The following is a 72,089-nucleotide window of genomic DNA, read 5'->3' as shown; positions in this document are numbered from 1 at the left end:
CTGCAAGTCTCCTGACTCTGTTCTGTCTTTTTCCCACTCATTTTAATGTGTGTCCTAGAAGAGCCTAAGTTGTTAAGAATTTACTTCAGTCTAGCAGCTACTTTCTAAACAAGGCAGCTCCATTTCTAGAAAACAGGAATTTAGGATGGGCTGGAAATGTAGAACCACCCCCACCTCCACTACACAGTATCAGGCACAATGTGGAAACACAAGGCCACAAGCCTTTAGCATTTTCAATGGTGAGGGAAAGGCAGAATGTGCCTTTGAAGTCGGTGGCAGGAGTAGATAGAACCAGTGGGGGCAGATGACCTCAGTGCAAGTAGACAGAGTCTACTGTCCCCTGCCTGACTCGCCCCAGTGAAGTGCAGGGGCCCTACAGACCCTGGGTGGCAAATGGTGAGCACATGTGGACACATGTTCATGACCTGACTCTAGGCTGAAGAAAAGTGGAGGCAGTTGGTGTGAAGCTTTAAGGGAGCAGAGACCATAATCATTTTGAATTATGTCTCATTTCCATACTAGGTTGAAGTTGACCTTGAATTTGATGTTTATAATATTTTCATGTACCCATAGCATGATGGACAGATTTCCTGTTTGTGGCCATATTTAGCAGGTCAACAAAAAAGTGGTGGGTTTCATGAAATCAGCCAATACTTTACATCCCATTTTGGAGAGGCAGCATTGTGCAGCGCTTAAGAGCTCAGACTCTGTGGCCAGACTGCTTGGGGACAAATCCTGGCTCTGCTCTCCACTGACCATGTGATTGGAGGCAAGTTGTCTAACCTCTTTAAGCCCCAGTTTCCTCTTTGAGAAGTGGGGATACCAACCTTATAGGGTGTTGGGTAATATACGTAAAGCACTTGGACATTGCCTGGCACAGAGTGAGGTCCATGGTTTTAAACAGAGATGTCATCCAGCTTCAAAAAATTGAACATTCCACTCCAGTGGTTCTATCCTTGGGAGTTCAAATGTGTCTCACCCATTTCTGACTTTCACTGAGTGTCATATTATAGAAAAAATATGCTACTGCCAAAGAAGTTTGGGTGAGAAGTTGTGTAGAGAGCTGTGTGACCTGCAACCACCAGTTTGAAGCTGATGACAAATTTTCATTAGTCATAGTCGATTCTTGAGTACCTAAAATAAAGAGAACTTGAAAATGCTTTGACTGAAATTTTGTTTAAAGGATTAAATCATTCTAGGTTTCTTGGGAAAATATAGGCACATACTATCTTTTGACGTTCAAGATAAGACAAAAATTTACAGGTTTACAATACAAGAGATTATATTCAATATGTAGGAGTAGCATTTTCCATTTTGCTTTGGCACCACTGGTTAATTATAATTAAATAACATGGTGTAGTGGGAAGGACACTGGTCTTGGTGTTAGAAAATACATGTAAGAATTCTGGTTCTGTTACTCCCTGTGTGTTCTTGGGCAACCAAATCACTTAACCTCTCTCATCCTTGGGTTTCTCATCTGTAAACAGGGGCTAATAATATCTATCTTCACATGGTTATTTTAAGGATTAAAATAGACAATGCATGTGAAAACACTTGACACATGGTATGTGCTCAGTAAACCTGAATGAAACAAAAATAATTAACAAACTTGTCCAAGCCCACTGTCTGCCACATGAGAAAGGCGGGATTATCCCACTAAATTTAATGCTTTTTGTGAAAGGAAATGCCAGTTAGGCTAATGGAAGGGGGGCAGTCCTGCTAATATCAAATTTGCTAAACCAATAAGTGTGTAAACAAGGAGGATAAAGATTAGGGTTATGGAATCCTGTTATCCTTGTCGACAGCCACTTCATTTACCTTGAAAAACTGATGCAGCTTTAATTGTAGAAGATAAGGTGCCAAGATCAACAGGTAAGCATAAAGTAGATTTTCTTTTTCTTTTTGTAAGATCAATTAACTGTAAGAAATAAAAGGCTTCTCTTTTTCCAATAGCAAGAGTCTTGTAGATTATCCAAGGATAATTAATTATCCTATTCTGCAAAAATTCTTTAAAAAAATTTAAACATCAAATGGGTTGTCAGAGAGCTATTTTAAGATTTAACATACTAACTAGAGTGCTTTGCTTAGAAGGTAAAAGTACTCTCTTGAGAAACCAGTTATCATAATTTTGATCACTGTATTTTGATACCAACATCATTACAAGTATTCCTTTGTTAATGTAATTTTCTTCCCTTTCTTTTGGAGATTTCCACTTCCACTCAATGCTCTCCCTAAAAGAAACTGGGTTCCGTTGGATTAGGAGGTGTAAACTACGCAAATAATCGTCAGGGAGATTGGCTGGATTGTTGCTGATGTCACAATCCCACCACCTAAGTACAGGCTTTTTATTGGCTATTGTAAGAGGCAGGCAGGACTGGGAAGGCTCTGCATCACTCGTGAGTTGGAGAAAGCTCTTGAGTCTAAACTAAATTTTACCCTGTTTTTTACTTAAAATGTATTCAGAAGCATTTCCCAACATGTTATTATATTTTTCCATGTTATTCCATATGCTGTTACTTAGACATATTTCCATATGTCTTGGTAAACATTGTAAATGATTGTTTACCATCCTATCAAGTGAATGTATCATGGTTTATTTAACCACTATCCACTTTATTCTTAGCTATTTGTTTCAATTTTTTGCCTTCAGGTATAAAACTGTAGTTACTATTTTTATCGAGAAATAATATATATTATTTCCTCCATAGCGTAGACTCTCTGACACCTAACTAGCAACGCTATAAAGGAGTAAACAAACCCAGATTGCCACTTTTGTCAACATCTTTCTAGCAGCTTTCCTAAGACTTGCATGGGAGATCCAAAGTTTGACTCTTTCCTTGGAGCGGTGAATCTCCTATCTGTAATACAAAAAAGGGGAAGTTCCTGCTTCTCATTTCAGGTAGGATGCTTATTCTTCATTCTGGGTGCTGGTTGCTTCTTAGTAACGGGAGAAAAGTCACAAGCATCATGGCCATGAACAGAGGAGGTTTGTGAAGCATAAACTTAAACCCTGATTGTACTGCTCTCTGTGAGAGCCTGGGACTGGTAAAATGGCTGCTTTGTGTCCTTTTCCATCTCCATAGGGAACCCATACAAACCTCTGGGCAGTCTGTGACTTAAAGCTGAAAATGCTAGACCTTAAAAAATCAGAAAAAGAGAAGAGAAGATATCTGCTTTGCTCAGAGAGAATTGGTTCTTTATTATTTTACATCTGAAGATAAATATCTATGGCAGTTCCATCTATTATTCTATGCGGTACTTTTAAGTATAATAATAAGAGCAAGGACAGAGAACTATAGGTGTTTAAAGAGAACCATCCGTGCTAGGCATTTTGCTAGGAACCCTGTGAACTCTCTCTTAATCCCCATGTCAAATCTGCAAGGTAAGGGTTATTCACTCTACAACTGAGCAAACAGGCTCAGAGAGATTATAGCACTTTCATAGGCCTGAGAGCTACACACTGCTCTGTCTGACTCTAAAGCTAAAAGCCTAATAGTCCTTTCACAACTGTAATTTTGAGCCGCTCTTGTGGTAAAGAATTTATCAATGAGTATTAGGCTACAGTTAGATGTATCTCCATTCATTCAAATATATTTATGAAATAAATATCATTTACAAAGGCTTTACAACATGCTTGTGGAAGATAGAGAACAAAAAAAGACATTGGTCCCTGCCTTTGGACTTAAAGTCCAGCTGGGGAAATGAGACACAAATGAAATGTAAAACAACAACATAAGATTGAAGTGGTAATATCTGTCAATACTCCAAGGGGGAGATAAGTACCACAGTCCAGACAGAGAGCGATCTCTGTGAGGGATTAAGACGACTCCAAGGAAGAGTGTTATGCACATTCATCCATATCACGAGTGTTAAAAGGATAAAATGTCACTTTAGAATGATTCTGAAGCCTTTAAGTAGGTAAGAACTATATAAATCATCTTGAATATAGAATCACTCAATATTTGAAACTCTTTAATTTTACATCTGCATGTTGTAGAATTTTTATGGCACATTAGTGGTGGGAAAAACTTCTTTTTTCTTTTCTTTTTTTTTTTGCGGCACGCGGGCCTCTCACTGTTGTGGCCTCTCCCGTTGCGGAGCACAGGCTCTGGACGCGCAGGCTCAGCGGCCGCGGCTCACGGGCCCAGCCGCTCCGCGGCATGTGGGATCTTCCCGGACCGGGGCACGAACCCGTGTCCCCTGCATCGGCAGGCGGACTCTCAACCACTGCGCCACCAGGGAAGCCCCTTTTTTCTTTTTATTCCCTGAGACCATAGAGCAGTGTTTCTCGAAGTATGGTTCATGGACTATCAGCAACATAAATCACCGTGGAATTTAGTTACAAATGCCGATTCCTGGGCCCCACCCCAAACTAATGGAAACAGAATTTCCAGGGGCGGAGCTTGAAAATCTGCACTTGAAACAAGTATCCTAGGTGGTTCTTATGCTCACTAAGTTTGAGAACCACAGATGTAGGGGAAGACTTGGTTGATCACATTTATTGATAGATTTGTGAATTAGTAATAGCTCCTTTTTTATCAAGCACTTACTATATGTTTGGAACACACTCCTACTTAGTCTGTAAAACAAACTTTGTAGTTAAGTATCAATCTCCATTTTACAGTAAAGGAAACTGAGGCTCAAAGAGGATTAAAAATTTGCCCCATGTCACCTGGCTAGAAAGAGCTAGCCAAACCAGTTTTTTTTGACTTCAGTGTGTGTACTTTTCCCACAATGCCTACTGCACTGTTACTTTGGGATTGAGTGCCTATTATATGTCATATAATTTCAGTCTAAACCTTTCAATACCCTCCAATGGTACTCTTGCATTGTAAGATAACTAAGATTCAGAGATATTAATATATATCTCAAAATTACCTTCCACCAGTTGGAACAGAGCTTCTTATTCTAGTATGACTTTTCCTCAATTTTACTTCGTCCTGACAGTTCCTAAAACCTTTTTCAGCTCTGACTATTGGGGCTTCCTTTCCTTGTTGTTATTTATCCTGACCCTTTGCACCTAGTTCGGAATAGCAAACTATAAGTTGAAGTCTATGCTTCATTTTTTTTTTTTTGCGGTACGCGGGCCTCTCACTGCTGTGGTCTCTCCCGTTGCGGAGAACAGGCTCTGGACGCGCAGGCTCAGCGGCCGCGGCTCACGGGCCCAGCCGCTCCGCGGCATGTGGGATCTTCCCGGACCGGGGCACGAACCCGTGTCCCCTGCATCGGCAGGCGGACTCTCAACCACTGCACCACCAGGGAAGCCCATATGCTTCATTTTTAATAGCTACCACACCTCTTCCCGACACAGGAATGGAGAGCTTCAGTCTCTCTGAATCAAGAGGGAAATGTCAGTTGCTTGAAAAACTTTCTGCTGATCTTGTGACTGCAAAGAGAAAAAGACAACTTAATCCAGGAAACCTTTCCTGGGAAGCAGGAATCACACTATCCTATATGAGATCTTATTCTGGAGCATGCATGCTTGTGTTAAAAATCATTTTCAGGGAGTCTCATATGGCCTTGGGGCATATCCAAGCAGATAGAGGGACAAAGGGCTGTTTTCATCGGTGAATCTTCCAGGCGTGCCTTAAACCTCTCACAGGGTGCTGGTGAAAGAAGACAGTACTCTCTTTCAAGATACAATGACATAGCACAATTCAGTAATATATAGCTAGAGCCATATAACTGTCTGTACCCTTTCACCCAGTAAAACCCTCCTGGGAATTATCCTGGGAAATAATTCAAAAGAAGAAAACAGGCAACAACACACCAAAAACTGTTTATAACAGTGAAAAACCTGAAGCAGCCTAAATGCCCGAGGATAGGGAGTGAACGACTAACAGTGGCATAGCACTGTAATGGAATATCAAGCTGCTGTTAACAGAGAGAAATATGGAGAGTATTTAGAGACACGAAAAGCCTTCTTTAACTAATATAAAAGGAAAGCATTAGAAGGCAAAATTGTGTTGAGCTAGAATAAGGGCTTTGGGGTTGGATGAACCTGTGTTACTAGCTGGATGAACTTAGGCAAGTCACTTAACCTGAGTCTCAATTTCCTCATCTATAAAATGGGGATAGAAATATATATCTTTCCAGTGTTGTTGTAAGAATTAAAGATGATATAAACGAAATGATAAAATTTTGGATAAAGCCTTGATAAAGATGGGAGGGGAGTGCTAAGGAATAATCATACATTTTAAGCCAAGATATGGAACTACTGAAAATTTTATTTGAAATGAATTATTTTTATGATATTTTAAATTTAATACTATTTTTTTTCCTTTATTCCTCCTCACCCTTAAAAAACGGTCATACTCCCTACACAGGATATGTGTGTCCATGTCATCTGGAAACCTGCTAATGGATCACTAAGCTCTATTTTGAGAAAGTTCTAGATCAGTGCTTCTGAAATCAGCTCCAGGAAAATGACAGGAACCCTAAACACTGACACACAGAAAGGTCACTCAGTTAGGTTCAAGGCCTGCTTTCCAGGCACTTAGAGATTTTTTTTTTTTTAACATCTCTCTTGGAGTATAATTGCTTTACAATGGTGGGTTAGTTTCTGCTTTATAACAAAGTGAATCAGTTATACATATACATATGTCCCCATATCTCTTCCCTCTTGCATCTCCCTCCCACCCTCCCTATCCCACCCCTCTAGGTGGTCACAAAGCACCGAGCTGATCTCCCTGTGCGATACGGCTGCTTCCCACTAGCTATCTATTTTACATTTGGTAGTGTATGTATGTCCATGCCACTCTCTCACTTCGTCCCAGCTTACCCTTCCCCCTCCCCATATCCTGAAGTGTCCCTTCTCTAGTAGGTCTGCATCTTTATTCCCATCTTGTCTCTAGGTTGTTCAGAACCTTTTTTTTTTTTTTTAGATTCCATATATATGTTTTAGCATATGGTATTTGTTTTTCTCTTTCTGACTTACTTCACTCTGAATGACAGTCTCTAGGTCCATCCACCTCACTACAAATAACTCAGTTTCATTCCTTTTTATGGCTGAGTAATATTCCATTGTATATATGTGCCACATCTTCTTTACCCATTCATCTGTTGATGGTTGCTTCCATGTCCTAGCTATTGTAAATAGAGCTGCAATGAACATTGTGGTACACGACTCTTTTTGAATTATGGTTTTCTCAGGGTATATGCCCAGTAGTGGGATTGCTGGGTCGTATGGTAGTTCTATTTTTAGTTTTTTAAGGAACCTCCATACTGTTCTCCATAGTGGCTGTATCAATTTACATTCCCACCAACAGTGCAAGAGGGTTCCCTTTTAGCACGTAGAGATTTATGTGAAGCTTGTTGGGTAGTGCTCCCTCTCTCCTCTACAGTTTGGGGATGGGGAATGTTCTCATGACCAGAATGCCTTCCATCCACCTTTGCTTCAGAATCCTAACCCTCATCTGCCTTAAACCTCCACCTTGCAGAGCTTGATTCCTGAGAAAGGGGATAGGCAGGAGGATGATATGAAATATTTTCTTTTGGCTAAAATATATTGAGCATTCTCTTTGTGTCAGGCATTGTGTTTGGCACATGTGGATAGATACATACTAAGCCAGCTGGAAAATGTTTTGGAACTCAGGTTTCAGAATTTTCCAGAAAACCTCTACCAAAATAATATAGACAGGGACTTCCCTGGTGACGCAGTGGTTTAAGAATCTGTCTGCCAATTCAGGGGCCACGGGTTCCATCCCTGGTCCGGGAAGATCCCACATGCAGCGGAGGAACTAAGCCCGTGCGCCACAACTACTGAGCCTGCACTCTAGAGCCCGCAAGCCACAACTACTGAGCCCGTGTACCACAGCTACTGAAGGCCACGCACTTAGAACCTGCGCTCTGCAACAAGAGAAGCCACTGCATTGAGAAGCCCGTGCACCACAGTGAAGAGTAGCCCCGCTCGCTGCAACTAGAGAAAGCCTGCGCACAGTGACAAAGACCCAAAGCAGCCAAAAATAAATAAATAAAATTTAAAAAATGCTTTAAAAAATAAATTAGGGCTTCCCTGGTGGCGTAGTGGTTGACAGTCCACCTGCCGATGCAGGGGACATGGGTTTGTGCCCCGGTCCGAGAAGATCCCACGTGCCGCGGAGCGGCTGGGCCCGTGAGCCATGGCCGCTGAGCCTGCACGTCCGGAGCCTGTGCTCCGCAATGGGAGAGGCCACAACAGTAAGAGGCCCACGTACTGCAAAAAATAAATAAATAAAAATTTAAAAACAAATTAAAAAAATAAAAAGATAATATAGACAAAGAAAAGGGTGTTGATAGGTTTTCAGCTATCCATCTTTCTCCTTCCAGGATCAGCCCAGAAAGATAAAAACATGTGTTACAAGGTCTTATGCTTGGCAGGTAAAGAAATTAACCAAAAACGAGTTCCACCAAAATGCCAGGCAACATAGTGGAAAAAGGATCAAAAACATTTAGACTTGGAAAAGCATAACCAGTCTTCCAACCTTACTGATGAGAAATGAATTGTGGCAAAGCAATGTTCAGCGCTTCTTCTGGAAAGCTTTGGGTCAGTTACTCTAAAAAATTTCTGGAAACTTTGTTCTTCTACTTTCTTCTTCTACTTTGTTCTTCTACTTGTTCTTTTTCTTGGCAGTAAAACAAAGATTACCTCTGTTTGGGGTTATACTAAATTTCTTTTGATTGTTTTTCCTTCCCATGCTCTGCATCCTAACAGCCAGGGATGCCACTGATGAAATATTCAGCATTGGAATGATACTTGATGTATAATTAAATAGAATACATTTAGCAATTCTGTTTTATAGACCTTTAATCTTCAAGTTAATAAACTTACATGTAGAGAATCTCATAAACAAAACCAAAATGTTCTTGGAAATACATAATTTCCTTGGAAAAATACATAATCCTGAATGTATTTACTACAGGGAGGAAAGAAAACATTTATTAAACACTCTTATGTGCCAGGAGAGTTACTAACTACTTTACACATTATGTCATTTAGTCTTCCCAACCCTGTGAGGTAAGCATTAGCTTCACTATACAGATGAAGTAACTGAGGTTCCAAAAAGTTAAGTGATTTGCCCAGGATCACAAAGTAAGTAGCATCACAGCTCAGACCAGAACTCAGGTCAGATTCTGACTCCCGTGCTTTTTCCTAAATTTTTACAGGATTTCATTTCCAAAGCACTTTCTCTTCCTATGGCTCATTCCATCCTCCCCAAAACACAGTGAGATTAAACACAATCATAGAATTCTCCCTTTTAGCAAGTCACAGAGCCAGGATGAGAACGTAAGCTTGTAGCCACCATCAGCATCTCAGTTATCTCTTATTGAATGCTTTCTATGTTCAAGCCTCTGTGCTAAGCATTTTTATACTTTTTTCCCTGTTTCAATTCTCCTAATAACCTTATGAGGTGGTCATAATTATTATCCCATTTGATGGATGAGAAAACCAAGACTCCGAGGGGCGAATGACTTGCCCAAGACTATACAGTAGCAAGTCAGGACTAGAAATCGGGTTTGTAAAAATGATACCACCATTGATAAAAGCAGTTGTCATTTATTAAACACATCATGTGTCAGATACTGCTTCTTAAAAAGACTTTTTATTTCTAAATACTTTGAGATTTATAATTGGCATTGATTTTTAAAATTATTCATTTATTTAGGCTGCACCGGGTCTGGACTCTTAGTTGCGGCATGCATGCAGGATCTAGTTCCCTGACCAGGGATCGAACCCAGGCCCCCTGCATTGGGAGTGTGGAATCTTACCCACTGGCCCACCAGGCAAGTCCCGGCATTGTTGTTTTAAATGCTCACAATAACCCTATGAAGAAGGCACTATTATTCCCATCTTACAGATGAGGAACTAAGACTTATAGATAATAAGTAATGTCTCCAAGGGCATACCAAAGGGAAGGGGTAGAACTAGGATTTGAACACAGGTCTCTTTGACTTCAATCCTACTTCCTTAATCCTCAGGCTTTGCTGATTCCTGTTCTGTCTCTGTACACTTTTTCTACCCAAAGTGTGGTCCACAGACAAGCAGCATTGGCATCACCTGAGAGCTTGTCATAAATGTGGAATCCCAAGCCCTACCCCAGACCTACTGAATCAGATGTGTATTTTAACAAGATGCCCACGTGAGTCTTGTGCACATTAAAGTTTGAGAGGCACTGCTCTGCAACACACCAGCAATATACAGAATAAGCCGAGAAGGGAGCAAGATTGTCTAGAATAGGGCTTCTCAAACAAGTTCCCTTGGAAATCAGTTTTGAGCTGGAAAGAGGTATGTTCTGCTGCTCAACTTGGTAATGGTGATCTTTTCCAATTCATAAATAAAATTAAGTTAATGAATTATATTTTCTCATCTTCCATAATTTTTCCTCTCTTCTTTGGAGTTGAATATCACCTGCCTGTTAGTAAGTTTAGACAATGACAATTGAACAGTAGTAAAGAAATACCTATGGAAAGCTCAGAAATGTTGTTTAATTGTTTGTTGTATTTTTTTCTTTAATTTGTGGGTTTTTTAATTCTTGGACTTGTGATTGTGATTTTATGGTGCATAACAGAGAATAGTCATGTTTTCTCATAATAAACTTGTTCCTAACTCACATTACAGAATTCAATGTTAATGTCTTTTGGTGTTCCACAAAAAGCACCTGATTCCCACCTATATGAACATGACTATCAAGTCTTCAGAATCTCTCTAGAAATCATCTAACCTAGAGGAACTTGCCATAGGAAAGTAAAGTTAGAAAGGATAACGTATGTCTCACCTATTCCTCTTCCTTCTAAATACTTTGAGATTTATAATTGGCATTGAGGATCAACATTAATAGATACAGATATAACCTACTGGTTCTTTCCGAATAGAAATATGAGTGGTTTTTAAGCCATGTTCTCCTTTGTGTTTTTCTCAATATTCAAAAATATCTAGAGTGAACATCCAACAAATATCTAATGAACACCTACTAAATGACAGGCACTCTTTTAGGTGCTGGAGACACAGCAATGAACAAGCCAGACAAAAATTTCTCTTCTGGATTGGTGGTTGCCAGAGGCTGAGGTGAGGGTGAGGATGAGGGTCAGGGGCAAAACGGATGAAGGGAGTCAAAATGTACCAACTTACAGTTATAAAATAAATAAGTCCTGGGATGTAACGTACAGCATGGCTACTAGAGTTAATAATACTGTACTGCACATTTGAAGGTTGCCAAGAGAGTAAATCTTAAAAGTTCTCATCACAAGAAAAAAATTTGTTTAACTATGGATGGTGACATATGTTAACTAGGCCCACTGTCGTGATCATTTAGCAATATGTACAAATATCAAATCATTATGTTGTATACCTGAAACTAATGTAATGTATGTTAATTATACCTTAATAAAACCCCAAATCTTGGTTCTGATGTCAATATCTTTGGGCCTTTCCTCTTGGGCTGGTCAGCTTCCTTAAAGAAGACACTGCAAGTTTCCTCCCTGGAGAGTAAACATTTTGTAGCTAGAGATCTAGGAATTCAATGGAGGAGGAGGGTTGGGAATCTTCACATCCGGTATTCATTAGTTCATTTAACCTCCCATTTTATACAGAGACCTCTGATTCAGCCCTCTCTGGAGAATAAATACTTCAGTCTTCTTTTGGAGGAGTGGGGTCAGGGGGACAGTTGAAGAAGGGGAAGGTGACTTGGAGATCTAACCGCTCTTAAGCAGCTTTCAAAATCCTTGTTTTAATCCCTGCCCATGGTACAAGATGTACATGGCAGCACTGTTGTCCTCTACACAGTAGCTAGGAGGGGAACTACTGTTACCAATTCCTGAGACTTGAGGGATTCTGCAGTTTACATCAGGTTGGGTCTCAGCTTTTCCCACTTGGGGTTTCGGATTCAGGTTTTTCCAGGCTAGTAACTTCACTTGTCCATTTGCTTCCCAGCTTCTACTTTGTTTTTTTGTTTTTGCTACTGGCTCCTCTCATTATTGGGTGCTTATGCTTTTTAAAAAATTCCATTACTGTCATTTTAGTGGTGTCCTAGGAGGGAACAAAAGTAGTTCTGTGTGTTTAAGTGTTTAACATCATCGCTTGCAGGAAACACTTTCCTACACTAACTTAAATCCTCTCTTGTAATTCAAACCCTTATTCTCCCACATTTGTCCTTAGAATTAGATATTGGAATAAAACATGTATTTTTACTTGTAGGTGATTGTAATTTAGGAAGAGTTCACCGTCATTCACACCCTTTAAAGTTTTAAACAGCAGGAAAAAATTGATCACTTTCCCCAGCATATCAAAAATGGAGATGAGACATACACATATTAAAAATTATGTATGTAAAAGGTTAGTTACTGCAGCATTGTTCATAATACCAGAAGACTGCACAAAACCTAACGGTCCATCAACAGAGGACCTATTAATTAAAACATCCCAATCCATATGGTAGTATAATATACAGTCAAAAAGGATGAGGCAGATCTTTATGTTCTGCTGTGGAAGAGTCTGTAAGGGCAGAATAGGGTAAGTATAGTATGCTATATTTGTGTTTTAAAAAATATATTTATATAGTGTCTACATCTGCAACAGTAGTTACCTCCTGGGAGGGGAACTAAGTGGCTGGGAGACAGGGAGTAATAGGAAGACTTAGTTTTCCCTTGCATACCTTTTGCACCATTTGAATTTTATACCATAGTCCTATATTACAGTAATTCCCCTACATACGAACCTTCAAGTTGCGAACTTTCAAAGATGCGAATGTGACATTCCATCAATGTCAGGCGTGAGTGAAATTGCAGCTTGCCCTCCGTCTCCTATGGCTGATGATCTTTCAGCTCTACCATCTCCCACCTCCCACCTCCTCTCCCTCCTCCAGTCAATAATTCTTGCCTGTTCACTCGATGCCAGCCCCTGTATGCCAGCTATTGAACTGTACTGCTGTACTTTTCAAGGTACTGTGCTGTAAGATTAAACATGTTTTATTTTTTGTTTGTTTGTTTTTTATGTATTATTTGTGTGAAAAGTATTATAAACCTACTACGGTACAGTACTATATAGCCGATTGTGTTAGTTGGGTACCTAGGCTAACTTTGTTGGACTTGCAAACAAATTGGACTTACGAACGTGCTCTCAGAACGGAACTCGTTGGTATGTAGGGGACTTACTGTACTTACTTTAGAAATAAAGAACTAATGAATAGTTTTTAAAAGGATGAGCCCCATGAACTTTACCTTATAGAATGCTCTCCCTGATTACTTCCACCTAGCCATGTTTCACCCCTTCTTCAAGATGTTAATTCCCAATTCCTTTTATGGACAACTCCAGCTCAACTACTCTCTCATCTGATCTCCTTTGCTAGAAATTACTGTGTGTGGCAAATCATCACACATTGCTTTGTTACACCACTTCTTCTAAAAAGTAGTATTAAACCATCTTGCATTAAACTTTTCATTTTGTATTTTCATTTGTTTCACTGAGCCTTTTAGGGGTTGCCATGGTCTTTGAAGGGGTCTTCAAAGATAAAGAATGACAAATGGAGAATACGTGAGCAAGTAAAAGGGAAGGAGAACACGAGAAGGAATTTGAAGTTCCTCCTTAGGGGCAGACTTCACATGCATTTACCAAGTAGAGATTCATGTGAGCCAGTGACCCCTTTTTATACAATACTAAAAGCCCCTGGATAGGTAAAACCTTCCCATTTTACATGGAATTAACCCAATTATCACAACATCAATTAGCTAAGAGCACTTGCACTCAAGGAATGAGAGGTTGGAAGACTAAAGCAAACATTTTGAAGCAAAACTCACAAAATTTTAGAGGGCATAAAGATCAACTAGCCCAAACCCTTACTTCACAGGTCTCAAGGCAAGGCATTGGAGAAGTTCAGACTCAAACTCAAGTCTCCTCTTAAATTCTGTTGGGGGACTGCACTATCCAGCCTGTGGGAAAAGACATCTGGCCTGGGTAGAAGATGGGGTCTTTCCACAGCAAGAAAGACAGGAGGGCTCTGTGCCTGGAGAAGAGGAGAAAGAAAGCAGGAAGTGAGAAAGAAGTGGTTGTCAAGTTTTGTTTTATTCCTAATTGTGTCCCAGGCTCCGTCACAGTCCATGTCACTAGAAGTCTTCCATATTAGCAGAAGCCAAATTAAGATAATCAGAACTGGTTTGGAAGGCTACTAACCTCAACTTCCCCTTACCCAGCTCGGTCTCTCTACTTCAAGAAACCAACTAAACTTCAGCTTACAGCTCTTTAACGACCCTTCTACAACCCCCCTTCCACACCTGGAGAAGGAAAGTCTGAAAAGGAGAATGCAATGCAGACATGAGGGGTTTCCCTATTTCCGTGGTATTTTCAGCCGCTTCCCCAGTATCTACTGTATTGGAAAGTGAGAGTCATTTAGGGTAGCCATGGAGACAGTACTAGCCTCAGTCTTGTTTCCTTACTTTTCTTTGCTATTAAAATCTTTCGCTCTGATTTCAGTAAGGCACCCCTACTTATGCAGGAGTCCGGGTTCTGCAGGTGCTCTCTCTCCTCAGGGACACTTCTGTAGGGAGCAGGAACATGTTTTTAAGTCGGGAAGAGCGTGTGAGCTCTGTGCGAGAACGGGGGAGATGTATACCAAAGGGCGGTCGGTCGCATCCACAGTCTCCAGGTTTTGGAGCTCGGCCCCGGCCCAGACTACAAGTCCCAGGAGACCCCGCAGTGACGGGGTGCTCCGGTGATCGTTCCCTCATTCCTCTGGATAGTGGAGATAAAGGTTCCGTTCGCAGCGCACTGCGGTTTGGTTTGTTTTTAACGGCGGTGACGGAGGTTGGGAACCCGGCCGACTGCAGGCGGGGGCGTCAGGAGGCGGATTCCTCCTGCCCTAAGCACTGGGGGGCGGGAGGAGGGGAGCCGGACCAGAGGGCCGGGCACCAAGCCGCGAAGGCAGAGCAGGCTGAGGCGATGGAGGGCGACGGGGTGCCGTGGGGGAGCGAGCCGGTCTCGGGTCCCGGCCCGGGAGGCGGCGGAATGATCCGCGAGCTGTGCCGGGGCTTTGGCCGCTACCGCCGCTACCTGGGACGGCTGAGGCAGAACCTGCGCGAAACGCAGAAGTTCTTCCGCGACATCAAGGGCTCCCACAACCACAGCTGTCCCTCCTCCCCCACGGAAGGCGGCGGGGCTGAGCGCGGCCCTGCCGGCGATGTCGCCGAGATCGGGCTGCAGGCGGGTAAGGAGGGTAGCCGTGAGGAAGACAGGGCTGGAGAGGCAAACTGAGGGTGGGCCACACCCCTGCCCCTGCAAACAACCCCGGGAAGAGGCGGAAAGTGGAAGAAGGGCCGCGTGGCGGGGCCCCCGGGCCTGAGCTGGCCGGATCCGAGATGCCGTGGGAGGGCATCTCTCGGGGTGGGGGAGGGGAGGGGCTCCAGGGACTCGGCCGCGGGGACCAGAGGGCAAGGGGCGCCCGAAGGCAGGAGTGCCAGGAGCAGGATCCAGGGGACCGGGCTGTGCACGGGCGGGAGCGCGGAGGGCCCCAGTTTGAGAGGGCGGAGGTTAAGCCTCGGAGTGAGGAAGGTTGCTCTGAGTTCGGGGATGAGCAGTTGTGGTCAGAGTCCCAGTTAGGGATGGTGGAATGGAGGGATGGAGGACGGGCGGTAGGCAGGGAGCCCTAGGAGGCCAGGGAACTGTAGTGGATTTTGTGTGTCCGTTGTGTGTGTGTGTGTGTGTGTGTGTGCGCGCGCGCGCGCGTCTGTGTGTTTGACTATGTATGTGAAATACGCTTGCATCAATCATTTGGCAACTCTGTGAAAGGAATGTACTGGGGAATGGGGCTGGGGTCGCTAAAGGAAAGGATGTCTGATGGGTGCCAGGGAATTGCCAGAGATGCGGATTGTGTTTAGGGTGAAGAAGTTAGACAGGGAAAGGGTCGTTTTTTGGTCCTGGAACTTGACTTGATTCTCTCTGGGATGTGTTAGAGGCCCTAAAGCATTTAAAATCGTGCAGCGTTTTTGACCTTTCCTAATTTCTTGCTTCCTCTTAAACTGCTGTTGGTGGGGAACTGGAGGGTTTGATAACTACTTGGTCTAATTAGGAAATAACAGGTTGGATGGAAGAAGGGACTGGCATCCCATGCAGACAGATACCTTGGGACAGTATAGCAGTCAGTGGGTTTCATTGAGTGATTCTCTAACTAAAGTGTGTATTAAGATTAATGTTGAAAATATCTCAGGCTCTATCCCACAGATTGATTATGTCTAGTGGGTGGGTCCTAAGAATCTAAACGCAAGCCATGGGTAGGGATTCTGACGCAAGTGGGCCAGCAAGCACGCTTTCAGAAACACTAATTTAGATGCTGACAGCAAATTTGAACATGAGGCGTAGAATACAGTGAATTCTTAAACTCTTCAGAGTTTGTGTGTGGGGCCCTGTATTTCCAAAGTTGCATGTTTAATATCCTAAATTTGTCTGAGACTACAGAAATGGTGATAAAAATAAGATTCTGATTGATGATATTCCACTTAGTTGGCCTGGATGTAAATAAAAAAGCTTTTATTTTACCTCATGGGATAAGTGGGACGAGGGGGGATGACCAGCTTTTCTGAAGTTGTGGTTTTGCCATCTTCTGCCCAGAGATTTGTTATTCTTTTTTTTTTTTTTTTTTTTTTTTAGATTTGTTATTCTTAAAATGGACCCATAGAGGGGACTAATTTCTGTGAGGCTATCAAAAACAATTGGTGAGAAGGGCAGATGTTTTCAGGGATGAGCCCCAGAACGTGTACTTTCACCCTCTCCCTCAGCAATGCTTTCCAGCGGCTTTCCCTGCTGCTCACAAGTTTTTCTTATAGCTTATCTTAAAAAGCCCTCTGTTGCTGTAATTTTTTAACAACTATTTTAGAATTACTACTGATAAAAAATCAGTGAGTAGATTCACCTCAGAGAGATGGAGGTTTTCAAGGCACCTTGGCTGGCTCTTGTTTTTATTCTTTAAAAGCCAACTTAAGAAATACAAATGCACCTTTGTATTTTGCCTCATTGGCTTTTCTAGTTGACTGCATCATGAACTAATCTTTTCGTATTTAACTCTCTTCACCCTCTGGAGTCTGTCCATCTGAAATAAAAACCAGGAGAGGGTACAGATGACAGGACTGGGAGCCATTTGATTTTGTTCCATGAAATGCTTCCATTCCTTTAGTGTGGACAGTTTAATTTTTGGAGGTGAAAAGGAACATCAGGAGAAATTAGTGAGGTGGCACTTACTATGTATATTATAGGGATGCCATTTTCCCAGCTGTTTAGGTGATTGTGTTAGAAAGTAGAAACCATTCCTTAAAAGACAACTAGCTCAAAAAAAAAAAAAAAAAAAAAGACAACTAGCTCTTGTTCTCTCCCTTTACAGGCTATCTTTAGAAGGTCAAGTTCATTCAGAGACTGTCTCAACTTTCTTCTGTGAATGTTGGTTTCTGATTAATAGGAACTTGAAATGTTAAGCGAAGGAACACTCAATTCTTAACCTCAATTCTTAAAACCTCTTTTGAAGGTTTTAATTATCGTTTCAGAATGGAAGTGTCTTCTAGGTTGGATGTAGTATGGCATTTGAGCAATTGAAGATAATGGATTAACTGTAAATTTTTATTATTTCACTTTTAACCACAAAAGAGATGGGAACGACCCCCCAAATAATGCTTCCTTCTTAATTTTCACAGTTTTGAATTCACTGAGGGCAGTGTAGTGAGTATATAATGTACATGATGTTTTAGAAGTTAAAAAGTAGGTGGAATCTAAAATGAGAGTAGCTCGGCCTGTACAGGGAAAACTGAATTATAAGTGAAACCGCCTTGATTCAGTTCCTCCTTTTCTTCCCAAAGCATTGGCCTTCTTTTCACTTAACTATAGGGAATGAGAGCCCGTCTATCTGTTGATTTTCCTCTGTCAGAGGGTTCAGAAGTAATGAGATAAAGGCTTTGACCACTTCTGAAGACAGGCAGAGTGGAGTACTACAGAGTAGCAGAGGGAGAAGTATTTTTCTTGTTTTATGATCTAGTAGAGTTCCAAGCTATTGCAGTGTATCATAAACCTCTCAATTTTAAGAAATTGGAATGACTTAAATGTATTTAGTTGGAATGCTTTAATCTGTGCCACATTCCTTTCTTCCTGGTTCCGCTCCTTACTAACTGAGTGACCTTGGGCAGATCACAACGGTGCTGTGCCATGGTTTTCTCATCTGGAAATGAGGATTATAATCATAGTAGTTGCCTCTAGGGTTGTTGGGAGTTAGTATATGTGTTTAGAACAGTGCCTGGTAAGGTGCTGTGTAAGTATTAGCTATTACTAGTCAATAAACATTTGAGCCCCTAGTAATGGGGTTAAAAAGTAAATACAAACATTGGTCTTGGCCTTGGGTTAGTGGAGATCAGTCTTCCCCTTCTATAGTTTTCTACTAAGAAAGAAAAAAAAATATAATTATCATTACAGTGCACCTGTTTGTTTATGTTAGATGAGGGAGGAAAAGGACTATCGAAGATCTGAACCTGGCCCTCTAGAAAGGGGTAATCTAATCTCAGCCATATGCATACGCAACATATAAAGTAGAAAAATTGGAAAAAGCTAAAGGTAGATTATAGGCATTTTATGTGAGTTACAGTTCTTAGGTTTTTATAGCTCTTTGCCATTGGTTTGCTAACAACTTCGTTTCTCCAACATTCTTCACCCTCTTTTGGTTGCCAGAATTAAAAGGGAGAAGAAAAGCACTAGCATACTTATTTATTTAAGAAAAGCCCTAGTGCACATTTTTCTTGGACTTGTTAGACAGAAATTTGTATGGATAATACAGTTTAAGTGGCAGAGTGGCATCTGGGCAAGGGATGGAAAGTTGGGAGAGAGGATTTTCTTTACAGCCTGGTTTCTTATAGTTGCCATCTTCATGGGGCTGAGGGGTGGAGGGAAGTTGGTTGTGGGGTAAAACAGCCAGAGACTGGGATGGGTGTGCTTTCTAGTAATTTGCCATGATCTGTTTAGAAGAGCTGCCTCAGCATTTCAACAGAAGCTTAGCAGAGATGGTGCTATAACTGTGATTCTTATTTGTTACTTGTATTACCTTAGATGAACAAAACCCCATTTCCCCAATTATATCTAAAACTTTCACTTTCTCTCAATTTTCTTCCTCTATGGAAGCACCATATAGTAGTCAAAAGTTTTAACCACCATGTTTTCTCGTGTAACAAGTGGGAAAAAAGAAGTAGTCAAAAGCAAGCACAAGCACTTGAATCAGACCTGAGTTCCTCTTCTAGTTCAGCCTTTTATTAACCGTGGGACTTGGGGCAAGTTACTTAACCTATTGGAGTCTTGCTTTCTTCATATGTAAAATGGGAGTGATACAGAATGCCACATATTATATGAGTGCATCTATTTGAAATGTCCAGAACAGGCAAATTCATAAAGACAGAAAGTAGATTAGTGATTGCCAGGGGATGGGAGGAGAGGAAAATGAGGACTAACTGCTAATGGGTATGGGATTTCTTCCTGGGGAATAAAAATGTTCTAGAACTAGACAGTGGTCATGGTTGTACAACTTTGTGAATATGCTAGAAACCACTACATTGTGTGGTTTAGAAGTGTGAGTTTTATGATATGTGAATTATATCTAAATAAATAAATAGAATGGGAGTGATAATGTCACCTCACAAAGTTGTGATATTTAGAGATAATATACATTAAAGCACTTAGCACAGGCATATAGTTCTAAACATACGTGACATTTGAATGTGTGTGTGTATGTACTTGGTGAACATTAGATTAGGAGGCTGGAACAGGGGGGTCGGGGGAAGAATAAGAGGAGTGATGAGTGGAATGAGGAACAGAACAGTTTTGAGCTGAAGCCAGATTGAGGCCCAGGTCTCTAAGCTCCCAGTCCCGTTCTGCTTCTGTGACTCCTCCCTTGTTCTTTCCTGATCTGGCCATGGGAATAGAAAATGCACCCTGGCAATGGAGAGGTTACGTTACAAGTGAGTCATAACCCAGGCTCCATAGCTTGACATGGAACCATAATCTACTTCAGTGGGAGATTTTTTCTGATTGAGTGAGTATAATGTGACACTACCTACTCAAGCCTTTTATACCAATTTCCAGTCCCTTTCCTTTCCCCTTCCTAATCTTCCTTTGCTAGGATAATCTGTTTCCCATGGCACGGGGCAGCGCACTACTAAAAAGGCTTGGATAATTCTGCCTGCTCTTGAAAGAAAAGACATTATTACCTTTAAGATTATTATCATTTACAATATGTTTAGTTTAGTCTTAAAAGGCATTACTGATTTCAATATGGTTAGTTCTTCAGCCTTGCAAGTAGCATTTAAAGAAAGCATGGATTTAAATAAAAATCCATCTGGTCTTTAGATTTTGTTATGCTCTGTCCACTTTCCAAGCATTAGCATTTATTTCTCCATGCTTCTCTGTCTCACTATGTTAAGTCAACAAAGAATCTTCCTGCAATAAATGCACTTCTCAAAAGCAATCTTTTGAAACTAAAACCTCAAAAAATATGTTATTGAAGTAAAGGGAAATATGAATTTCACCTTAAACCTATTGCTCAATTCCTATAGGCTCTGGACATACAGGTCATGTTTTTATTTATTTATTCACGTGATAGCTATGGATAGATTCGTCTTATCTCGCTTACTAGATCGTGAACTCCTAAGGGTAAAGAGTGTTTTACTCATCTTTGTATCCCCTGCAGTGCCTACCATAGTGCTTTGTACATAACAGGCAAGTATCTGTTAGATCGTTTACATATCTGGTAGATATTGGAATGATGTTTTTTTCTACTCCAGAAGGGCAATTTTTCCCCCATGAAAGATATGGGATTTTGTATCTTTGCCAAGGTTTTCCTCTCTGGGCCCCTAAAACAGAACAATGATAAGCATTTGATAGATGACTAATTAGGCTGGAGCTGCCAGTATCCCAAAGAATGGTTTTCATGTCCCAAAGAATGAGTTGCATGCAATACCGGAGCTTCACCATTATATGGGAAGTAAATATTCATTCACTCAACAAATCTTTATTAATGCCTAACTTTGTACTGGGTACAGGACACACAATGGTGAAACATTGTCCAACTAACTGATATTTTAAATTCTAAGCTGATGTTAGAATTGTTAGAATTCTAACACGTTAGAATGTTGTTAGATGTTAGATGTTAGAATGAAAGAAAGAAGGATTAGTGTTTCATCATGTTCCCTCTAGAGGATTTCCTACACTTTGGTTTCCTGCTTAACCATTAGTCTTTGAGGACAGGAGGATAAGGCATATGAGAAATTCTAAGATTAAATGGCATTGATAAAAACAGTAGTTGAGATGCTTTACTAACTTTCTGACAGTACAGGAAAACTAGCCCCAGTCTGTCTCTGGGATGGAATAACTAGAATTGTCTTGTTTGCATGGTTCAAAAGCAGAATGCATTCATGAAGATTGTTGCTAGAGTATCTTTTATCTTCATCAGAGCTTACTCACAGGGATGCCAATATGAAGCGTGTGAGGAGTGTGGGTGGATGCGGTTTTTTCCCTAACTGTTTTAAGACCTAAGGTGAATTTGCTCTTTACCTTTTGTAGGAAAATAGTTCACCTCTAGGGATAGTGGGTTTTGATTCCTGCGTGGTCCAGGGAATCTGAATGGTGTCATTCATAACAAGAGTATAGAGTCCCTGTGAAAGATGCAGCTTTTCTTTCATGACTCTCAGAGGTCTGACTGGCGTCCCCTGTAGGATTTTCAGTCTAAGTATAGGCCACCCCATGCTTGAAAATTGATTCCATTCTTTGCCAAATGGGGAGTCCGGTAATCTTGGGGATCCTGGAGCTTGACACTTTAACAGAGGAGAACAGATGTAGCAGTGGTTATGTGCCCCCTTGCTTAAAGCTGTAAACCAGCCTCTCTGAGAAAGTCTCCTTATAGATAGTATTCCTCCAAAGTCCAAACCAAAACTCTCTGAAGGAAAGTTGGTCAGAGCATGGGGACTCATCAGAATCCCCTGTGGGACCCTGGTTGAATTGCCCATCACATGCGGTGCCTTCTTCTGTCGTATTTAGTAGGCAGTGTGCAGTGTGAGTGGTTTGGACGTGTCCCCAGCCTGTGGGGTGCCATGTGGCTGCGGGAACCTTTTGACCGCAAGTCTTTGGAGTTGGGCTTTATAATGTGCTTCCGTTCCCTGGGGTGGTGTTCTCTGGGCAGGAAGATGGGAAGTAGAACTTGAGGATTGTTTTGCTTTTCACTTGTTTAATAAGACATCAAAACTATCCCAAAGAATAGTAATAGCTTATGTATTCATAAAAGCCCTTGACTATTAAAAAAAAACAAACCCTCATACTTCTTTTTAAAAAAATGCTTTTATCACTTTTATTTTACTCAGATATAAAAAAAGGTCTAATTTTAGCTTCATCAGATTAAGACTTCAGTGTGTTATTTATGCCAGACAGATTTTACCCTTTCTAGTTTATATAATGGGAGAGAATTATATTTCCCAGGATTTTCTTGGTTAAGCCAAGCTTTCCAGACTAAAGATTAAGTAAGGCTGTATCATAAAAGCAACTGGATAACAAGACTAATTTGAATAAAATCTCTGTTTTTATTCAAATTAGAGGGCCAGTGACTGAACCAATATGGAGCTTACTTTTTAGGGATATTCTGTGCAATATACTGTAGCCTTAACTTTTAATATTATGGAGATATGTAGGGGCAAAAAGGAATGGAGAACTTGGGGGAAAACAGCTAGTAGGAGAAGTCATTCTTATTCTTTTGGCATATAAGAAGCCCCCTGGGGAAACCTATCTCAGTTTCTCCTGATTGAACAATTGGCCTGCTCTGCTGGCTCATATTCCATGGAGAGAAGTGGAGAAGTTCTGCTGTTGCAACTTGGAAATGTGGTTGGTTAGTCGAGGATAAAAGTAGTTAGTTGGCATGTGATAAAGAGGCCTGAGCTGCAGAAGAGGTGGAGGTGTGTTCCCTACTGCTGAGTCATCAGGAGGCCGCTGCAAGGTCAAGCTTCTTCTGGTGGCTTCTTGTTCAATGAACTGGATGGTTATAGGTAACTTTCATCAAAGTGACCTGTCCTGGAGTGGGTGTTTGTCTATACTGCTTAGTCTTGAGGACTTGGGTTCTAAATCTGATCCTGAACTACTTGTTTAGATGAGTGCCTTGGACTCCCCAGACTCAGAACTGGCATCAGAAAACGATCACAGGAAGATTGAGGAGAAAGAAGGTAATGTGCAGGGCAGAAGTGGGGACAGTGAAGAAACTTATTGTTTAAATTGTATTATTACTGTATATGATGTATTTTTTACCTGCTGGGTTTTTTTTTTTTTTTTTTTTTTTTACGGTACGCGGGCCTCTCACTGTTGTGGCCTCTCCCGTTGCGGAGCACAGGCTCCGGACGCGCAGGCTCAGCGGCCATGGCTCACGGGCCCAGCCGCTCCGCGGCATGTGGGATCTTCCCGGACCGGGGCACGAACCCGTGTCCCCTGCATCGGCAGGCAGACTCTCAACCACTGTGCCACCAGGGAAGCCCGGTTTTTTTGATGAATAAAATTCTATCTCTTTATCTCTTTTCTCTGAGATCCAGACCTGGATACATTTTGCTGGTTATCTTTTTAGCCAATATTTTAAAAATTATTTTGAAATAATTTCAAATTTATGTAAATGTCACCAGAGCAGTACAAAGAGTTCCCACTCCACGCAGGTTCTCCAGTTGTTAAGATTTTATTGCATTTGCCCCATCACCTAATCTCTCTCTTTCTATTATAATATATGTATATATTTTTCGGAACCTTGTGAAAGTGAGCTCTAGATAGGTTGTCTTATCTCTTCTAAACACTTCCAGTGTGCATTTCTCCCAAACAAGGACATGCTATCAGCATGCAACTTCCCAAATCAGGAAATCAACATTGAGTCAGTATTACCATCCAGTCCATGGACCCCATTTAAGTTTTGCCAACTGTCCCAGTCGTGTCTTTTTCTTTTGATCCAGGATCCTGTCCAGGAGCACATGTTGCATTTAGTTATCATGTGTCTTCGGACTCCCTGAATGTGGACAGTCTCTCGGCCTTTCCCTGGCATTTATATCTTTGGCAGGTTTAAAGAGCAGGCTTTACATTCTATGGGATGACCCTCAGCCTGGATCTAGCTGCTTCCTCATGACTAGACTCAGGTCATGAGCTCTCAGCAGGACTAGGCACAGAAATGACGTGATGTGCAGTCACATCAGGGGTACATGTTGTCGGCCCACCCACCCTTGGAGATGTTAAGCTTGATCTCTGGTCATGTTGGTGTCCTTTAGATTTCTCCACCTTAAAGTCACACTTTTTCCTTTTGCAATTGATTAGTCTTTTGTGGGAAGGTGTTCTAAGGTTTCACGGATGATCTTGTTCCTGAAAATGCCTCCCTCCACGAGACCTAGCATCCATTGACAGCGCCCACCTGCCTCAGTGGTGGTTTTTCTATCCACTATTTCTTCTATATTTCTTAGTTGGTATTTGCAAAGTTAGAGCATTCCTTTTCCATTGTTTGTTTATTATTTATTTATATCAGTGTGGGACTTCTGAATTTTTTCAATGGATTATAATTTCTTATTATCATTTTTAAAAAAATTTATGCTTAAATTGTCCCCAGTCCGGTGAGTAAGCCCCCCTTTGAGGTGGTTCCTGTGTCATTTTTAACACATTCCCACCATTGGATCATTCTTAATGGTAACTAGCTGAAAGAAGCTGCCTTCCAAATGACAGAAACTAAGCCCTGAGTGAAGCATGGGGTTGGCTTCCTCGAAGAACCGCTTCCATCTCTGCATCCCGTAAATTACAGCTTCAGCTGCCAGCTGCCTTTCTATTCCCTCTGCAGCTCGACCAGCCTCAGGAGCAGTTTCTCCCGGAAGGGAACTTGTCAGCAGGCTGCTGAGTATGGTCTCTTCATGTCACATGGCTCCTAGGACATATAAGCCTTGGGGGGGGGGGGGTATGGGCAGGGGAAAGGGTGGGGGGAGGTTATGTCCCCCTTCCCAGGTACCAGTACAGTCTGCTTTTCAAAAGCTGTTCAAGATCTTAACATGACCACCAGGTAGGATAACTTGAGTGACATTTCTGCCAGCTTGACTTTCAGCTTCCAACAAGAGCTTTAGCTGCTTGAGTACATTTCCATCTCTAATCTCCAAAAACCATCCCCTTCAACCAAAATACCTTGTATTATTTGGTCCTGAAGATTCTGAAACCCAGACTCCCTAAGCATATGTTTTCCTTAAATGGGGATGCCCCTTCTAAAATTCAGAATCCTTTAAATTTAGCTGAAGGTCAGAGAGCTTGTTTGGGAATGATAAATAAATGCTTCTTGGCAGAATTATTTCTCTCTCAGCTCCTGGGGTTTTTGTAGCTCAATACTTTGAAGCTTGTAGTAGAATTGATTGTAGTAGAAAGACTGTATAACGTTCATTTCTCAATTTAGGATTTGTTCTGTACTCTTGGCACATGTAGTTAATAACAAATAAAACATCACTACTTATTTGTGGAAATGCATATTTGTGTCACTGATTACTTCAGTGACTTATATAAAATCCTTTGTATTTAACTCACTTTCAGAGAGGACTTCAAGTTCAGTGTTAAAGGTGAGGTAAAAAATTTTACCGAAGGAGGGAAATCCTTGGGTATCAGGAACAAGTATTGCAGTAGTAACTCTGTTGAGACCTGAATTGACTCTGAAGCCCCATCAACCTTATGAGTTTCAAGAACAGGATAAGGCAAAGATAGAGTTCCACTTCACTTATTCCATATAGTGCCTTCCCTCCTTGGCCATGGACTATACCTTACCCGGCTTTCACTCATATTATTGACTAGGATGGAAAACAGGCAAGAAGGAGAGTGTGATGATATAAATCCATTACTCCAAAAACAATTTAAGCAACGTATCTAACCTAATGGGTCATTAGAGACGTCAAAAGGTCATTAACGAGAGATTGGTTCAAGATGGCAGAGTAGAAGGACGTGCTCTCACGCCCTGTTGCGAGAGCACCAGAATCACAACTAATTGCTGAACAATCATTGACAGGAAGACACGGGAACTCACCAAAAAAGATACCTCGCATCCAGAGACAAAGGAGAAGCCACAATGAGATGGTAGGAGGGGCACAATCACAATAAAATCAAATCCCATAACTGCTGGGTGGGTGACTCACAAACTGGAGAACACTTATACCACAGAAGTCCACCCACTGGAGTGAAGGTTCTGAGCCCCACGTCAGGCTTCCAAACCTGGGGGTCTGCCAACGGGAGGAGGAATTCCTAGAGAACCAGACTTTGAAGGCTAGTGGGATTTGACTGCAGGACTTCGACAGGACTGGGGGAAACAGAGACTCCACTCTTGGGGGGCACACACAAAGTAGTGTGCGCATCGGGACTCAGGGGAAGGAGCAGTGACCCCAGGGGAGACTGAACCAGAGCTACCGGCTAGTGTTGGAGGGTCTCCTGCAGAGGCGGGGGGTGGCTCTGTCTCACCGTGAGGACAAGGACACTGGCAGCAGAAGTTCTGGGAAGTACTCCTTGCCGTGAGCCCTCCCAGAGTCTGCCATTAGCCCCACCAAAGAGCCCAGGTAGGCTCCAGTGTTGGGTTGCCTCAGGCCAAAGAACCAACAGGGAGGGAACCCAGCCCCACCCATCAGCAGTCAAGTGGATTAAAGTTTTACTGAGCTCTGCCCACCAGAGCAACAGCCAGCTCTACCCACCACCAGTCCCTCCCATCAGGAAACTTGCACAAGCCTTTTAGATAGCCTCATCCACCAGAGGGCAGACAGCAGAAGCAAGAAGAACTACAGTCTTGCAGCCTGTGGAACTAAAACCACATTCACAGAAAGACAGACAAGATGAAAAGGCAGAGGGCTATGTACCAGATGAAGGAACAAGATAAAACCCCAGAAAAACAACTGAAGTGGAGATAGGCAGCCTTTCAAAAAAAGAATTCAGAATAATGATAGTGAAGATGATTCAGGGCCTCAGAAAAAGAATGGTGGCAAAGATCGAGAAGATGCAAGAAATGTTTAACAAAGACCGAGAGGGCTTCCCTGGTGGCACAGTGGTTGAGAATCCGCCTGCCAATGCAGGGGCCACGGGTTCATGCCCCAGTCTGGGAGGATCCCACATGCCGCGGAGCAGCTGGGCCTGTGAGCCATGGCCGCTGAGCCTGCGCATCCGGAGTCTGTGCTCCGCAACAGGAGAGGCCACAGTGGTGAGAGGCCTGCATACCGCAAAACAAAAACAAAAACAAAGACCGAGAAGAATTAAAGAACAAACAAACAGAGATGAACAATACAATAACTGAAATGAAAACTACACTAGAAGGAATCAATAGCAGAATAACTGAGGCAGAAGAACGGATAAGTGACCTGGAAGACAGAATGGTGGAATTCACTGCTGCGGAACAGAATAAAGAATGAAAAGAAATGAAGACAGCCTAAGAGACCTGTGGGACAACATTAAACACAACAACATTCGCATTATAGGGGTCCCAGAAGGAGAAGAGAGAGAGAAAGGACCAGAGAAAATATTTGAAGAGATTATAGTCGAAAACTTCCCTAACATGGGGAAGGAAATAGCCACCCAAGTGCAGGAAGCACAGAGAGTCCCATACAGGATAAACCCAAGGAGAAACACGCCAAGACACGTAGTAATCAAACTGGCAAAAATTAAAGACAAAGAAAAATTATTGAAAGCAGCAAGGGAAAAACGACAAATAACATACAAGGGAACTCCCATAAGGTTAACAGCTTACTTCTCAGCAGAAACTCTACAAGCCAGAAGGGAGTGGCATGATTTACTTAAAGTGATGAAAGGGAAGAACCTACAACCAAGATTACTCTACCCGGCAAGGATCTCATTCAGATTCGATGGAGAAATCAAAAGCTTTACAGACAAGCTAAAGCTAAGAGAATTCAGCACCACCAAACCAGCTCTACAGCAAATGCTAAGGGAACTTCTCTAAGTGGGAAACACAAGAGAAGAAAAGGACCTACAAAAACAAACCCAAAATAATTCAGAAAATGGTAATAGGAACATACATATCGATAATTACCTTAAACATGAATGGATTAAATGCTCCAACCAAAAGACACAGGCTTGCTGAATGGATACAAAAAAAAGATCCATCTATATGCTGTCTGCAAGAGACCCACTTCAGACCTAGGGACACATACAGACTGAAAGTGAGGGGATGGAAAAAGATATTCCATGCAAATGGAAATCAAAAGAAAGCTGGAGTAGCAATACTCATACCAGATAAAATAGACTTTAAAATAAGAATGTTACAAGAGACAAGGAAGGACACTACCTAATGATCAAAGGATCAATCCAAGAAGAAGATACAACAATTATATATGCACCCAACGCAGGAGCACCTCAATACATAAGGCAACCACTAACAGCTATAAAGGAGGAAATCGACAGTAACACAATAATAGTGTGGGACTTTAACACCTCACACCAATGGACAGATCATCCAAACAAAATTAATAAGGAAACACAAGCTTTAAATGACACAATAGACCAGATAGATTTAATTGATGTTTATAGGACATTCCATCCAAATACAGCAGATTACACTTTCTTCTCAAGTGCGCATGGAACATTCTCCAGGATAGATCACATCTTTGGTCACAAATCAAGACTCAAAATTTAAGAAAATTGAAATCATATCAAGCATGTTTTCTGACCACAACGTTATGAGATTAGAAATGAATTACAGGGAAAAAACCATAAAAAACACAAACACATGGAGGCCAAACAATACATTACTAAATAACCAAGAGATCACTGAAGAAATCAAAGAGGCAATCGAAAAATACCTAGAGACAAATGACAATGAAAACACGATGATCCAAAACCTATGGGATGCAGCAAAAGCAGTTCTAAGAGGGAAGTTTATAGCTATACAAGCCTACCTCAAGAAACATCTCAAATAAACAATCTAACCTTAAACCTAAAGGAACTAGAGAAAGAAGAACAAACAAAACCCAAAGTTAGCAGAAGGAAAGAAATCATAAAGATCAGAGCAGAAATAAATGAAATAGAAACAAAGAAAACAATAGCAAAGATCAGTAAAACTAAAAGCTGGTTCTTTGAGAAGATAAACAAAATTGATAAACCGTTAGCCAGACTCATCAAGAAAAAGAGGGAGAGGACTCAAATCAATAAAATTAGAAATGAAAAAGGAGAAGTTACACAGACACCGCAGAAATACAAAGCATCCTAAGATACTACTACAGGCAACTCTATGCCAGTAAAATGGACAACCTGGAAGAAATGGACAAATTCTTAGAAAGGTATAACCTTCCAAAACTGAACCAGGAGAAATAGAAAATATGAACAGACCAATCACAAGTAATGAAATCGAAACTGTGATTAAGAATCTTCCAGCAAACAAAAGTCCAGGACCAGATGGCTTCACAGGTGAATTCTGTCAAACATTTAGAGAAGAGCTAACACCCATCCTTCTCAAACTCTTCCAAAAAACTGCAGAGGAAGGAACCCTCCCAAACTCATACTATGAGGCCACCGTCAACCTGATACCAAAACCAGACAAAGATACTACAAAAAAAGAAAGTTACAGACCAATATCACTGATGAATATAGATGCAAAAATGCTCAATTAAATACTAGCAAACAGAATCCAAGAACACATTAAAAGGATCATATACCATGATCAAGTGGGATTTATCCCAGGGATGCAAGCATTCTTCAATATACGCAAATCAATCAATGTGATACAGCATATTAACAAATTGAAGAATAAAAACCATATGCTCATCTCAATAGATGCAGAAAAAGCTTTTGACAAAATTCAACACCCATTTATGATAAAAACTCTCCAGAAAGTGGGCACAGAGGGAACCTACCTCAACATAATAAAGGCCATATATGACAAACCCACAGGAAACATCAGTCTCAATGGTGAAAAACTGAAAGCATTTCCTGTAAGATCAGGAACAAGACAAGGATGTCCACTCTCACGACTATTATTCAACATAGTTTTGGAAGTCCTAACCAAGGCAATCAGAGAAGAAAAAGAAATAAAAGGAATACGAATTGGAAAAGAAGAAGTAAAACTGTCACTGTTTGCAGATGACATGATAATATACATAGAGAATCCTTAAGATGCCAACAGAAAACTACTAGAGCTAATCAATGAATTTGGTAAAGTTGCAGGATACAAAATTAATGCATTCCTATACACTAATGATGAAAAATCTGAAAGAGAAATAAAGGAAACACTCCCATTTACCACTGCAACAAAAAGAATAAAATACCTAGGAATAAACCTACCTAGGGAGACAAAAGACCTGTATGCAGAAAACTATAAGACACTGATGAAAGAAATTAAAGATGATACCAACAGATGGAGAGGTATACCATGTTCTTGGATTGGAAGAATTAACATTGTGAAAATGACTATACTATCCAAAGCAATCTACAGATTGAATGCAATCCCTATCAAATTACCAATGGCATTTTTTACAGAACTAGAACAAAAAATCTCAACATTTGTATGGTGACACAAAAGACCCCAAATAGCCAAAGCAGTCTTGAGGGAAAAAAACGGAGCTGGAGGAATCAGACTCCCTGACTTCAGACTATACTACAAAGCTACAGTAATCAAGACAATATGGTACTGGCACAAAAACAGAAACATAGATCAATGGAACAAGATAGAAAGCCCAGAGATAAACCCATGCACCTATGGTCAACTAGTCAATGCAAAGGAGGCAAGGATATACAATGGAGAAAAGACAGTCTCTTCAATAAGTGGTGCTGTGAAAACTGGACAGCTACATGTAAAAGAATGAAATTAGAACACTGCCTAACAACATACACAAAAATAAACTCAAAATGGATTAGAGACCTAAATGTAAGACCGGACACTATAAAACTCTTAGAGGAAAATATAGGAAGAACACTCTTTGACATAAATCACGCAAGATCTTTTTTGATCCACCTCCTAGAGTAATGGAAATAAAAACAAAAATAAGCAAATGGGACCTAATGAAACGTAAAAGCTTTTGCACAGCAAAGGAAACCATAAACAAGGTGAAAAGACAGCCTTCAGAATGGGAGAAAATATTTGCAAATGAATCAATGGACAAAGGATTAATCCCTGAGGTATATAAACAGCTCTTGCAGCTCAATATTAAAAAAACAAACAACCCAATCCAAAAATAGGCAGAAGACCTTAATAGACATTTCTCCAAAGAAGACATACAGATGGCCAAGAAGCAAATGAAAAGCTGTTCAACATCACTAATTATTAGAGAAATGCAAATCAAAACTACAATGAGATGTCACCTCACACCAGTTAGAATGGGCATCACCAGAAAATCTACAAACAACAAACGCTGGAGAGGGCATGGAGAAAAGGGAACCCTCCTGAACTGTTAGTGGGATTGTAAATTGATACAGCCACTATGGAGAACAGTATGGAGGTCCCTTAAAAAACTAAAAACAGAATTACCATATGATCCAGCAATCCTGCTACTGGGCATATACCCAGAGAAAACCATAATTCAGAAAGACACATGCACCCCAATGTTCATTGCAGCACTATTTACAATAGCCATGTCATGGAAGCAATCTAAATGCCCATCGACAGACGAATGGATAAAGAAGTTGTGGTACATATATAAAATGGAATATTACTCAGCCATAAAAAGGAACGAAATTGGGTCATTTGTAGAGACGTGGATGGATCTAGAGACTGTCATACAGAGTGAAGTAAGTCAGAAAGAGAAAAACAAATATCGTATATTAACCCATATATGTGGAACCTAGGAAAATGGTACAGATGAATCGATTTGCAGGGCAGAAATTGAGAGACAGATGTAGAGAACAAAAGAATGGGCACCAAGGGGGGAAAGCGGCGGGGGTGGGGGTGGGGGTGGGATGAATTGGGCGATTGGGATTGACATGTATACACTGATGTGTATAAAATTGATGACTAATAAGAACCTACTGTATAAAAAAATAAAATTCAAGAATTCAATAAATAAATAAAAAGTCATTAACATTACTTCCCGCCAATTCTTCCTCTTTAGAATAATCTTAACCTCAACCCAAAGGGTAATACAGACTAACTGATGAGGGGAACATTAAAAGTTTCTCTGAAAAGTACCTACTGTTTCTTTTAGAAAAGGGACTCTAGAGCTGTTGGGTAGAATAACAATAACATTTTTAAAAAGTGTTCACCCGCTAGTGGTAATGCTGTTTTTTTCTCCCAGGCCTCATCGTCTTGGGCAGTTTTTGTAAGGACTCTGTCAGTCTGCTTTAAATTGGGGTCCTACAACTACTGAGTTGTGTTTGTCCCCACATTGGGAGAAAGTGTGGTAGGGCGGGTGGAGGAGGAAGAATTTCCCTCTATCTTCTTATTATCTCCAGCTGGGCCTAAGAATTAAACTGACATAAGACAGATAAACAGGAGAAAAGCATAAGCACTTTGTTAAATTTTACATGTACATGGGAGTCCTCACAAAAGAATGAAGACCCAAAGAAACAGAGTTGAAGTGGACAAAGAAGTAAATTATGAAAGCGTGACAAGACAGAGGGGCTTGAGCTAGGGAAGTTAACAGTGGGAAAGTAACTAGGAAGGTACTGGCTAGTTTAACAAGGCTTATTTGTACAGATTTTTCTTGATCTCGACTCCCAGTCTCTGGTGATAATGAATTTTGCTTTCCTTCTGTTACAGGGAGGACATCTTCCCAATGGGGGCTTTATCTTGCTTTCCGGAAGATAAAGGGGAGGTCAGAGTGCCCTTCTTATACCTGCTGTTTGTCGAGTGCCTTTAGCTCAAAATAATCCTTATGCCAAAGTGGCATTCTGGGGGATGGCATATTCTGCCACCCTTCAGGGACATTGTTTACCATTAAGTATTCACCTGGCCCCCTGAGACTTAAGAACAGTTCCTGCTCTGCCCTGTGTTCCACTTTTTATCTGCTTAGAGAAATGGAGAAACATGGTTTCTTTTTTGTTCTGTTTTGCCTTTTAAGCTACTGCTTCCTCATCTACAAATGGGGGTAATAATAGTTTATGTCTGGTAGAATTGTGAGCATTAAATGAAATGGGGCAAATAAAGTGATGTACTTAGAAAGGGCTGAGTAAATATTATTGTGGGTGAGGAAAAATAATTTTCCCTTTACCCTTCTAGGTTCTTGGCTGAGACACCCATTATAAAAAGATTAATGGGAGAGAAACAACCAGAAATTTAATAACATGTGTACCTCCTGTACATGTGGGAGATACCCTGGAAAAACTGCGTGACTCCAAAATGGCCCAAGCCACTACCTTAAATACGATTTCCAGCTAAAGATAAAACACTACTGGGGTGGGGTGAGGTGGGGGGAGTCATTTATGGGCGTTTATCAGGAAAAGCACAGTAAAGAAGGGTAAGGTGGTTATGCAGTTTTAAGTGGTTGCTTTCTGCATTGATAAGAGTTTCTAGAGATTTTGAGCCCTCCTCTTCCTGGTACTGGAGGAAGACCCCCTTACAAATGGAGATTTCTCTTTTAAATATGTCTCTTACGAAAGGGTAACTTCTCAGTTTCCAGAGCTTCACCTGTGTCTGCTGTTTCGTAAAAATAACCTGTTCAAAATAATATGTCAAAGAGGCATATTTTGGGATGATATGTTTCGTTCCCCTTCATTATCTAAAACAGATAAACAAAATGCGTTGCTGCTTTAGCTGCTCTCCTCCTTGTAGTTTGAAACGTTTGTTTAGAAGTAACCCAAATCAAGATAATCTGTTTTTAAGAATCATCAAGAAAAAAAGAAGTCTTGGCTTGCATTGAAGACAATCTGAATTTTCCTGCAGCCAGAGTTGGCAGGGTTAAAGCGCTCCAGCCGAGAGGCCGTGCTGTGACCTTCCGGCAGCCCCATATGCAGATGCTGTTATATTAATTACAAAAGAAAACCTGATTAACTTGAAAGTCCTTTAACTGTCAGTGTGGCAGCTGCTCAAATCTGACACAGATTTTCTTCCTCCCTCCTACCTTCAGTCTACAGGTTTTTTTTTTTTGTTTGTTTTTGTTTTGTTGTGTTTTTTTTTTTGCGGTACGCGGGCCTCTCACTGTTGTGGCCTCTCCCGTTGCGGAGCACAGGCTCAACGGCCATGGCTCACGGGCCCAGCCGCTCCGCGGCATGTGGGATCTTCCCAGACCGGGGCACGAACCCGTGTCCCCTGCATCGGCAGGCGGACGCTCAACCACTGCGCTACCAGGGAAGCCCCCAACAGTTTTTAATCTCTTCTTAAGAAAACTGCTAAAACTGCCTGGTAGGTCCTCAGAGCCCCTGGCTAATTCAGTCAGCTTTTGATCTGCCCTTATAGTAGTCCAGGGAGAGCTCGAGTAATTAAATTCACGTACAGTTTAAAATAAAAACAATCAGACCAACTGCCCATCCCCCTCAGTTATTTTTCTTTCAACAGTTAAAACCTGATGGAATCCTGGAATTTCAGAACTGGAAGGGGTGTTAAAGATGATCTAATCCAAGTCCCTTAGTTCACCGATGAGAAATCCAAGGCTGAGAGAAGCAAGTAGATTGCCAGTCAGTGGTGAAGCCCGGGATCAGAGCGTCTGCCCTCGGCTGGTGCTCTGCCCACTCCCTCGCTGCGCTCCTCCCTCACCAACGCATTTGCCGAGAGTAGCAAGGAGTGAAACGGTCTCGTTTCAGCTTCATTTCTCTCCATGCTCTTGTTCAAATCTTGTAGACACGTTGAAGAGCAATGAAAAAGCTAAAGATTGGTGGGAGAAGCAAAAGCCTTGGATAATGACGTTTTGAAAAACAGATGGCGATATCCATTTTGAAGACCTTTTCTCAGTCCAGTGGGTTGCACGCAAGAACGCTAGCAGAGTGCGTGGAAACGAAAATTAGAACTGGTTTCGCTGTCAGCCCCCTCTCCCATTGCACTGGCCTATGGTTGTTAGACTCTAGCGGGTTTATTTATAGTGACTATTTTTGTCACTACAGAGATGGGGGTGTGATAATTTGGACCAGATGAGTAATGGGGTATGTCCGCTGTGGTTTTGGCCAATGCAGCATGGTTTACTGGCTTTCCTATAGTTGACCCTGAGGTCTCAGAGGTGTTAAGATCTCTCCCTCTGGTCCTGAAAAATGGTTAGTTGGTTTTTGTTCTCTGTTACCTGCTCTCCCAGCAGCACCAGTCACAAAACTCATTTAAGCTTATTTTTATTATGGTTTTTATTTAGACTTATTTTTATAACTTTTGTTATAGGAGTTTGGACACCCGTCTGAGATCTGAGGAAGACTGGGAAAAGAGAAAGAACAGGAAGGGTAGATAAGAGTGAATCTAACTGGACTTCTCACTGCTCAGGCTGAGACTGTGGTCTGCAGGTGAATGGGGAGGTACTATTCTGTTGTCCACCTCTACTCTCCATGTTGAGATGAAGGAGGTTTTTAGGAATGACAGTTGCTCCTATGCTATTCATGGTACCGGACTGTTCATCATGCTACTGGACTTTTCTGAGTACTTAGTAGAACCACTTCTGGCTTTCTGTAGACAATTCTCCATGGTAAATGGATTCTTACACAAAGCAAGAAAGCGTATAACAAAGCACTAACTATTTTTTAGTCATTGTGTTGGGTGTTGAGGATACAGAGGGAAATATGATGGTTCTTCCTGCTTTTGGTAATTATAAACATACAACTAGAATAGTCCGTATAGGGGAGCAAAATTTGCCATCTCAAAATGTGTCTCTGTGGTATGAAGATTACTTTAGGCTTGGTTGTTTTAAAGAAACAAAAGGCTCAGGAAGAGCTTTTATCTCCTCTGCCTTAACTGCCTAAAAGAATTTAGATAGAGGGCCTATCCTAGAAAGAGAGCTATCACCAGGGCTAGCTACAGTGTAATATGAACCAGGTGTAGTAGTCAGGGGAGGAACCTAGCAAGGCCTGTTTGGTCAAAGTCCTCTCTATGTCCCATTGTTTCTGGATGACCTAGCAAACATTTTACCAAACATTTACTCTTCATTCTTACTGTGGATTGCCTTGTTTCCCTTTGAAGACTGAGCCCCCTACCCCTCTCCTTAGTCCAGGATGACATATGTATCTCATTTAACCCGTCTTTGGAATCGCATGTTTGGATTCCCCATGTGTACCTAATGAAATTTCATTTTCTCCTGGTAATCTGTCTCATGTCGATTTAATTCTTAGACCTAGCCAGAGGAAACTAAAAGGGTAGAGGAAAATTGTTTTTCCTCCCTGACAACTGTGGTAAGTGTTGTTTAGTTGTCAATAAGATATCAAGGGACTCAGGACTCACTACTTGCTAAGTGGTAGCACAGCAATTGGCTGTGTCCCCTTGCTTTTAGATTGTATCAGTGGGTCAAAAATTAGACCAGTGGTCTGGTGTTTTACTTTCGAGCTTAGTAAATACCTTGCACAGAATTGGGCACTCAGTTAACACTTTGCTTTCTCATCTCTGTCCCAGGAGAACAGATTTCCTGTTTCAGTGTCTCGTATTACTGGTTTACATGTGCTGGCCAGGTGATGTACTTATAGGCCGATGTGAAAGGAAGGGCTTAATGAAATTCATAAAGGGGGCTGGGTGAAAGCCAACTTCCTTAAATCTTTTGGGGGTGCCATTTGTGGGAGAGAAAAAGATTTGAGGATTTGAAATACTGAGTTTGAAGCAGGATAGGTAGAGTCTGAAGTAGGACAACCTCTTAAATGAATCAGGTCTCTCTTGCTTCAATTACATAAACAAAATGAATAGCTCATGGTTAAGTGACTAAAGCAAATACTGTTTCACTTGGTGCCACCCTAAATTTCAATTAAGATGTATGTATTTGGCTCGGAGATTGGACTTCTAACAGCCTAAGAACTGTGTGTCTGTGCCTTTCAGGACAAACACAGAGTTGCCTGAATCTTAGACTTGGGCAGGCACTGGCACTGAACAAGCTGGGGAGTGATCGAGTTCAGAATATGAGAGTTCTAGTCAACTAATTTCTGGTTCTTTTTCCCAAATAGATGTTCTCATACTTTAGGAAGACTTTTGTTTTCTCTCTTTTTAAAAAAAAATTTAATTTATTTTTTATTTTCATTTATTTATTTTTGGCTGCATTGGGTCTTCGTTGCTGCATGTGGGCTTTCTCTAGCTGCAGTTAGCGGGGGCTACTCTTCATTGCGGTGCACGGGCTTCTCATTGTGGTGGCTTCTCTTGTTGCGGAGCATGGGCTCTACGCACATGGGCTTCAGTAGTTGTGGCACGCAGGCTCAGTAGTTGTGGCTCGCAGGCTCTAGAGCACAGGCTCAGTAGTTGTGGCGCACGGGGTTAGTTGCTCTGAGGCATGTGGGATCTTCCCAGACCAGGGCTCGAACCCGTGTCACCTGCATTGGCAGGCAGATTCTTAATCACTGTGCCACCAGGGAAGTCCCTTGTTTTCTCTTGAGTATTATTTGATCTGTTTAGATGAGTATGGTGTCCTGAAAGGATATTTCTGAGATGGATCACATCTCTTCCTACATTTGCCTGGATTTTATCCTAACAGGTAGTTCTTTCCCTTTGTCTTATTCAGGGTCTCATCCTCCATAAACTGAAAGAATGTGATTTGATTAGGAGATATTGATCTTAATTGAGCACCCAATGTTTTAAGAAAACAGATGACTTGGCAGCTGGGATGCTGTCACCAGCCATCAGTGAAATGAACCAGAAAAGATTCTAGAGCTTATACACACCTGAATAACATTTTATTTCAATACATGCGTATTTAAAGACTGGCTGATACATTTAGTTATAAAATATGTTATAAATGAGGAAAATAAGCTAAAACTGCATGTGGTAGAGTCATTTTAAAGGGCCTTTGTATGTTCAAGTATTAGGTCTTGTGTCACAAGGAAGGTTTTCATTTTGACATATTCGGTTCTTGGATTCACATCCCAGTTAGTGTAGTCTTTTCTGGCTTTGTCAATTTAATGATCTTGTACTTGAGTCCTTGTAAACTCCTTAGGCTGTCCCTCCACTGGTTAAAAAACGAGAGGGGAGGGTAGATCAGGTCACTGCCACCTTTCTGGATAGAAACAACTGTTCTGGGAATGAGCCAGAGAGGGGAATCCTGTTTGATATTTGAGGAACCTTTTCTGACTGGGATGTTTTCCTGGTACCTTCTTCAGCCAAGAGCTTCCTAGAAATTTCTTTTCTAGGAGCCTGACATCCTAATGGGATCTCCCTGGAAGTCTCTCCCTACCCCTCCTCACTCTTCTCTCTGTACTCCTTTCTCCTTCTCCACCCTCCCCTTCCCCAACCAGGCCAGCTGAGCTGCATTTCCTTCCCACCTAAGGAAGAGAAGTACCTCCAGCAGATTGTGGACTGCCTCCCCTGCATCTTGATCCTCGGCCAGGACTGTAATGTCAAGTGCCAGCTGTTGAACCTGCTCTTGGGGGTGCAGGTGCTTCCCACCACCAAGCTGGGCAGTGAGGAGAACTGTAAGCTTCGGCGCCTCCGCTTCACCTATGGGACTCAGACTCGGGTCAGCCTGGCACTCCCTGGCCAGTATGAACTAGTGCACACGCTGGTTGCTCACCAGGGCAACTGGGACACCATCCCTGAGGAGGACCTGGAGGTCCAAGAGGACAGTGAGGATGCTGCCCATGTTTTAGCCGAACTGGAGGTGACGATGCACCATGCTCTCTTACAGGTACCAAACTCATACTTATATAGTTGCACAGATACATACCAGCTTTCGTTGTATTTGAGCTTTCTCAGAAAACAATTTGGCAATATGTACTCTGGGCTCTGAGCATCAGCTGACGCTCAGAGTCAAAGGAACATGATCTAGGAAGTTGAAAACCAGACAAGGCTGTACAGTGCCCATCGCTGCCTCTACTACCATGCTGCAAGGCCCTGGGCAATTTGCTTAATTCCTGTCTAAAATTGAAGGAATGTGTTAGTTGCATCTCAACTGTGCTTTGACAGAATTAGGATCAGGGTTAGAAATCCTTTTTTCATTTCTTAGCAGGAAGGTGTCGCTAGAATTGTCTCTAGCCATCCCTTTCTGAAAGGTGCAAATAAGATGGTTAATGTTCTTACTTGAGTTGAGAACAAGTGAAGAACTTTTGAAGTTTCCCTTAGACCTGCCATTATTTACTAAGTGAGACAGATCATGTCTCCTACTTTCTAAGGGACTTCAGAACTTGAGGACAGGTCTGGCTCAATGTAAGGAGATATGGAGATCCCGTCATCTGAAGAATATCTTTGCTTTTCTCAAAGATATTCTTCCAACTCCCAAACAGAACATAGGTCTTGCGGCATCTCCTAAAAGATCATATTGTCTGTCTGGTATTCAGATCTCCATTTAGGAAGGACTCGTCTCTGTATAGCTAGGACTGGGCTCTTTGATTAGGCCAAATGGGGATGAGCAGAGGATGTGACTATGTTGGGGGTCAGGAGAATGGGGGGGATGGGCAGGGAAGGTGACTATGTCAGGGATCAGGAGCTGGTAGGAATAAAAGAATGCAGATGTGCTCAAAACAGAGCGTCCATCACCTTGGTTAGCTGTGCCAGGAAGGAAGGGCTAGTTTGGCAGCACTAGGAGAACGGTTTCTTCTTCTCTTCACCTACCCCTGTTCTAGAAGGCTTGATCTCAGTCAGTGAGCGAGTCCTTTGGTTGTGGCCTCGGCCTGTGATCCTCTAGAAGTAGAAACTGTCATCTCATTTTCTTCCAGAGTCCAGATTTCTTTTATCTTGATAAATGCTAGAGGGGGCTATGTATACCAGCCAGCATTTCCTCTCAGCTCAGTTTCAGTGGTGGCTTTCCTCTGTGTTCAGACTGGGAGCGTGCACTGCTTATCTCCAGGACGATGTTAGAGTTCTTGGATAACTCTGACAGTGATCTTTGTTTATTGACTGAGCCTGCTCAGTTGACCCGCAAACTTCTTCACAATTCATAAGTATTTGATCCATACACAATCTCTATAGTATTCTGCTCTGGTCTAGTTCCTTCAGCGTCCAATAGCTTGGTGGTTTTCAAACTTTTTTAGATTTTAACTCACTCTAAGAAATAACATTTTATTATCAGGACCCAGTACATATATACACACATACATTTGAAATAAAGTTTCATAAGACAATACTTTTACTTCTTGCAAAACACACTGATATTTTCTTCTCTATTCTATTTGACTTCTTTTTTAAAAAAATGATGGTAGCAGCCCACTAAATTGATGATCTGACTTAATGTATTGTGACCTGCAACTTAAAAAACACTGTTAAATAGCTGAAATGACTGCTATTGGTTGGGTGGTGATTTTTCCTGTTCTTGCCTTTTGTAAAGAGTCTTGGAATGTGAACAAAGCCATCTGCAGGACAGGCACATTATCTGATTGATTTTTCTGTGTCCCTTCACTTTATTGGTTTTAATTTTTAATGCTCATTTACTTTGGTCCCATGAATTGAGGCGATAAAGTCAAGTCACAGAAAAGAAAGTGAGAGCCATTTCCCAAGTGCATACCCGAGCACGTATCTTACTGGTGAGAGTTCCCACCGCTGCTCCAGGTATATGTAGTAAGTAAGCACTCAAACTGAGTTAACAGTTGAGGAGGTTACTTGGCTGGGAGGGAAGTTGAGACCCCCAATTAACTTTCTGTCTGCACAGTTGAAATATATATTCTCTTTCTTGAGAAATATTCTTCTCTTTTCTTGTGGAATTCTCCAGCCTCTCATTGTTCTGTTTCATGTGGTTTGTGAGGCTTCCTTAGCTAGTGTTTCTCCGGATCTGCTTTATTCTCCACTGGTTTTGATGTGGAAACAGCATTTCTAACTTTAGAATCCCTTGATGCTGAGCCTCAGAGGGGCCTTAGCAGCCTTTGGGGCCCTCAGGCCCTGCTCAGTCACTGTAGTCAGGCTCCTGTCTCCATTTAGTGTATCAGGGATGCTCAGCTTACTGCTGGGAGCATTTCCTAACTACCTTGAAGATTCTTTGTGCCAGTGAGAAAGATTTTTTTTTTTTAGCTCCAGTTATATTAGCTCTAAACAGCCAGGGCTGTGGCCAGGGAGTTAGCTCTAAACAGCCCTTCCATTTGGTTTGTAAAGGGAGTGGTAAAGAAAGGAAACATTTAGCTAAAGGAAACCAAGATTGAAATAGGGGAAGTGAGATGTTCATTTTTAACTGTCAAATTATTAAAACAGAATTTCCCCTTACCCTCTTAAACAATGGTCATTCTTCTAATATGTTACTTTAAAGGCCTCATAAATTAGCCATTTTCAGTTTGTTCTGGAATAGGCCAACTCACGTGGTACCCGCATGGAATACCACAGTATTCCCGGCTTTTTAGCTCTGGGTCCCCTGAGATTCTCAGTTCATAATTCAATAATAGAGGAATACTATCAAGCTGTTAGTTTCTGAAACCTCATTTAGTGTTAAAACATAGTCATTTTCCAGTTGGCAACACATTTTGCCATTCACCATATTCACTAGTTCTGTCTTCATTTACATACTTCCCCTTCTAACCTTCACCCCCTTTCTGGTACATACATCACCTCCTTTTCTTTTTTGTTCCTTTTACAAGTCCAGTGGAACACAGCTGTCTGCCTTAGAGTTGCCTCAATCTGATGTGTGAGTGTGTATATGTTTTTCCCTATGAACACCTCTAAGAAAAGGAATAAAAAGAAGCAGAGATGATTAAACTTCCTCAGCCTAAGATGGGATTCCTGCAGCCTAGCAGTGGCATTTCATTTTCTGTGGCAGTTTCATAGCTCTCAGTTTTCTGCTCTAATCATAGCCTGTTTATCCCTACCAGGTGTTTTCTGGCCCTCTGGACAAATGTACATGTCACCTGGCAGCCAGGCGGCCACACACTATCATGGTTACTGACTCATGGTGATGTCTGGTAGGGTGTATTTCAGGGAACTAAAGTAGACTAATGTTTCCAGGAAAGGTCTAATGACTTGCAAATAAACTTTTTTTTTTTTTACTACTTTGAACTCTTAACCATTTGGAGTAGTAAAATTTTCTCTTTATAACCCTCAGTCAGTAGCCATCAATGGAAATAATCTGTTTGTAATTTCATACAGACATTGATATTTTTATTTTTTAATTTTTAAAAATTATTAATTTGATTTATAATTTTTTAGTTATTTACAGTGTTGTACAGCAAAGTGATTCAGTCATATATGTATATTTTTTCAAATTCTTTTCCATTATGGTTTACTACAGGATATTGAATATAGTTCTCTGTGCTATACAGTAGGAGCTTGTTATTTATCTGTGTTATATATAGTTGTTTGTACCTGCTAATCCCAAACTCCTAATTTATCCCTCCCCCACCCTCTTTCCCCCTTGGTGACCAGAAATTTGTTTTCTTTGTCTGTGAGTCTGTTTATGTTTCATAAGTAAGTTCATCTGTGTCATATTTTAGATTCCACATGTAAGTGATATCATATGGTATTTATTTTTCTAACTTACTTCACTTAGTATGATAATCTCTAGGTCCATCTATGTTGCTGCAAATGGCATTATTTAGTTCTTTTTTATGGCTGAGTAGTAGTCCCTTGTGTATATATGTACCACATCTTCTTTATCTATTCACCTGTCGATGGACACTTAGGTTGCTTCCATGTCTTGGCTATTGTAAATAGTGCTGCTGTGAACATTGGGGTGCATGTATCTTTTCAAATTATAGTTTTCTTTGGATATATGCCCAGGAGTGGGATTGCTGGATCATATGGCAACTCTCTTTTCAGTTTTTTAAGGAACCTCCATACTGTTCTCCATAGTGGCTGTACTAATTTACATTCCCACCAACAGTGTAGGAGGGTTCTTTTTTTTCCACACTCTCTCCAGCATTTGTTATTTGTGGACTTTTTAATGATGGCCATTCTGACTGGTATGAGGTGGTACCTCATTACAGTTTTGTTTTGCTGTTGTGATCTATTTTATTCATTTATTTTTAAAAATTTTTATTGGAGTATAGTTGATTTACAATGTTGTGTTACTTTCAGGTGTACAGCAAAGAGAATCAGTTATACATATATATCTCCACTCTTTTTTAGATTCTTTTCCCATATAGGTCATTACAGAGTAATGAGTAGAGTCCCCTGTGCTATATAGTAGGTCCTTATTAGTTATCTATTTTATATATAGTAGTGTATATATGTCAATCCCAGTCTCCCAACTTATCTCTCCCCCCTTTTTCCCCCACTGGTAACTATAAGTTTGTTTTCTATATCTGTGACTCTATTTCTGTTTTGTAAATAAGTTCAATTGTACCATTTTTTTAGATTCCACATATAAGTGATATCATGTGATACTTGTCTTTCTCTGTCTGACTTACTTCACTCAGTATGACAATCTCTAGGACTATCCATGTTGCTGCAAATGGCATTATTTTGTTCTTTTTTATGGCCGAGTAATATTCCATTATATATACGTTCCATATCTTCTTTATCCATTCCTGTGTTGCCTCCTTATAGTTTTGATTTGCATTTCTCTAATAATTAGTGATGTTGAGCGTCTTTTCATCTGCCTATTGGCCATCTGTATGTCTTCTTTGGAAAAATATCTATTTAGATTTTCTGCCTTTTTTTTTTTTTTTTTTTTTGCGGTACGCAGGCCTCTCACTGTTGTGGCCTCTCCCGTTGCGGAGCACAGGCTCCAGACGTGCAGGCTCAGCGGCCATGGCTCATGGGCCCAGCCGCTCCGCGGCATGTGGGATCTTCCCAGACCAGGGCATGAACCCGTGTCCCCTGCATCAGCAGGCGGACTCTCAACCACTGCACCACCAGGGAAGCCCTCTGCCCATTTTCTGATTGGGTTGTTTGTTTTTTTGTTATTGAGTTATACAAGCTGTTTGTATATTTTGGAAATTAAGCCCTTGTCAGTCACATCATTCGCAAATATTTTCTCTCAGTCTGTAGGTTGTCTTTCCATTTTGTTTATCCTTTCCTTTGCTGTGCAAAATCTTATAAGTTTGATTAGGTCCCATTTGTTTATTTTTGCTTTTATTTCTATTGCCTTGGGTGACTGACCTACCAGCTTTCCCAACACTACTTGCTGAAGAGACTGTCTTTTCTCCATTGTATACTCTTGCCTCCTTTGTCGGAAATTAATTGCCCGTAGGTGTGTGGGTTTATTTCTGGGCTCTCTATTCTGTTCTGTTGATCCATACAGACACTGTTAGTTTTAATTTATCAGCAGTTAATACTTTCATAACCCCAAATCAAAGTATCTTACTAAAAATCACAAATTTATGCAAAATTTTAACCCCCAAATTTACTAAACATTGTTTGTGGCTAGAAAACTAGCTTCTCTCAATTTTTGTCTAGTTTTTAGTATTTGTTTTGGTGCCTTATGAAACTAAATTTATGCGTTGCTTACTTTTAGTTAGATACCGTGTCTTCTCTTGAATGTATCTAGATTGAAAGATAACAGTTGACTGGTAAAAAGTTGGAAAGAAGCTTGGGTGACTATCTTCAAGGTAAGCAGATACTTTTGGGAGGAGAGAGTGTATGGAATTAGGTCAAAGATGGCCGTTTCTAAGGGAAAAGAAACAAAGTTGGGGTAATATGTATAAGAGAAATAATGCTATTCTAGAAACATAATTAAAGAAACCCTGATTTTATGGGGCAAAAAGAAAGGGGAACTAAAGTGATGTGTTAAAAAAGGATATGGGAAGTTCAGGCAAATGCTAAATTATAAGTTCCTTCTAGGCAGTAACTCTATGTTCTTTGAATTTAGCATCGCTCTTGCCTTTCCCCTAACACACACTAACATACATAGTGAAATATAACCGATACATTGTTCTTTGCCAAGAAACCTGGTAATACTTTTAATAGGTTAATTTTACCTATTAAGGATATATGTGGTTTAGAGGCAAGATTCTTTTTAAAATCCCTATGCTCACTGTAGTAGCCTTGATCCCTCTTAAAAAGAACAGCTTAAAGCTGAGGCTATATTTTCTCAATTCACCACCACTGATTCATTTTTGGCCTTCTGAGATTAGCTCTTTGGGGGAAAATCTGGCAAGAGATTATGGTCTTAGTCTTCCTCTCTTGTTTTCTCCCTTTTTAAAGGATCCTATCTACCTCTTTCCTGCACCAAATGGCATCTCTTTCTAGTTTCACTATCTCAAAGATCTGTTTGTGTTTCCCTTTCGGTAATGGATGGCGGCGGTAGGGAATCCTCCCTGATTCAGAGATGCAAAGGTTGAAAGAACTGTCAGCAGGCAGAAATTCTGTTATTCGGGCAATTAAAAATATTTTCTTTTTGACTTCTTTTGCAGCATTGTTTCATAGCAGAGCAGGGCTTTTACTTATAGCCAGCGTATACTTTTGAATATAGACAGTAGGACTGTTAGGGTCCCTGAAATCATCTTGTCCATCCTTTATTCTTCTTTCAGAACTTTCCTAACACCAGCCCAGACAGTTCCTGACACAGTGGACCTTCAGTTACTGTTTAAACACTGTCTTTGTAGTTAGGTGGGCCTGAACTTACATCCTGGCTTGGTTACTTAACTAACTGTGTGACTGTGGTGCTGGGGTGTCCCCCATTTGTAAAATAGAAGTAGTAATCTGTATCTTTTAGGACTGGTGTGAGGCTTAAATAAGAGACTAAGTGTAAAGCATCTAGAACAGTGTCAGGCACTTAGCAAGTCTCCCTTTGAATGAATTAATCAGTGTCCTTGAGAAGAGGATTTCCTATTCTCTCAGTCACCTGTCCCTTCCCTGACAGCCATCCATGGTGGGACTCCTTCCTTTTGTCAAACTTAAGTCCTTCTGGTTCCAGCTTAGAGTTATTCTGCTCTAGTTAGAAGCAAAGTTCTTCATAATTATTATGAAGTACTTTTATAATAAAATGAGAGATGTTATAAAAAGGTAAAAAATACAAAAGTTAAAGTTATAAAGTTAAAAGGTAAAGTTTCCCCTTCTTCCTTCTTCTCCATTCTACTATGGTCTCTCTTGATTGGGTCTAGTAAGTGATAAGAGAATAAAGCTTCACTTTCCTACTTTTATCTGTATATGTGGGTACCTGGATGTTTGAATATCCACAAGGTATTGAGTTGTCCAAAAAGTTTGTTTGGTTTTAAGTAAAAATAAAAGACATGTTTTTCATTTTCACCAAGAATTTTATGAAACAATGTAGTCCCTCACCGAACGAACTTTTTGGCCAACCCAATAGACCACACAGAGGCTGTTCAGTACATTCTTGTCAACTTGTCTGTTATCTCATTCATCACAGTATGAAATCAGATAGTTCTGATCCTTAATGGCTTCATGCTTATGAGTTGAGACGCAGACCTAAAGCCTTTACTTTGGGGTGTTTGGGATTGTAAACATATTTCCACTTTTAGCATGATGGCCTCATGTTTTCTGTGGCTAGTTCAGGGCTTTGGTTGGGATTATGGTTTTTCCCAAGTCTTGTTATGGCCTCTGAGTTACCACTCCCTACTTTTTACTAGGTAGGGAGATGAGCTTGTATCTATCTGGTCTATGCTGACTGCTGGGGTGAAGCTCTGGGTTGACACAGCTGCTTGTGGCCTGTTATATTCTAGAAAGCAGCTCAGTCAGTCGCAGCTCCCCAATGGAGAGTGTTTGTACCAAGAGTAAAGGGATTTTCTACAGTGTAACAAGAAGAGGGAGGTATTTGCCTTTATATGTAATTGACATTCAAGAGTGATAGTTCAGGGAACTGTATAAAAATGAGGAAAAATCAATCCTGTGTAAAAACAGATGGGAAAAACCTCCCATTGCCCTGTGAGAGTGGGCATGGGAGGAGAATTGATAGTGACGATAGGTAGAATACAGAGACAGGGATTGGAGTCGAGGCTGTGTCAGCTGCTGGGCAGGGGCAGGACTCTTACATAGTTATGTACTTCTCTTCTGTGTGATGTAATGAGGCTTCAGAACTATAGGGAAAACAAAGATATTTATGACCTACCTGAGTACGTGATCATCTTCTGTTTGAACCATCAGTTAAGATAATCATCCTTAGCTATCACTGAGTTTCAGTAATGTGCCATGAGCCATAGAGTAAGGAGTCCTCACCAGTAAGAGCCAATATTCTTAGGAAGCGGTCAGGCTTCAGTGATTGAGCCATTTCTTCTTGGCACTTAAGGTAGTGTCATTTTACATAAAAAGCTTTTACATAAAAAACAAAACCAGAGAGGTAAATTCTGGTGTTTGCAGAGTAGCAATCTCCTTTCTATTACATTCTCTTAATCTTGCCAAGAAAATTGATGGTAATATATCAACTTATGTAGATTCGACAGATTTGTGCAGATGTATTCTAAAAGAGAAATCTCTTTAGGAATTTGCTGTGACTCAAAATGGGAATTATGGCATACTCTCATGATTCCCTGGGATTCTTCTTCCTTGATTGAATTAGGAGCAAAATGCTTACTCACTGCTTCATTCTTGGAGTAGATGCAAATAGCAGTTCCAGATAAATGTGTGGGATATGGGTTAAAAATAGAAAATTTTATATAGGATGATTGAAAGTGGTTTTGAGCAAGTAGTAAAGGCATCATTTATTCATCCAGTAATTGCACATTTATTTATTTATTTACTATTACTATTTTTTTGGTCACGCCAAGCAGCAGGTGGGATCTTAGTTCCCCGACCAGGGATCGAACCCACACCCCCTGCAGTGGAAGCACAGAGTCTTAACCACTGGACCACCAGGGAAGTCCAACTGCACATTTATTTATTGGATGCTCATTAAGTGCCAGACACTGTTCTAAGTGCCAGGAAGGAACACAGCCTTCCATGAAACAGTCTGAGGTCAGTCTTCCCTCTCAGGTGGCCATAATAGGACCCAGAACAGGGCTCATCCTCTCTGTGAATTTTTTTCACTCCCTGTCTCCAGGAGACAGTGATGGCTTCCCTTTTTGTTTATAACCGTCAGGCATGAGTCATCCCTTTGCCGTGAGTATTGCAGAATCACATATCACATTCCAGTCTAATTTGTACTGCTGCCAGGGTCTCAGCCAGCAGCTCTTTTTGCCTGTCTTCCAACAGTCTTGGTGGTCAGAACAGTGAGACCGACTGCACAAGTTAATTAACTGGGGAACGGAGAAGAGAGAGCATGGTACTTGTTTTCTATCCATTTTTGTTTAGTACAAGATGTATTTAGGAGTAGACAACTTCTTTCTAGGTGCCAATGTACCAGGCAGTACCTACCATCAGAATTAATTTTGGGGGAATTTTAAAAAATTGAAGTATAGTTGATATATAATATTATATGTTACAGGTATAAAACATAGTGATTCATAATTTTTAAAGGTTGTATTCCATTATAGTTATTATAAAATATGGGCTATATTCCCTGTATTGTACAATATATCCATGTAGCTTATTTATTTTATACATAGTAGTTTGTACCTCATAACCCCTATCTTGCCACTCGCTCCTTCCCTCTCCCCACTGGTAGCCACTAGTTTGTTCTCTGTATCTGTGAGTCTCTTTCTTTTTTGTTATAGTCACTAGTTTGTTTTATTTTTTGGATTGCACATGTAAGTGACATCATACAGTATTTGTCTTTCTCTGACTAATTTCACTTAGCATAATGCTGTCCAAGTCCATCCATGTTACTGCAAACGGCCAAATTTTATTCCTTTTATGGCTGAGTAGTATTCCACTGTGTGTGTGTGTGTGTGTGTGTGTGTATATATATATATGCCATATCTTCTTTATCCACTGAATCCATTTTTTAAAAAATGAATTGGCAACTATGAGCAAATAAAGTCAACTGTCCCTTACGAAGGATATTGGTTCTACAAATGGACGTGGCAGCTTTGGCTGATGGTTGTGTTACACACACAAAATGGTCCTTTGAGGAAAACCTGGAGGCTTATTTTAGAATTTTAAGAAAATCCATCAAATAAACAAGCCGACAAAATTCTTCCTGAAAACTTTCTAAACAACACTTAACTTAGGTTTTGAATATTTAGGCTTTCTTCCCTTAATATTTCTATAATAAGTTTGATTGATTTATACCTTTAAAAAGATATTTACTTAAGTCAGAAGCAATTTTTAAAATATTTTTAAAAACCACTGTTGGGCTTCCCTGGTGGCGCAGTGGTTGAGAGTCCGCCTGGCGATGCAGGGGACGTGGGTTCGTGCCCCAGTCCGGGAAGATCCCACATGCCGCGGAGCGGCTGGGCCCGTGAGCCATGGCCGCTGAGCCTGCGCGTCCGGAGCCTGTGCTCCGCAACGGGAGAGGCCGCAACAGTGAGAGGCCCGCGTACCGCAAAAAAAAAAACAAAAAAAAAACCCACTGTCATCTGTAATTATCTTGTTATAAATTTTCAGTTCTTGGGATTCTCTTCTAGCCTATCTAATTATTATATGTCATTAAAGTTTTGGCACTTAGGCAATTGCATGTGGTACTCTAAACCCTAAAAGTTCTTACTTACCCACTTTTTGAATGTGCCTCATGAAGTGACTGATACTCCAGCAGTGTGACTCAGTGTAGTGAAGGGGCTTGTTTTGAATAGCAGGGTGAGTGTCACACTAGTCTTCCAACCAGAAAACATTCCATGCAATTCGAGGCACACATGAAACAGCAGATTTCTTCTTGGCCTAGGCTTGGGTAGAAAGCACGTGGATTTATACAGTGTTTACTCAAATTACAAATGCTGAGATGGTAAAAGCACTTTTAGCTTTAGGGAGTTCAAAGTGGCCAGCCAAATGAAAGTTCTGTGACCTACCTGAGAATAAAATTTATGAGTTCTTTGTTGAGGAAGAAGGTGAGACCTTTGTGCTTTGCTGGAAATAGGAGAGCGCTCTCTCTCTCTCTGTCTCTCTGTCCTTCAACACACACACACACACACACACACACACACACACACTACAAGAAACAATAGGCTGGCCATTTCCCAGCCCTTTCTTCCTTATCTGGAGGAGATCAAAAAGGAAAAGATCCCAGGTTTTGATTTTTAAAAATCTTTCATCAATGATACCTATTGCTCAAAAAAGGAATAAAAACAGAGTATTAGTCTGAAAGAAAATAAACAAATTGCATATCTTAGATTTCAAATAAAGTAAATTTGCAACATCTGATAACTGTTAAGGACACAGACTTGAGCAGATTTGTGTTGAGTTCTTTCTTAACTCTTTAAAATGTACTAGAATTTTGCAAAGGATTGATTTTGAGTCTGCAGACTTTGGAGCTGGTGTGCCTGCAATGGTGATATAGGCACAAGTCTCCAGGTCAACACTTAGGTCTGGAGTGCCAGGCAAAGTAGGCAATTTCAGAGATTTGGAGGAACCTATGCATGGATGGAAATACATGCTCTTAAGTGCTTCAAGATCCTTAGGAAAGAAGTAGAACAATAAAAAGAAACTACTAGCTAGGGAAAGGACCTGTGGAAAGTTGTTTCTAAACCAAAGATCATTCTTGAAACTCACTTCAGGCGTTGGGTTTATCAGTTATGATTGGATTCATCGTATGTAACAATCAGAAAAGTAGGGGCTTGCTTAAGCAAGACAGAGGTTACTTTTTTTCCCTCACATAAAAGAAGTCTAAAGCTAGGCAGTTGAGGGCTGGTGTGGCAGCTCTGTAGTCATCCGAGATCCAAGCTCCCTATTTCTTTTTTTTTTTTTAATTAATTAATTTATTTATTTTTGGCTGCATTGGGTCCTCGTTGCTGCATGCAGGCTTTCCCCAGTTGCGGCTAGCGGGGGCCCCTCCTCGCTGTGGCGCATGGGCCTCTCATTGCAGTGGCCTTTCTTGTTGCGGAGCACAGGCTCTAGGCGCGCAGACCTCAGTAGCTGTGGCACGCAGGCTCAGTATTTGTGGCTCGTGGGCTCTAGAGCGCGGGCTCAGTAGTAGTGGTGCATGGGCTTAGTTGCTCCGCGGCATGTGGGATCTTCCTGGACCAGGGCTTGAACCCGTGTGCCCTGCATTGGCAGGCGGATTCCCAATCACTGCGCCACAGAGAAGTCCCCCTATTTCTTTTTGATTCATCATCCTCAAGGCTGGCTTCTACTCTCGCGTTTGCCCAAGGACTGCAGGATGATCACTGCTGCTCTGTCTGTCACATCTGTGCTCCAAGCAAGAAGGGCAGGTCCGAAGGGTGTACTTACTAGTAGAATCAACCCTTTAAAGAGCTTTCCTGTTGCCCCACCTATTATTGGCCACCCCTGTCTATAAAAGACATTGCCTTCCCAATAATGCAGAGGTTAAATATTGGATAGGCAAATCTTAATCTCTGCCAGACCAAGTGAACATGAGCGTAAAGGTATTACTAAGACTTAGGTGGCTAAGACTTTGGGATGCCTGCCAACTCCTAGAATAGGGCGGTAATGTTTGGCAGATCTAGCCTTTAGTTTGCTGCTTGATTGAACAAAGTTAAGGACTTACTCTGTACTAGGCACTGGAGTTATAGTAGTGAACAAGATAGACATGGTCCCTGTCCTCAAAGAGTTTATAGGCTAATGGGAAAGAATTAGGTTTTAAATAAATAAATTTTAAATGTGTTGAACATTAAGAAAAGGAGAAGTAGAGAGTGCTAGGGATCGTGTAATAGGAAAGACTCCCGAGGGGTATGACACGATGTATACATTGAGATTTAAAGGATCTTGGGAATTAGCCGTGTTAGAAAGACAGGGATGAGTTAGTCAGGTTAGAAAGAGGGGGAGGAATGTTCTAGGCAGATTCACTCCCAGTCTGTTAAGAGTTCTTTCTTCATCTACTATTTGTCTTATTTCTTCATCAGAGGGAATTAATGGGAGTTTCCAAAGCAACAAAAGGGACTAAATATTCTTTTTTCTCTAAAATGGCTAAAAGAAAAAATAAATAAATAAAATGGCTAAAAGGACTGCCATCCTTTCTACTTATTTGTTTTTTCACTCTCTCTGGACGAGTGCCTGCCTGCATAGGCTGCACCAGGCAGTGTTGGTAACCAAGGAAGGAGGTGGACAAATGATTGGGGCATACCGAAGTTCAGTTGCCCCATCATAGATCTGGATTTTGGTCTCAGTATGGGACTTTGGGGAGGCAAGGATTGGTTCTGACCCTGAAGTGCTGATATGACCCCCTTCCCCTTCTAGGAAGTGGACATTGTGGTAGCACCGTGCCAAGGCCTCCGGCCCACAGTGGATGTTCTGGGTGACTTGGTGAATGATTTCTTGCCTGTGATAACCTATGCACTCCACAAAGATGAACTCTCTGAAAGGGATGAGCAAGAGCTTCAGGAAATCCGAAAGTATTTCTCCTTTCCCGTATTCTTTTTCAAAATGCCGAAGCTGGGCTCGGAGATAATCAGCTCCTCCACCAGAAGAATGGAGAATGAAAGATCACCACTCCATCGCCAGCTAACTGACCTGGGCTATCTGAGCAGCAGTCACTGTAACTGTGGGAACCCCAGCCAGGACACCAAAGCTCAGAGCGTGTTGGTGGAGCAAAGTGAGAAGCTGAGACACTTGAACACATTTTCTCACCAGGTGCTACAGACTCACCTGGTGGACGCAGCCAAGGCCCTGAACCTGGTGCACTGCCGCTGCCTCGACATCTTTATTAACCAGGCCTTTGACATGCAGCGGGACCTGCAGATTACTCCCAAACGTCTAGAATATACACGAAAAAAGGAGAATGAGTTGTACGAATCACTGATGAATATTGCCAACCGAAAGCAGGAGGAAATGAAGGACATGATCGTTGAGACGCTTAACACCATGAAGGAGGAGCTTCTGGATGATGCTGCCAACATGGAGTTTAAAGGTAGGTCCTAGAGAACTTGGTAGGGCGTGGGGACTACAGCATCCTCTAACTCTTTTCCAGCTGGAAGTTGAGTACATTAATTCTGAAGCCCAAAGGAACCTCAGGATCATCTCACCTACCCCGCTGTCATTAGCAGGAGCCCACCTTAAGTCATTTAGCCAAGGTGGCCTCTCTTGTTCTGAGAGACCTTCCTGGAAGATTCCACCATCATTCCTTCCTAGGACTGTTAGTCCAGCTTTTGGTAACTTCATCCCAATAGTGCTCTTTAGTCTCCCGTTTATATCTGTATCCCCTTGGCCTTGATAAAACTGGAGAAGAGCTGCTTGAAGAATGTCACTAAGTCATGCTTCAACCCTGGCTCCTTTGGCATGGCCCATGCTTCTTTGTCGGTTCTTTTTTGTGTGTCATGGTCTCATTTTCTTTTCAGGCTGCTCCTGAGACCTAACTCAGAAGGATTTCCCAGAGTAACGGTTTTAGCTTTTCTGGCGTTCCCATTCTTCATGAATGACTGTTAACAAAACTGGGCCAAATGCTTAGTCTGGTCTTTTGGTGTCTGAGGTTTAGATGCTACTGACTTTGTATACTGACTTCTGCATGAACCTTAGCTCTACTACCTATTAATTAAAGTACGTGGTTTGCAAGTTACCCTTTAGGTTCTCAGTCATGGCTATGCATCCAAATAACCTGGGAGGCTTTTTGAAAATGTAGATGCGTGAGACCATTAAAGGCCACTCCAGACCTACCAATCAACATTTCTGACATGGGACCTAGCATCAGTTTCTTGTCTTCGTTTTTTTCTAAAACAACCTCCCTAGGTGGATTCTGCTTATTGCCGTTTTCTAGATGAGGAAACTCAGGCTTAGACAGGTTAAGTACTTTGCTCAAGGTCACACAGCTGCGTAACAGTAGAGGCAGAATTTGAATCTAGACAGTCTGATTCCTGAGCCCATACTCTTTTAATTCCCATGCTTTACTGCTTCTTATCTGTTCCCAGTGACCGATGCTACCATCTTCCTGGGAACCAGCTTCAAAACCTCAGCATGGGGACTTCCCTGGTGGTCCAGTGGTTAAGGCTCTGCACTTCCAATGCAGGGGGCACGGGTTTGATCCCTGGTCGGGGAGTTAAGATCCCACGTGCTGCGCGGCTCGGCCAAATAAAAAGATAAAAACAAAAAAAATTTTTTAAATGAAAAGTCTTAAACAAAAACCTCAGCATGGTCTTTAACTGTTTTCTTTCTCTTGTCCCCGTATCCAGTCAGTTGCCAAGTCCTGCTGAGTCTTCTTCCCTATTTCATATATACCTTTGCTTCTCTATTCCTTCCTCTTTAGTCCAACTGAACTATTGTTACCTGACTCATCTCACTGACATCTTTCTCTCCTTTCCCCAGTTCATCTTTATTGGCTCTATTTCTACAGACTGAGTTAAGACTCCTTTAGCCTAGTATTCAAGATCTTCCAAAGCCTAACCCTTTCCAACTTTCTCAGTCTTATTTCCCACTATGCACCTTCCTGTAATTTCTTTTTTGGTTGGTTTCAACTGCTTCCTGTCCTCTGTATGCTTCCTTTATTTTATTTTATTTTATTTTTTGCTTATGCCCTGCCCTAAACCTGAATCTCTTTTATTTGTGAATTTTCAAATCCTACCTACCCTTCAAGGCCTCTTCCAAATAACATTTTTCATGAAGTTGTCTTTAATTTTCTTAGCTAATAATGATTGCAGTTCATCGGAACTCCCATAGAATTTCATCTGGAACTGAAATTTCTGGTATATTTCACTTTTTATCTTATTATTGTAGTTGTTTATGTTCCTCTATTTTCTAAAATCCTAGAAATGAAGAACAGGATCTGGGTCTTTATTCATCACTGTATCCCTTGCAGCAAACAACAGAGTCTGTGTATAGTATATCTTTGGAGAATGAATCAGTGTGTGAGTGATGGTATATGTTTGTCACACTTATAGATACAAAGGAAATATACTTTAGCAAGCATAGCATGCTTGATTTCTTATAGGTCTTTCTAAAGATGAACAAAGATACCTCTTTGGCGAATTCCCATTGTAGGGAGGAGTTGCTGAGAAGTGCTCACTTGCCGTGGAAATCCTAGGAAATCTTCTGAATGTTTAATTTAATTCAGTGCCTGAATAAAAGACACTGGAGCATCAATGCCAGCATCAGAGTAGACACGATAAAGGGTTGTCAGGGCAGGTAGGTTGAGCAATCAGTGAAAACATTTGATTGTCTATCATGTACCAGGTATATCATGTTTGGTACCTGGGGCACAGTGGTTAGCTCAGATGTGGAGTAACTGGGAACAAGTACGTCAAATGTCTGGCTCTGTTAACTACATCGTGGACTTGTGATTCTACTTACCTAGTTGGCTACATCTTAGACAGGACTTACGTGCTGCTTCTTACCTTGTTCTAATACATTCTGGGTATCCTTGAGGCAATGACAAGTAGATTTAGAAGAGAGCTGCCACATATCCTATGGAGCCAGATTTTTATTACTGATTTTTGTTTGTTTTAAAATAAAGGTAATGCATGCACACTAGGTATCATGACATACATACTTTATAAATTATTTATTTTTTGAAAAGATAGTACCTAAAAACATGGTACTTTACTCAAAGATAAAAAGATACTGTCTCCTAGTCATCTAGTTTTCCTCTATATGTTCTTCTGCCCTTGCTTTTTCACTTACCCCATATCTTAGAGATCTTTCCATAAATGTGCAGAGAAATTTGTCGTCTTCTAGTGGATATACCTTAGTTTATTTAACTGTTCCCCTACCGCTGGATATGTAGGCTGTTTCTTGCTTTCTTTTCTTTTTTTAATAAATTTATTTATTTTATTTATTTATTTTTGGCTGCATTGGGTCTTTGTTGCTGCGCGCAGGCTCTCTCTAGTTGCGGCGAGCGGGGTCCACTCTTCGTTGTGGTGCACGGGCCTCTCATTGCGGTGGCCTCTCCTGTGGCGGAGCATGGGCTCCAGGTGCACAGACCTCAGCAGTTGTAGCACAGGGGCTCAGTAGTTGTGGCTCGTGGGCTCCAGAGTGCAGGCTCAATAGTTGTGGCTCACAGGCCCAGCTGTTCCACAGCCATGTGGGATTGTCCCGGGCCAGGGCTCGAACCTGGGTCCCCTGCATTGGCAGGCGGATTCTTATCCACTGCGCCACCAGGGAAGCCCCTTTCTTCCTTCCTTCCTTCCTTTCCTTCCTCCCTTCCTTTCCTCCCTCCCTCCCTCCTTCTCTTCCTTCCTTCCTTCCTTCCTTCCTTCTTTCTCTTCCTTCCTCCCTTTCTTTCTTTCTTTCCTTTCCTTTCTTTTCTTTCTCTCTCAGAGTATATGGCATTGATCATCATTGTGCATGCATGTATTTGAGACTTGTAAGGGTATATTTCTAGAAAAATAATTCCTAGAAGCAGAAACAGTAGTTGGGTCAAAGGGTGTATAGATTTCTTTTGTTTATTGGTTGGTTAGCTTAAATTTTTGATAGATATTGCTAGATTTCTTCCAAAGAGGTGGTACCAATATAAGTTTCTAACATTAGAGAGGGCCTTTTTAGGAGTGGAATTTTTATAGGTGATTTGTCTTCTCTAAGTTCTTCTGTCCTCTGGTTTGCAAAACAGACTTTTCTAATCCTGAGAGCTAGTAGCATAGTGGGGACAACGTTCCAGTTTTACTTTTCATTTCTCTAGTAGTTGATTAAAATTGAATTCTTGACTCTTGGAATTTTCTCATTAATATGCTAGGAAGTGTGAATTATTACAAAGATAAGAGGCTTTGGAATCCATGAGCTTTGGGTTCAAATGCTAGCTATATTACTTCCTAACTGTACCATCCCTTCCCAGTGCCCACTTTATTCTCTCTTTGAGGCTTTTTCCTGACATATAAAATATAACCAGTAATATACCCCTGACAGTGTTGTTGTTGGGATTAAATTAGATTACATATGAAAAACACTTACTGTGCATTTCAAATAGTCTGCAGTCAATAAACGTTGTTTCTCCTCTTCTATAAATGCGATATAAGAGCTGACAAAATCAATAGGTTCATTCTGTACAGTTGCTCCTTCTCACGATTCTTAGATGCCTTAAGTAGTTGAGGATTGCATGGCCCATGGTCATACTGAGAGTCAGTTTTTCAACCATATGCGTTTAGTAGCTGTTGTTCGTGGTAGCTCTTTGGGTCTGACTTGGGAGCTGCCTTTATTCAGTGTGCCTGCCCCTTCCCCTCACAGCCAACTAGCTTTTTGCTCTGCCTCCATAGATGTCATTGTCCCTGAGAATGGAGAACCAGTGGGCACCAGAGAGATCAAATGCTGCATCAGACAGATCCAGGAACTCATCGTCTCCCGGCTTAATCAAGCAGTGGCTAACAAGCTGATCAGCTCTGTGGATTACCTACGTGAGAGCTTCGTCGGAACGCTGGAACGGTGTCTGCAGAGCCTGGAGAAGTCTCAGGATGTCTCGGTTCACATCACCAGTAATTATCTCAAACAGGTACTCAAAGGGTAGTTAAGAGCGTGTCACAGGTAACACATGAAACAGAATCCACCCACGAACCCAGCTTCAAGTTAGTCAAGAATTTCCCTTTCAACTTTTTGCCAGTCCAGTTTGAATTCTATTTTATTTTCCTATCTCATGACCACTGTCCGTGGGAGGTGCTTGTGAACTGTCAAATTGCAGTTAAGTCAATGAGCAAGAAGATGAATATGAAGTAAAGGAGCCCAAATAGTCACCAGATAGATGATCAGCCTGCATTGACTCTGCACATACACTGAGGGATAGATTTGGGAACCTTGAAACTGCACCATGTTCTTGAAATAAATATCATTTATTGCTTTTTTTTTTTTTTTTTTTTTTTTGCGGTATGCGGGCCTCTCACTGCTGTGGCCTCTCCCGTTGCGGAGCACAGGCTCCGGACGCGCAGGCTCAGCGGCCATGGCTCACGGGCCCAGCCGCTCCGCGGCACGTGGGATCTTCCCGGACCGGGGCACGAACCCGTGTCCCCCGCATCGGCAGGCGGACTCCCAACCACTGCGCCACCAGGGAAGCCCCATTTATTGCATTTTTAATTAGCCACTCTACTCAGGGAATATTGACTTTCGTTTGTGTACTCTCTTTCAGATCTTAAATGCTGCCTATCATGTTGAAGTCACATTTCACTCAGGGTCCTCAGTTACAAGGATGCTGTGGGAGCAAATCAAACAGGTAGAGGTTGTTTAGGGAAGTGTTTTTCAGCCCCTAGTTGGCTTAGGTGAATCTGGTCGCTCCAACAGAAACTGATGTCTAGGATGTCTGTCCTAAACAAACTGATGTCTGTCAGGGCAGGTGGCCATTTGTCGTGGTTTGCCTGCCTGGGAGAATCCTGGTTTATGCCTGTTCTGAAATAATTATTAACAGTGCCCCCTTTAACTCTTAAAAGTGATGTGTCTAAATGATATTTTATGGAGCCATAAAACCCTGCTTCACTAGCTTCTTCATATTTCTTTTTCCCAACCTCAGTGTTTTCTCAGAACCTTTGTTGCCAGAGGCCATGAGTACGGTTTCCTTTCTGACGTTCCACCTGACTCTTCCGTAGAGTTACTTGCTGTGTTTAGAAAGGGATCTATCAGGCACCCCCAGTATTGAGTGTAAGGTATTGATTTGTGGGCACTCAGACTAGGCCTAGTGTTCTTTGATGCCTTCCGTTGGGCTGAGCCCCGATTTTGAGCTAGATGGAATTGGAGAGGAGTGCTGGACTTCATACAGCTCCTATCTTAAGATCCTGGCCTAACGAGTGGGTAAGCCAGAGAGGGAGGGGTGTTGGTTCTTCCTAGTGGTTCCCGTCTCCCATCCCTCAGTGTTCTCACTGACCTCATCCTGACAGATCATCCAGCGCATCACATGGGTGAGCCCACCTGCCATCACACTAGAGTGGAAGAGAAAGGTGGCCCAGGAAGCCATCGAGAGCCTCAGTGCCTCCAAGCTGGCCAAGAGCATTTGCAGCCAATTCCGGACTCGGCTCAACAGTTCTCATGAGGCCTTTGCAGCCTCCTTGCGGCAGGTGGGTATATAGGAAAGGACATACAGCTGGATCAATCGGAGAGGAACCTCATCCACTGTGGAATGTTTCGTCTACTGCTGTCTACATAATTTTTAAAAAGTCATCAGTATATTTCCTTTCTATTCTGTTAAAGGATAATACTAAGTTACAGGCTGTTTCATCAGTAACTTTTTCATGTGGATATTTCTCTAACTCTAGAGAGAATGGAGGGAACTCAATTAATGTCTCCCCACTTCACTGAGTGAGGAATGAAAATCGAGGGGTAGGAATTTTATATGAGTTTATATAGTATTTTAGGGATGAGTGACAGAAAGGGATGCCATTCCAACTTCCATAGTAGTTTGCAGTTATGTGACATCTGCTTATCCCTTTGGGGTGTGCGCGTGTGCATGTGTACATGTGTGTGGAGGGGAGGGTGGTAGATGTGATTATGCATCCAGGAAGAAAAAGTATTACTTAATGAATGCTCACGGTCTGCCAATCTCTGAGCTATGTTACATATACCTTATTTAATTCTCACAGGTATCCTCATGAGGTAGATATTATTATCCCCATATAATAGGTGAGGAAGCCAAAGCTGGGGACCTGATAAGTCATGTTTCTTTCTTCTTTTTCCTTCCCAGCTGGAAGCTGGCCACTCAGGCCGGTTGGAGAAAACTGAAGATCTATGGCTGAAGGTTCGGAAAGATCATGCTCCCCGCCTGGCCCGCCTTTCGCTGGAAAGCCGTTCTTTACAGGATGTCTTGCTGCATCGTGAGTCCTTATATTTTTTCCCTAGTAAATTGGAGGAGGAAGGTTCTGGATACCTGACATCCTCATGTCCAACCCTGGAGAACCCCAGTGTCTAAAGCTGCTTCCTTGTGAAGCTGCCTAAACACCCATTGATGTATTTTTGAATTTCTGATGAAGTCTGTTTGGTCCTGCTATTTATATAGTTCAAATAACACAACCAAAGTTTATTCAAATTAAACCAGTTAGGTTACTACTGGTTTAGAAAACATCCAGATTTCTTCCCCTGGCATAATTATGACTTCCTGCTTCTAGGCAGGTCCACGTCTAAGAATCTTAGGGAGGTTGCCCAGCAAGTTCCCATCCTTCCTGCCTTACCTCTGTCTCTGTACCTTATAGGTAAACCTAAACTGGGACAGGAACTGGGCCGGGGCCAGTATGGTGTGGTGTACCTGTGTGACAACTGGGGGGGACACTTCCCTTGTGCCCTCAAGTCAGTTGTCCCTCCAGATGAGAAGCACTGGAATGACCTAGCTTTGGAGTTCCACTACATGAGGTGGGTTCTGGTCTCATTCATCTTCGTGGGGAACGATCCAGAGAAGAAGCTTAGAAGCCTGGTATAAATTTTGTACCAAGAGCTATAGTAAACCTATGTCTCAAAATGTTGTAGGCCAGTATTCCAGTGTCTGGCCCAGAAATGTGCTCTCTTCAAGGACTTTCCTGCCTCTACCTGCCCTTTCCCCACCATCCTAATTTCTCAGACCCATCCTTCCATTTGACTTTCTTCCTTAGTCCTTAAGGCCTGTCAGTTTTTAGGTTCCATAATTCTCTGTCCTCGTTAGAGAGGCCATTCTCTTTGCCCTCTCGCTGTCCTGAGGGCTATTACCTCTGGGCCTGGACTATGCACGGTCTCAGGGTTATTTCTTCCACTGTAGTGACGTGCTATGCAAGGTTAGCTCTAGCCCAGACCTTTCCGCTCCTCACCAGGTCTCTGCCGAAGCATGAGCGATTGGTGGATCTGCACGGTTCCGTCATCGACTACAACTATGGTGGTGGCTCCAGCATCGCTGTGCTGCTCATTATGGAGCGGCTGCACCGGGACCTCTACAGTGGGCTGAAGGTGAGGCAGGGCAAGGAGGGAGTGAGGTCCAGCTGGCAGCCAGATCCACAGGTTCCTTTCTGGCCTTTCCTCCTCTCTTCTTTATTCAGAGCCTCTAGCTCTCATAAGACAATGTTGGAGTAATCAAGCTTTATTACCTTCATTTCCAAAATACCTTAAAAATGTCTCAGAACATGTTTTTTTGCCGAGTTTATATCCAGAATACTGCAATTCACCACTTTTACCTCTCGTGGTAGTGTAAAAATCTAGACTACACAGAAGAGCAGAAAAGCTTTCTATAACTCTGCTATTCTCTTTTTTCGTTCTCAGTGAATTAAGCTAGTTTTTATTGTCAACAAATATTTATTAGTGACTACTTTGTACAAGGCCCTGTATTAAGCAACATAAGGGGATGTGAAAAAGTATAATTGGCCAGGGGCTTTTAAAAGAATTGTAGGGACTTCCCTGGTGGTGCAATGGTTAAGAATCCGCCTGTCAGCGCAGGGGACACGGATTCGATCCCTGGTCTGGGAAGATCCCACATTCCGCGGAGCAACTAACCCCCACGCCACAACTACTGAGCCCGTGTGCTGCAACTACTGAAGCCCGCGTGCCTAGAGCCCGTGCTCTGCAACAGGAGAAGCCAGCGCGATGAGAAGCCCGCGCACCACAATGAAGAGTAGCCCCTGCTCACCACAACTAGAGGAAGCCCGCACGTAGCAATGAAGACCCAACACAGCCAAAAATAAATTCAAAAAAAATTTTTAAAAATAAAATAATTGTAGTCAGTGAATATTTCATGAACAGGTGGCATTTGAGTTGGATAAATGAACCCTGATGGGTAAAAGCTGGGCAGATGGAAAGAAGAGGTCATACCGGGGGAAGGAATAGCTTAGTGCCCAGAACATTTGAAGGACACTGACTGTGTTGGAGGAGCTGGTTCATTTGGGGAATAGAGGGGAGATAATATGCAAAGAAATGTTGGGAACAAATTATAGAAGACCAAAAACGTTAAAAGTTCCATAGCATTCAAATTCTGCCGTAGACAGTGAGAAGTGGAAGATTTTGAATGACGGTGAAATACCCTCAGTTGGATGTTGAGTTCCCCTCATCTAAAACAGCCACCAGCAGGGAAATAGAGAGGTTTCTTTTGTTTGTCCTCTACATTGGAGCTGGAAAAGCTAACCCCAGAGTATCTGGTAGGTCCCTTCTCACAGGTGCCTCTTGTACCAGTTTATATGGAATAAGACAGAAGAATCCTCAGAAATGCTTGCAGGAGCCATGAGAAATCAATACGGTGAATAAAATGACTCTGCAAGTGGCTTTCCTTCTTCATTTCAGGGCAGTTAAGCTAAGCACCATGTGATGCTCTTCCATAAGTGGGTTAGAGAACCATATATGGGCTTTTGGATGAGTGATATAACATTCTCCAGAATTCAAGAGACCCTAAATTGGAGGCTTGGTAGAAGTAAGATGGGTGACTTTGGTATTTGAATCCATAAAACCAAAGGCTAACCAGTCCTACAAAGCAATGGAAGTAAATCTGCCTGAGAGTCCTAGAAATACTCACTTTGAGCCTCTAAGGCAGTTCTAAGTTTGTTCAGGGTTAGAGATACACTCATGCCTTCAGGCGTTTGGTTGTGGCTCTCCTAGTCACATTTGGGGATCATCCGGCTGGCCTAAGTGCTGCCTCCAAGGGATCTGACCTGGCCTTTATGGCTTGCCCTTGCTTTTCCTTTATTTCCCTCTCCTGACTGCCTTCTTCTTCCCTTATTCTCATCCGCTTTTCTGTCCTTGTGTACCCTAGTGTGGTCAGTCTTTCAGTATCTCACAGAAGGAACTCTTCGTTGGTATAAGCAAGTTGGATTGAGGAGTTGTCTTCTTAGTGACAGGTAAACCCTTTTGTCTCCCCAAGGCTGGGCTGACCCTGGAGACCCGTTTGCAGATAGCCCTAGATGTGGTGGAAGGAATCCGCTTCCTGCACAGCCAGGGACTTGTCCACCGTGATATCAAACTGAAAAATGTGTTGGTAAGTAAGAGCTGTTTCCCCAAGATAACTCCCTGTCTCTATGTGTAAGTGACCTTTGGAGGGAGGTACACATGCATGTAAATTCGGTCACAGGAAAGGACTGTGGCCAGTTAACAGCAGAGTGGATGGATGGCATCTTGGACTCGAAGCTTAGGGAGGACTTGCATCATAGGCCTAGCTTATATTGCTTAAGACTTTTTCTCCCAACACTGTTGAGAAAATTTAAACTCACAGAAAAGCTAAAAGAGTGGTACAATGAAGACCCACATACTGTTCACCCAGATTCATATTCTCTTTCCTATTGGAGTCTCTCTTTGCTTCTCTCTCTCTCTTTCTTCACACACACACACACACACACACACACACACACACATTTTTTACTGAACTATATGAGAGTAACTTGCAGATAAAACTTTACTCCTATATACTTCAGCTTGTATCTTCTAAGGCAAAGGACATTCTTCCACTTAATTAAAATGCCATTATTCACACCCAAGAAGTTTAAATTGATACAATATTATTAGTTAATACACAGTCTATATTAACATTTTCCAGTTGTCCCAAATACGTTCAACTATCCCAAATATGGTCTATTTGTTTGTTTGGCCCAAGATCCAATCCAAGGATCATACAGTGCATTTTGTCATGTTTCTTTAGCCTCTTAGTCTAGAATAGTCCTGCCTTTTTTTTGCTTTTGTGACATTGATATTTTTGAGGATTCCAGGTCTTGTTATTGCTTAGGGTTTGAGATGCTGGATGAGGACTGAGATGGGTAAATACACCTTAAAAGGTAAGATAGTCATGAACCTACCAGTCCTGTTATCTAAATTATAAAGAATCTTTTGACATAGTCCTTTTGAAAATATATTGGATTATCACTGAAGTGTCTCTGGCAACACTTAAATGATATATAAAGAGGGCTTCCCTGGTGGCGCAGTGGTTGAGAATCCGCCTGCCAATGCAGGGGACACAGGTTCGAGCCCTGGTCTGGGAAGATCCCACATGCCATGGAGCAACTAAGCCTGTGAGCCACAACTACTGAGCCCACGTGCCACAACTACTGAAGTCCGCGCGCCTAGAGCCCGTGCTCCGAAACAAGAGAAGCCACCACAATGAGAAGCCCACGCACCATAACGAAGAGTAGCCCCCGCTCGCCGCAACTAGAGAAAGCCCGCTTGCAGCAATGAAGACCCAACACAGCCAATAAATAAATAAATAAATAAATTTATTTTAAAAAATGATATATAAAGATGATAGCAGTTTTGGGGGGAGGGAAGTATCTTCCTAAAATTCTAGGCTGAAACCTAAGAGGCTTGTCAATAGCCAAATGAGACAGATTTTTTTTTTTAATTTTTATTTTTATTGAAGTATAGTTGATTTATAATATGTTAGTTTCTGGTGTACAGCAAAATGATTCAGTTCTACATATATATTCCTTTTCATATTCTTTTCCATTTTATGTTATTACAAGATATTGAATGTAGTTCCCTGTGTTATACAATAGGATCTTGTTGTTTATCTGTTTTATATATAGAAGTTGGTATATGCTAATCCCAAACTCCTAATTTATCCCTCCCCTACCCCCTTTCCCCTTTGGTAACCATAAGTTTGTTTTCTATATCTGTGAGTCTGCTTCTGTTTTGTAAATAAGTTCATTTGTATCATATTTTAGATTCCACATAGAATTGATACCACATTGATAAGTTCATTTGTATCATATTTTAGATTCCACATAGAATTGATACCACATGATATTTGTCTTTTTCTGTCTGACTCACTTCACTTCTTTTGATAATCTCTAGTTCCATCCATGTTACTGTACTATTTCATTCTTTTTTATGCCTGAGTAGTATTCCATTGTATATATATATACATATATATATATATATATATATATATATATATATATATATATACACATCTTCTTTATCCATTCACCTGGGACAGATTTATTGTCTTGGACCTCAGGAAAGGAAACTAGAGGGAATTAAAAAACCCTCCTCAGCTGACTAGAGGACCTCAACCTTCTTATTTAGCAACTTCCTGCCCTGGGTTCTGGAGGTCAGAGGAGAATAATCAGGAACTAATAATACTTTCCTCAGTGCCCTTCATTTATTCATTCTTCCAAGATTTGCTAAGCTCCTGATATGTGCTAGGCACTATGCTAAGTGCTGGGGGTACAAAGATGAAAAAGGCAGTCCTTGCCATCAGGTTGTTTACAGTATGGGGAGAAGACAGTAATGGGAGTGAATCTAGAGACAGGGAGAATAGAGGCAGGGTTGATTAAGTACTGCTGTGAGGTAGATGCCTGCTTTTGAGCTTGGGTATGCAGCTGAGCGCTGCGTGCAGGACTAGGCATAGGATGACTGTCACCCTGCTTTGTTGGCAGTTGGACAAGCAGAACCGCGCCAAGATCACTGACTTAGGATTCTGCAAGCCAGAGGCCATGATGTCAGGCAGCATTGTGGGGACACCAATTCATATGGCCCCTGAACTTTTCACAGGTAAGCTGGAGGGCAGGGAGTGGGTTTGGGCAGGGCTCCGTGTTTTAACCAAGTGCTACCCTTTGGGCTAAGTAGTATCCACAAGTACTGCTGGCAGTTCTGGTACAAGTAGGGGGACAAGTGAAGAGGTAAAGGGGCAAGAAAGAAAAGTGTAAATGGGAGTCACCAACTGTTGTTTTGGATGTCTCTCTGGGCTATTAGTGCCATCATTGCCATAGTCAACCAATTATTCAATCCTAAAGTATTGATTGAATAACTCCTGTATAATAAGAGTTGTCCTCTATCATTAAAGAACTTACAGTTGACAGAGATATATTGAGAGGTAAAACAATTAAGAAGCAGTATAAGACAACATGTGACTAAGTGCTACATAATGTTGGTGTTCAGAGAAGAAATGTTAGATGGTTTTGTGGTAGAGGTGAAATTCTGGATAGAAACTGAATGAGATCTGGAAAATTTGCTAGGTGGGAAGGGAAGTCAATATATTTATTAATATATTCTTTGAGCTAGGCACTGTGGGTATGTTATATCATATATTTTGTTCCATTTAATCCTCATGCCAATTCTGTGGTGATATTGATGCATTTTTATGTCCATGTCATGGATTAAGTTGAGGCCAGATTGATGAAGAAACCCACCCCAAAACACTGAGCTAGAAATAATGAGGCTGGGGTTGGAATTTAGGTCTTTCTGTCTCTAGAGTCCAACCATGTTAGGTAGGAGAGAAAATTCTGGAGGCTGGGGGAGAGGAAATAGGAGCAAAATTGCCGATTAGAAATAAGCATGACAGGAAAGAAATCAGTTCGGGAAGTAATAGCAAACAAGTTGGAGATAAGATATATTTGAGCTTGAAATTTATGCAGTGGAGTGAAGGCTTGATGTGAAAGAAGTAAGGAGCTATTGGGCTTTTGAACAGGTGAGGGATGAAAAGAGATGTTCATGGAAATGTTTAATAGCAGTAGGTAAGGCAGATTGAGTGGCAAGAGCCACGTAGGGAGACCAGTGGTGGAGACCAGACCTAGGATTAAGTTGGTAGTAGTGCTGAAACAAAAAATGTTACAGATTTGAGGTCAATTCAGAGGAAGGATGGGCAAGATTTTGTAATTAACTTGATATGGGTGATGAACAGAAATGAATGACTAAAAGATGACTCCGAGGTTTTGAGCCTGAATGGACGAGGAAGGTTGGGTCATCGCCAGGGAAGGTGGAAAGGGAATGGCAGGTCACTTGTTAGTATTGGTAAGACTTAAAATTAGCAATTTATAATATTTGGATTTCTCTCATTAGCCACAAGTCTTCCCCCAACCCTTCATTGAGGGATACATATAAGGATTAGGAGTTAGTTGGATAGCTGTAGTCCTACGCACATTGAAAAGAAATAGACAGTCATCATTTTTCTTTCCCTGACTTTTAAAAAAATTTCTATTCCCACTTTTATTATTTTATCTTGGCTACTTCATATTTAAATTCATTTGATTATTTCTACTGCAGTTCATCCTACTGCTGTAAAAATAATCTTTCTAAAATATTTCCTTCATGTCACCTCCTGCTCTAAAGGATAAATGACTCCTGCTGCCCATCAAATCCAGACTCTTCTGTCCGACTTTAAAAATCTTTATGTTATGGTTCCAACCTATCTACCCACCTGTATTTCCCAACTTTATTTCCCTAACATGACCTTTCAGGATTAATCTTTTTGATTGTCCCATTAAAATGAAGGCCCAGACTTCCCTGGTGGCACAGTGGTTAAGAATCCGCCTGCCAATGCAGGGTACACGGGTTCAATCCCTGGTACGGGAAGATCCCACATGCCGCAGAGCAACTAAGCCCGTGCGCCACAACTACTGAGCCCGAGTGCTGCAGCTACTGATGCCCGCGTGCCTGGAGCCGGTGCTCCGTGACAGGAGGAACCACCGCAATGAGAAGCCCGGGCACCGCAGCAAAGAGTGGCCCCTGCTCGCTGCAACGGGAGAGGAACCGTGTGCAGCAACCAAGACCCAACACAGCCAAAAATGAATGAATGAAAGAATAAATAAATAAATTTATTTATTTAAAAAATTAAAAAGTACTTCACACAAACAATAATCAAATACAAAATATAGTGACTATCAGTGAAATATAAAATAAATAAATTAAAATAAAAGGCCTATTTTCCTTCCCCTTTGTCAAGTTCTAGTCTTGGCTCTTTTAATCTTTAGCCCTCCCAGTGCCATAGTTTTTCGTACTATAAAATGGGCATTATAAATGTGTCCTGCCTAACAGGGTTGTTATAAGAGATAATGGGCATTAAAGGCTTTAGGAAAGCATGTGTAAAGGCCTCTGCAGATGCAAGTTAGTGGTGATGCTGTTGATTCCCTCCCTGGCTCACTACTTGTCACCCTTTCTTGCTGTAGGGAAGTATGATAATTCTGTGGATGTCTACGCTTTTGGCATTCTTTTCTGGTATATCTGCTCAGGCTCTGTCAAGCTCCCTGAGGCATTTGAGAGGTGTGCCAGCAAAGACCATCTCTGGAACAATGTGCGGAGAGGTAAGAACCACGAGCCTTGCTTTGCCCTGACTCCCCAGAAGAGAGCAGACTGAGACCAGGGACTGCCGCAGCGGCCTCCTGTCCTCCTCTCTGGCCACTCCACAGCAGGACCTCATACACATTTAAACCATCATGGAATCCAGAAAGGACATTTAAGTCAAACCTCTGCTTCCAGGCAGCGTGGTTCTGAACTCTCAGACAGGTTTTTATCTTTAAAATTTCTAATTCTTCAACATCCTATGCCAGCGTATTCCAGTTTTTCATCACAGTTACTGTTAGGTTCTAACCTAGGTATCTGCAGCTGAAGCCAAAGCTCACTGCATTGTATAGCATCCTGAGCCCCAACTGGGGCCCTAGTTCCCTGGATCCTCTGCAGAGAGTGGCTCACTGATTGAGCAAAAGCCTTTCACTTCTCTGGGAAGGAGGACTGTGCTGGTTCTTCCCAGACCAAAGAAGTCATTTGTGACTCCATCAGTTTCAAGGGGACAGAGCCTGTGAGCTGATCATGCCTCTTCATTGTGTCGGTTCCCTTCTCGCCGCCTCGGGTCTTATTTCCATGCTCCTCTCTCTAGGGGCCCGTCCGGAACGCCTCCCTGTGTTTGACGAGGAGTGCTGGCAGCTGATGGAAGCCTGCTGGGATGGTGACCCCTCGCAGAGACCTCTCTTGGGCATTGTCCAGCCCATGCTCCAGGGCATCATGGACAGGCTATGCAAGTCACATTCTGAGCGGCCAAACAGAGGCCTCGATGATTCTACTTGAAAGCAGAGACCTTTCTCTTTCGCTCTTTATTTCTTTCCTTCCCCTCACCTTTTGGCTATGGGAAGAATTTGACATTCATTACAGAGAGCTCCCAAGGGGACTGATGCTTGCGGGGCAACTTGAGACTTTCCCAGGCAGAGATGACTCCTGGATAGGGAAGAGTTGGATGGCTGTGAGCATATCCAGCAGTTCACTGATGCCCAAGCTGTTTCTTTAGCCAAAAAGTCAGTATAAATCTCTTCTGTATGAAATTTCAAGAAAAGTCTTACCTAGTTCCCTTTTCCAGACTGTCTTTTAACTCCAGCCATAATCAGGACTCTGTGCTCCTATAGTGGAGCCCACATTCCTAACATTCTTTGGAAGTCTTAGTTCGTAGCTCCGTTTACACATGGGAGGTTAGGTTTTTCTCCACCCAGAGTCCCTTTTCAGTTTATCCCCCGTGGCTTAGTCTGCTCTCAGATACCAGTTTTCTAGCAGATCGCGCACATATTTTGCCTGAGTAGGGAGAAGCAAGGGAGGGGCTAACGCTTAGTAAGGAGATGAGTGGTTGCAGTTCATTTTTTTAAAAAGTATTCTGAGAAAAGGTGCAGGCCAGCCAGAGTCCACATGTAGATATTTGGAAGTGTTATTTAAACACTCAGCAGGCTGAGTACAGGAATACATATGTATAACACGTGTGTATACCTTGCTTTTGTTGAATAACAGTGTCTGCTAATTTGGGGTTCTTCTGTTGCTTGGCATCCATTATTTAAGTGATGCAATGCCATGAAATGTACTGTATTGTATATTACTTGGGAAGACACTAGATATTCAAAGAGGCCTGGCAGCACTCGGGCTGTAGAGGGCTCAACAAGGCCAAAGTCCTGAAGATTTTACCTCCTAGCTTTGGTTGTCTGTGCTCCCACGTGGTGAGGTGAGATTGTGGCAGGGGGAGGAAGAAGGATGGGATGCAAGAGTTACCCTTACTGTGTTCCATCCTTCTTACCAACTTAATTAGGGCAATTTACCCCAGCCCGAAAATGATTACCTGGCCATTTTAACGTGCTTGAGGTCTGGTCGCTTCTGTTGCTTCAGAATTGAGTGACGGACCTTCCTGCAGAGCAATCAGAAGACGCGGTGGAGCCTGGGGCTCCAGAGTAGCTGCCTTAGTGCCTAGGGAGCCAGTGGCAAGGTCAGTCTGGGGGCGTTGCGGAATGCACGTCGGGGTGAGGTTTCCACAGGCATGCCCTAGTTCCCTGGATCCTCTGCAGAGAGTGGCTCACTGATTGAGCAAAAGCCTTTCACTTCTCTGGGAAGGAGGACTGTGCTGGTTCTTCCCAGACCAAAGAAGTCATTTGTGACTCCATCAGTTTCAAGGGGACAGAGCCTAGGCAGCAGCTTCTCCTAATTTTTAACACTAAAATTCAAGGAAAGAGTGAAGGGAGGGATATATTACTACCACGGATAGAAACAGGGGACTGGTAGAACTCTCAAGCAGTACCTGTCAGCTCTCCAATGCGTTTTTTTTTGCATTTTCACTTGAGCTGCCAAAGAGGTGTTGACAAAGTTTTTTCCTGATCAGCAAAGTGGTTTAGGGTAGCAGGGCTGCAAAGTGATAACTGCACTGAATGACACTTTATTTTTTGGCTTATTATTTAGCACTGAGAAGCCAAAAGGGATTGGTGATTATAACAGCACTTTGGGGAACAGACTCCCTCTGGCCTTGCTTTGGAGAGAAGGCATGCATGGTATTCCATCTGACTAATCAGGGAACCTCCTAAGTTCATACTGCATCAGAGTGGAATAAATGGCCCTCGAAGAGTCCATTGCCGAAAGAGTAGTTGCTTTCTTTGAGTTTTCAAAGCTTGATTTTTGGATTTGCTGGATCAAATAGCCCACTTTTTCTTTAAAAGAAAAAAAAAGAGGGTTTATCCTTCTAAATATGGGGGTGGGGTGGGTTAGGGCTAGTGTGATGTTTAAGTGGGTTAGGAGGGAGTCAACTTGAGAAACCTGTATGGCAAACTCCCTTGGGGGGTTTTAAGTACACTACTGTTCTGAAAAGGGTTTTATTTTTAACTTTATCTGCTTTGTTAACATCCAGTCCACAGAGCTGACTGAAGAGACTGTGTGTGAACACCTGACACTGGGGGGACACCTTACTCAGAGGGTTGGAAAGGAAGTTGGTCTGGACAGCTTGTTGTCTTTTGTCTTTATGTAATGTTTTTGTTTGTTTCAAAGGACTAATGTTTATTATTACAGTGTTAAATAAAAGTGTAATATACTAAGTGTGTAGAATAAAAGTGCAATAACAAGAGAAAATTACTTTGGCACAAACTTCAGTTCTTACACTCTCTCCCTCCTTGTGCTACCTGTCTCTTTCCATGATATTGTTACAACGGGACAGTGTTAATTGTGTATATTTTTAAGAGATGCAACTATGGGTTAAGTCTTCATTTAGTGTAATTTTGAATGGCTGGGTTTGGTTTTTTAGAGTATTGTGTATACTTCTGGGGTGCACAAACACCAGATGTGCTGTATAATAAAGATCACATTAACGTTTTAGGTTTATATCTGTTTGGCTTCTGTTTTCCCTTAACCTCACTGTGTCTACAGAATGCTCTCTATTCCATTCCATTTCCACTGGGACCCTAGAGGTCTTTTGGTTTGCCTTGGAGATTGATGGAACATGTTACTCCCCCCATGGATTGCTCTTGGTCTCTGGGCACTTGACATGACCACTACCAGAGGGTAAGGCCCGGGAATGGGAGGCAGGAGAGCGAAGAAGAAAGGGGCAAAGTGGAGTGATAGCAATTTATTTTTCAGAGCCTCTCCTGGGTTCACACCCTTTCCGCCAGCCTCTTTTCAGCACGAACTTGCAACATTCTGAACTTGTGCACAAGCCTATCTACTCTTCATTATACTGTGAGAGAGTCTGGGCATAGAATCCATATATGGGCCTATCTGCATTTGGAATATTTGAATTTTCTTTTTAGCCTCAGCCTGCTCTTCAGATTTGCTTGCTCGGCAGTGCCTGATGGACACCATCATAGGCCTCTACCAGCACAGCAGCACTCTCTGTAGCCACCAGGGACTGTCAGTCAGCACGCAGCATGCCTTCTCCCAGAGGGTGTGCGTGTTTGTTTTGTTTTGGATTACCACATCATACTCAAAGCTGCTTCACTTTTTGCTGTAACTGCTTGTGATCTGACTGCAACACAAGTTTGGCCAGGAGATGGCAGCACACCTTAAACAGTTGACGTGTTTGTGATTAAGTCTTAAAGAAAAAGCTAAGGTTGAATCTCTGGTTCTCAGCCTCCCCTACCCAATAGTCATCTAACGTAGATAAGCCTGTTACACTTGTGAAACTCTCCACTAACTCCAGCCATCCTTCACAGCTAAATATATCCCATCTTTATGCATATACCGTATATTCTCCTACTATAAAGTTCAGAATGACTGAGTTCTCTTCCTCATCATTATTATTTTGGAGAAAATAGTTTGTGGTATATACATTTTTAGATTGGGTATGCTTTTTCAAGAACACAGTCCTCAGCGGCCTTGTTCTTTAAGCAGAGCAACTGGGGTGGCCTTCCTGGCCTTCCAAACCCCTGTTTGGGTGGGGCTCAGAGGGGAGAGGCCTAGTTTCTGAACATTATTAAATTCAACTTCAGAATTTCTGTCTTTAACAGGTCCCCAAGGAGTCCACAAAGTGCTAATTGAATAGCCTGCTTTCAAGTGTAGTTATCACAG

At 41.8% G+C, this 72,089-nt stretch overlaps 1 protein-coding gene across 3 annotated transcripts; it reads left to right on the top strand.

The window, feature by feature from the left end:
• Positions 1 to 14,774: 14,774 nt before the first annotated feature.
• Positions 14,775 to 70,251, top strand: DSTYK (dual serine/threonine and tyrosine protein kinase). Of its 3 annotated transcripts, XM_029228581.1 has the most exons (14): positions 14,973 to 15,173; positions 23,115 to 23,187; positions 38,261 to 38,649; positions 51,999 to 52,668; positions 56,933 to 57,165; positions 57,793 to 57,876; positions 58,535 to 58,711; positions 59,335 to 59,464; positions 59,840 to 59,996; positions 60,428 to 60,560; positions 62,455 to 62,568; positions 64,958 to 65,072; positions 67,466 to 67,600; positions 68,173 to 70,251. In XM_029228581.1, exons 1-14 carry the CDS (start codon positions 15,147 to 15,149, stop codon positions 68,358 to 68,360), a joined length of 2,625 nt encoding a protein of 874 aa, XP_029084414.1. In that variant the 5' UTR covers positions 14,973 to 15,146; the 3' UTR covers positions 68,361 to 70,251. The 3 variants fall into 3 exon arrangements, with proteins under 3 accessions (XP_029084413.1, XP_029084412.1, XP_029084414.1); XM_029228580.1 differs by lacking the exon at positions 23,115 to 23,187 and having other exon boundaries at positions 14,775 to 15,173; positions 67,529 to 67,600; XM_029228579.1 differs by lacking the exon at positions 23,115 to 23,187 and having other exon boundaries at positions 14,775 to 15,173.
• The last annotated feature ends 1,838 nt before the right edge of the window (positions 70,252 to 72,089 follow it).

This window comes from Monodon monoceros, unplaced genomic scaffold, assembly GCF_005190385.1.
Source record: "Monodon monoceros isolate NGI ecotype Baffin Bay Population unplaced genomic scaffold, NGI_Narwhal_1 Super_Scaffold_18, whole genome shotgun sequence".
Taxonomy (NCBI): domain Eukaryota; kingdom Metazoa; phylum Chordata; class Mammalia; order Artiodactyla; family Monodontidae; genus Monodon; species Monodon monoceros.
Note: the sequence above shows the minus strand (reverse complement) of the source record. Positions and strands in the feature narration are given on the sequence as shown.

Bases quoted from the DNA above. Each gene is read 5' to 3' on its own strand.
- DSTYK (XM_029228579.1), top strand. From the start codon at position 14,909: ATGGAGGGCGACGGGGTGCCGTGGGGGAGCGAGCCGGTCTCGGGTCCC. The intron at 38,650-51,998 runs GTACCAAACTCA...TTCCCCTTCTAG, and splicing joins TGCACCATGCTCTCTTACAG to GAAGTGGACATTGTGGTAGC. The intron at 67,601-68,172 runs GTAAGAACCACG...TCCTCTCTCTAG, and splicing joins CTGGAACAATGTGCGGAGAG to GGGCCCGTCCGGAACGCCTC.